Raw genomic sequence first — 65,375 nt, forward strand, 5'->3', positions numbered from 1 at the left:
TATGTGATTATTAATGTTCCTACTCATTTAACATCGGAAAAATTTATCATATCGTAAGATTGATAATAATGACGTATTTATAACAAAGAGCCAGTACTAGTTGATTACTATATGGTTGAGCTTAATACTTTGCATTTTTATTGAGGCTTTAGTTGAAAAGATTTTATTTTACCATCTTGACGTAAACCTGTCAATTGAGAAAAAAAAAAATGAAAATGAAAATGACAGATCATACTCAGAGAAAGATGGGGGCTCATGGAAATCATTTCTTAAAGCAATTGTGTGCTATTAGTGATTTTTTTTTTTTTTTTTTTTTTTGTTCTTAATTGGTTTATTCATTAGTGTTTGGTATGATAGATTTATGCATGTAAATCTTGGCTACATCAAGCAAATGAAAAAAAAAAAAAAAAAAAAAAAAATTATGAATGCTATAATTGTTAGTTTTGGGCTATTCACTGATGTGTGAGAGAAGCCATTTTCGGCTTGTCACATTTATGATAAAGTGCTTCATAAGAAAATTGGTAAAACTTCTTATGAGCTTTGAAAAGATATTAAGCCTAACTTGGAATACCCCAAAGTTTGAGGGTGTTTGGCAAATATTATGTTACACGAGCCTAAAATAAGGAAACTTGGTTCTAGAATTGGTTATTGTGATTTTATTGGTTTTGCTTGTAATAATTCATGTTATAAATTTCTTGTTATCAAGAATGATGTTTTAGATTACAATATTATTATTAAATCTGAAAATGCTATTTTCTTTTAGAATGTGTTTCCTTTAAAAAATAAGAAAAAATTATTGCATGAATCTTCTCTTACTTCTAATAAATTCGTTGATGATGTGCAAGAATTGAGAAGAAGCAAACGAGAGGGAAAAAAGAAAAAGAAAGGAATTTTGATAATGTTTTATTGCTTATATTGTTGATGATGATCCAACATATTATGATGAAGAAATTAAATCTATTTGTGCATTTATTTTGGTTAGAGTCTATAAATAATGAATGGAAATTGATTATATCTAACCATATTTGGAACTCATTGAGTTACCTCTTACAACCAAATCACTTGGTTGTAACTAGGTGTTTAAGAAGAAGCTTAAACCGAATGATACAATAAATAAGTACAAGGAAAGTTTGGTAACTAAAAGCAACCTGCAAAGGCAAAATGTTTATTATTTGACACTTATTCTCCGGTTACTAGAATTACATTTATTATAATGTTATTTGTCATTGCTTCTATTTATAAACTTGTTGTACATCAAATGGATGTCAAAATTGTTTTATAAATAGTGAAGAGATTTATGTGGAGAAGCCCGAGGAACTTGTAATCCCCAGTGAAGAACACTAAGTGTATAAATTAATGAAATCCTTGTTGGATTAAAGTAAGCTCCTAACCAATGGCATGGAAAGTTTGGCAGGGTGATGTTGTCTAATTCATATTTAAATAATAGTGTAGGTAAATGCATAGCAAGTTTTATAATAATGAATGTGTCATTATTTGTTTATATATATATTGGTGACTTGCTTATTTTTGAACTAGTATTGATATTGTGCATGAAGCTAAAAGATCTCTTGCATATAATTTTGATATGAATTAAATGAGTAGAACTAATGTCATATTGGACATTAAAGTTCTTAGAGATAATGATTACATTATTTTAACTCAAATACATTATGTTGAAAAGATGCTTAAATGATTTTAGCAGTTTGTTTATCTGCCTATGTCTGCACCATATGATTAAAACTATATTTAGTTGAGAATCATGGTGATGGTGTTTTGTAAGAAAAAATATGCATAATTCACTAGTAGTTTGATGTTTTGACAAACTGTACACGTCCTAATATTGCATATGTTGTTGGCATGTTGATTAGATATACTCATAATCCTGCTGTTGAGCATTGGGATGCTATCTCTAAATTGTTGAGATACTTAAAGGGCACAATTAATTTTGGTTTGTCATATTATGGTTATTCTCATTTATTGAAAGGATATTGTGATGCTAACTAAATTTGTGACTCAGATGAGCTAAAGCCTATATGTAGCTTTATGTGTTTATTCTGACTGGATGGACTATCCCTTGAAGGTCTTCAAAACAGACTTGCATAACAATGTTAACTATGGAATCAAAGTTAGTTGCCATGGAGAAGGAAGGAATTGAAGATAAATGGCTAAGGATCCTATTTATTAATTGGTTTACCTTTATATACTAATCCAGTTCAAATTGTGTTTTCATTGTGATTGACAGGTTGTCATAGCTCAAGCAAAGAGCAAGAATTATAATGAGAAAAGTGCACAATATTGTGAGGCAGCTTATTGAGCCTAGTATAATTTCCATGAAATTTTTGAGATAAAAAAGGAATTTTACAAATCATTTGACCAAGGCACCAGCAAGAAGGGTGGTAAGTGAAACATCGAGGGGGATAGGACTGATACCCAAATTATGACACTGTGATTGATACCCAACCTCTATGATTGGAGATCCCATGAATGAGGTTTAATGGGAAACGAAGTCACAAGTGATCATGGCGAGGTAATATCATTCTATGTTTATCCACTATCTTGTTGAGAAGATAGTGATGAGTTCATCCCTATAGTGTAAGACAATACAAGATGCAGAATGATTAAGAATGAGTTTAAAACTCTTATTGGATTCATAGTCCCTACATGTTGGGATGGGGTGTACTCTGCACACACTCTTGATAGATGCCACCTATGTGAGTGTGGAGGTGGTGCTGCCTCCTATGAGACTAGGGTAGGTCTCTAGAGCGCTCATGAAACCTAGTGGCGCATGGCCTGCATAAGGCGCCAACCCGCTATAGAACAACCCAATTTTTTTGGAAAAAGTTGGTTAAAATAGTTTAACTCTATCATGATTCATTAAGTTCCTACTTATTTATCCTATGTGCGGTTAAAACCTTTAGGTACCACATTGATGCATGCTTTCAATCTCCTTATATTCTAGTGTTTGTAACATGTAGGGGATAGTTGTATTTGTTACAAACATTATTTCTTTTTTGAAGTATTTAAAACATATTACCGTTTCTCAAAATGTTTATGAGTTTTTATGAAGAAGAAAAATCAATTTATAATTTGGTCTTAAAGTGTTTTAATCGTTTATTTTTTTTTCTTCTTAAAGAATTATGACAGTTAGTCATAAAATCTCAAAATATAATCGTTTGGTGTTTACAAATCATTAAATCTTGCTTTGACCGTTTGGTCATTAAGATACATTAACATTTTTGACCATGAGTCATTAAACCCATTGAGTTTGTTTTTTTTTTTTTGTTTGGTTTTTTTTTTTTTTAATTTAATTTTATCACCACCTCACTTGTTTATAAATTGGAGTTCACCGAAGAGCACTTGGTGAGATCATTTTTTATTCTAACTTCTTACGTACAGTGTATGTGTTTGTTGTCATTTGCCAAAAGCTTGTTTCAAAACATAAAGCTATATATATATATATATATATATATATATATATATATATATATATATATATATATATATATATATATATATATATATTTATAACATTAGCTTGTCTACAAAATATTCTGAAGTCCTACATCCACTTTGACCAAAGGGTTGTTTTATTTGATCTTCGTTCTTGGAAGTGTGTCCTTAACGAAGATAAACGTTATAGTCTAATCTTGGAAGGTTACGTGTCAAGAGATCTGATCACATCAAGTTATATACTCCGGGAGGCACGAATCAACCTTGTTTTATTTGATCTTCGTTCTTGGAAGTCTGTCCTTAATGAAGATAGACGCTATAGTCTAATCATGGGAGGTTACATGTCAAGAGATCCGATCACACCAAGTTATATGCTCCGAGAGGCACGAATCAACTTTTAAAGACAACGCTCTTACGTGATTCTATAGCATCGTGAGATATTTCCTTGCTTTAATTTTAATCTGTTATACTGTATTTATTTTTTGTTATTTTTTATTAATATGGTCTAGTATCAACAAGAATATTTTCAACCAATTATTTATTTAATTGTTAATTTCCAGATTTGTATTATTTTATTTTAATAAAACCATCCAAAATTATTTCCAACAATTATCGCAAAACATCTCCTCATTCATCTAAGTGTTGTTTGGAGTCCTTGGACAAATTATAATTTGTGTTTTTTTTTTTGTTGGGTAAGGATCGGAGCACATGTGAAATTACTTGCAAATATAAAAGAATGAATGTTAGGTTGCCAAATTTTTGTGGAATATAATGCCACTGCCAGCTTCAACAACATGAAAAAAATATAGTCAATTCATTTAGTGGTGTAGACCACCTGTTATGGTTTATGGAGATTGCCATTTCCATGGAGCCTCTAAAACTGCATCTAAATCCTGACCACATACACTGGTGATTGGTCAATGTTTTCATAACAACACCAATCTTAAAATGAGCCAAAAAAGCAAACCTAACTTTTATGATGCACATGAGTTCGAAATCTAGCACTTGTCTTACAAAAACAAAAAATTACAAAATTCAAAATAGAAGGACTAAAAAGAAAACTCAATCTTGACAGCAATCCATCATAAGCGATCTTCAAAGACAAGAACATGAGTTCGAAATCTAGCACTTGTCTTACAAAAACAAAAAATTACAAAATTCAAAATAGAAGGACTAAAAAGAAAACTCAATCTTGACAGCAATCCATCATAAGCGATCTTCAAAGACAAGAAGGTAATCTGAAAAGCTGCAGCCACCGAAATTTGTTGTAGCAGCTCATAGTGGACGATGTGAGTATCAACAAAAAAAAACTCATTTGAACTTAGGACTACTTGGGAGACTAAGAGGTAATTGTACAGTAGCAAAGGAGACACGACCATTTGAGACGATGAGGGAGAGAACATCAAGACCGAATATTTTTGAAGTTCAGATCTAGATTAAAATTTCCGATGAACCAAAATAGCTCTAAAAAACAAGCCAAATATGCTGTGATGGAGGATATCCGCTACTGAAAAATCAAAGTTAGAGATTGGCTGCGCTTCATAGAATCTCCTACTTGCCCTCCTGCTATTGCCTCTTTCTGAATTGTCATGCAGCCCCACCAAACAAGTTTAAACTCTCTTGCCTAATAAGCAAGGATTTTCATCTTAACAGAAGGTCATGTTAACAACTAATGAAGCATCTTGGTGAAATGAACAAAATGTCTTCAAATCAAACTATCGGAAGGGATTAGGCTGAGTGATATGGTTTGCAAGCTTAAGGTTCAGAATCACTTGGAAACTCATATAAAAGCCTGGAGGTAGGGGTGAAAACAGGATTTTTGATTGGGGACAAAACTACAAAAATAAGAGTTTTAGGGTAACAAATTAATTATTGGAGGGTAATTCAACTCATTAAAAAAACCTAAAATTTAGATGAATTTTTAAAATTTTGAGAGTTGGCTAAATTGTAACAAGTGACGACTTAAGATGCTGGCAAGTGTCCTTTTAAATATAATATATAACTATAAATCAAAATATAGTAAAAATGTAAATCAAATAGGATTTCTTTGCTATTCTAATATTAATAGGTCAAGTGTTCAAAAAAAACAAAAAATTAATAGGTCAAGTACGTGTTATTAATGTTCTTATCAAATCAGGAAACAAATAGATAGAAATCAAATTATATTGATGACTTTAGAACAAATAACAAATTTAATCTATCTAAAAACTTTATATATAAACGTAAAAGCCTTTAAAAAAAAAAAATAGAAGCTTAAAATTATGGCAAGTGGCTGTCTAAATAATTCATCTGATTTCAATCTTCATTACACATTCAAAAAAAAAAACGAACGGATGGGTATGATTTGATGTTCTTATGGGTGTAGAGAGATGGACGTTGTTTTATAACAATTTTGGTAAACCCTTAAGAATTTAGATAGCTTCTCCAAAGTTGGTTCGAGAAACTTGTCATACAAAAAAAAAAATTGGGGGGTTGTTCCATTGCTAGGGTATGAAAGTATGGGGTAGCTGCCAAGGAAAGTATGGGAACTTTGGCGTCGAATTTTTGGAAAAAAATGTAAAATTAAGTTTTTGAAGTTGACCTAAATTACAAATCGTTTTTTATTGTATAAAAATGATTTATAGGTCCTCGGAGTAGGTTAAAATAACAATTTAGTCTCTGCAGTGAAATTTCATTAAAACACTTGACGGATCCCGTTAGTGTGGCTCGTTAGCGCCAATAGAATGATGATATGTGTTACTCTTAATTAAAAAATATAAAAATTAAAAGCTTCTAAATTTATTATTATTATTATTATTTAAAAAAAAAAAGTTTGAAAGGGGTGGCTGCCGAGGGTGGCTTCGTGCCACCCCCGGCCCCATTAGGCCAGGGACATAATTCTTCAATTGTCAGGAATACTAGTGACGTAGTGATATGACAAATATTTGGATGTATCGATGCTGGTTGGCAAATTCAGAACAAGGGAGTTCCAAAGCATCAAGGACAACCTGTCAATGAGATTTTATGGAAAGCAGTTATCCAAACAATCCTAACTTATACAGCCACTTCACAAAAAAAAAAAAAAAAAAAATTCCTAACTTACAGCGTGAGCGTCGTCCTGTTGCCAAAGGAACTATGCAAAAAGATAAATTCCATGACGTAAAAATTTTAGTGGTATCATAATGAGACGTGGACAATGTAATGGTAGTTTAAGGAAATATGTGTACCTTTTCAAAAAATTTATACTTATGATGTAGTGTTTAAAGGATTACAATTCACTACAATTATGTGAATTTAAGTCGTTTATTTCATCAAATAGTTAAGAAAATGCTACCTATTAAACATGTGACTTGTTATTAAGGCATTAAAAAACAACTTTCCTTTCAAAATGTTTTTTTTTTTTTTTTTAACCTTTGAATAGACACTTCTTCTTTAACTTAAAGTTTTTAACTTAAAGTTTTTTTACGACATAAAGCACATGTCATCTTTTTAATAGGTAACATTTTTCATGTTGTTCGATGTATGAAATAGTACGAATTCACATAATTTGAAAATCTATATTTTCTTTAAAATTGTAGGTGATCCTTATTCTTGTTTAAGGGTCCAAATTTTCTCTCCTTTTCATTAAGAGGGGTAATTTCCGAACACATTTAATTGTCAAATGGACCCTTTTTCATCATTGTTATGAATGCATTTCCACCTTCTTCTTTTTTTCTTTTATTTTCTTTACATTTTTGGGTCAGAATCAAGAGCGGGGAAGACCTGCCTGATTCCCCCTCCTTTCTCCTGTTTTGCTAAATTATTTATAGAAAAAAAAAAAAGAGAAAGAAACTGTGTATAAGTTCCTAGTTGTGATGTGACACTTTCAATTCGCCAACAATATACAGACTAGACTGAAAAAACTAAGAAGTTTAAGATACCATAAAACATTGATCATTAATTTATATTTTTAAAATTTCTGAACATTGTGAGGCCTCGATGTTATTCTAAGTTCAATTTATTAATTCAATTGCAACTTTAGAAATGAACATGGAAATATTAAGCGTTGAAGTAAACAACGAAACCTTGTAAAATATTGTCCAGGAAAATGTACAATATTTGGCCCAACGGGCACTGCAAAAGAAGCTACTTGCTTATGAATGAATAAAAATGGGTTCCCCCTTCCAGAAGGTGCTTTCAAAGTCAATTTCGATACAGCCATTGGAGATTCCTTCTCTGCCTAAGCGGCTGTCTGCAGAAACTCGAAAGGCAGAATTATCAGTTCCATCTCCAAATTCAGCCCTCCTTATGACCCCAACACCGGAAACCAACATAAAATAGATAAATCAGTATGCTTGAGAAAAACTGTGTTTTAATCATTACTCTTTCATAAACCAACATTTTTTTTTTTTTTATGTAACAGTGAACAGCCAACATCAACTTTGGTTGTATGTCTACAACAGCATACTCCTGTCAGTAATTTGAAGTTTTTTTCACATCATTCTACATCATTGCAATCTTTCTCATGAGCAGCACTACCATTAACACCAGAAACAAGCTCAGCTTCGACTGACTGGGAAGGCAATCGCTCATACATTCTGGACCCCAATGGAAGAAGCTTAGCATGCCCCAAAGTAAGAGTGTGGCTAAGCTTCTCATAATCCCATCTCTGCTGAACATACACTGCAATTGCAAGAATAATTGCTGTCACTGGTATTGCAATATCCCCAAACTTTGAGTAAAAATCAAAACTTGGGTTGACAAATTCATAATCTTCGGTGAAGTATGGATTAAGATCAGGAGCTCTTATGTAATCGTAAATGTGAGGGAACAGCCTGACAGCTGTGATTCCAATGAAATAGAGTTTCCTGAGTGGTTTACAGTCAATCTGCCACACCAAGTTGCCAATAAATTGAGGGAGCAGGAAAAAATCTTGAACAAGACCAACATATTCTTCTAGTACTGTTTCCCATTCCCGCAGCATGTGGGAATTTCCCCTTGAGATTAAATGTGTTTTTGCCTTGAGAGGTCTCTGGCTAGTAGTCTTCATACTATGAAGGATTAGGACAATCATATATCCAATCACATGGATGGTGAAGGTAGTAAGAAATATCCGCTTATCACTAGGGACACGATGCAGTTCTAGAGGGGCTCGTGTTAATAGTCTGATGCGAGATTTCCAAACCTTCTGACAAAGCCTCAAAGTCAGTATAAATGAGAACATTACAAGAAGCTTCACTGTGTAATCAATTATATGGAACCACTGCTCGTTCTGAAGATCATAAGATGACTTCTCATAAGATTCAGAAACCATTCTCTTGAAGAGAGCTTCTGCACCTGTGATCAGAGGAAGGCTATAACCAAGAGCTTGGATACCTAGCATGACAAGGGATGTATAAGGGACAGAATCCAAATTATGGTTGATGTAAAACAGCTGGCTTGAAATGCAAGCTATTGCTAGTGAAAGTGTCAAAATCCGGAGGACCCCCTCAACAACCCTATGAGACAGAATGTCTTCCCGCTGCTTCCTATACATAATCGGAAATGTATGGAGCTTTAATGTACTAAAGTGGAGGGGGTCATCTTGATTCCTTTTGCTCGATATGGAAATCCAGGCTGTTGGATTGACTAACCACCGAGCCGTTGTGGGAGGGTACGACACCACCACCTCGACTAAACAGTCCATCCCGGCTTCAAGATCCATGCTCTCAAATAAGATCTTCCACGAGGCTCGGACATCCCTGCAACCAACCAGATACATCTTCCCAACATGTGGATCATAAAGACCCTCTAAGAAAAGCACAGAAAAGTTTTTATAAGCTTTTCCAACGAGTGTGAGTGTTGCTGATACATTGATAAGGAGCTGCTTCTCAGTGTATGCAGCCTTGGTGTGATAAGGAGCCTCCTCTTCTATGGTGGAACCATTTGACCAGTAGCGTCCAAACAAGGGACCAACTGAGAGAATATCCAGTTGAACATTGGTTGACAACCGAGGACCAGGAAATGGATCAGGAACTGCAGAGACATGAAGAGTGAGATCTTCTGAGAGAAGCGAAAGACTGACAAGGAACGCCTCTGTGTCTTCCAGTTTGGGGAATTGTAGCAAAGACTTCTTGATGACAGTCCCAAAAGTGAAGGGCTCATTATTTTCTAGGATTACACCAGCGGCATCAATTTTTGAGTAGCTGTAATATGGATGGGAGGCCTTAAAATAATTCCACAGCTCTGTAGGCTGCACCAGCTTTTCAAATGATAAAGGGAAGTATGATGCAATATCCTTATTAATGCTAGAAAAACTCCCAAAAATAATGCTCCGTTGCTTTATGGAAAATGAGGTTGGTATATACAAACAGATCCGAGAATTACAGCCACTCCCTTCACCATCAACAAGCCCAAGGCAACCAACCATGCAAAGCTGCCCACTGTAAGACTTCCAAACCCCCTCAGCAACAACAGTCATGTTGCTAAGCCCAGATCTCGTTGCTGCAGAATACTGATTCTCCAACGGAGGAACAGCTCTAAACACAGCTGAAACCCTTACAGAACTGATATTTCCCCGAGCAGTTCTTTGCTCACACTTAACATTCTGCATATAAAGTTTAACATCTTTAAAACTCCCATCTGTTGCGTTAATCTCCTTATCTGACATATAAGGACCCAGTTTACTGCAAAATTCATCTGTGCCGTTGCATCTCCAGTTTGGCACCACTGTGAAAGCTTGATCCCGAGTAACTTCTTCAAGTATTTCACAAAAACGATAACCTCCATAGATACTAATGCCACCATTCATCAAGCTATCCTGGAATGGATATGGATCACACGCTTTGGACACAATCTTTTCAGAGCCAAACTCATAGTCTGCCAACTTGCCCAACTGGGAGAAAATCTGAACCTCATCAAAGTACTTAGGGTTTGACTTCGGGTTTAAACTTCTCATTTCCCCTCGGATCACCCGGTTTGTTAACGTGAATGTACTCGGAAAGCGAAGAACAAGCAGAATTCGATCATCTTGCAAAAGAGGAGGCTGGTCATAATTCGGAATAGAAGCATTCACCCATTCCCATGGATCCATGGAATTGGACTCCCTAGATGGCAACATTGTGCTCCCCAACAAACACAACACTCTCTCCCCACCATTTTTCTTTGATACAGTGTAAATTCCTTCAAATGCAATCGGGAGTTGGGAATGGCTGGGCCACATCTGAAACTGAGAAGTTTCACCATACATACTATTCATAAACGAACCATCTACAGTTATGCCCATAATCAATAACCCACTGACACTCACTGTCTTCCTAGATCGATGGGCAAGATCAACATCCATCACCCAAAAAGATGCCAAATTTAAAGGATCTTTCCAACCATCAGATGAATTCTTCCCAAATTCTCTACCATCAAACGGCAGTATTGGAGCCTTACCTACCTCCTGCCTCCAATCCCCATTAACAAAAGAGAGCTCATCTTTGATACTATAAACTCTATTGTCTTCAGGCCTCCATTCAGAGGCAGAAGATAGAACAGAGGCACATTCTTTTTTCACTTCATCTGTCCTATCATACTTGTAGGTTGCAGAATCTGCTTCCTGGACATATAGATTTGCATACCCAGAGACCAACAACCCATACACTGTCCACAAAATAACAGCTAAAGATGCAATCTTCATGATTCCAATTGCTCTGTCAGAGATTTCTTTTAGACTAGTGCAGTTTTTGTACTAAACCCACAAGACATAAACATGAAATTAGGGACATGAATCATCCCAGATGACCATGAACAGGACTGGAGCACATTTGATGTGAGGAAGACTAACCTGAACTGGGGATTGTTGTTTGCTTCTTCTTGCTCATATCTGTGAAGCTGAACCCCACTTGCTGAACTATGGATCTTGAAATAGCTTGACTTTGGCGTTGGGATCTTGGGGAATGGGGAGACAAAGGTAGAGTGAAGATGAAGTGACAGTCCAATGTCTTCTCAAGATGTCGGTGATTTTATCCCACAACACTCCCGAAGTGCGTGTAAAGCAATCAAGCGGATGAGAAATTGAAAAGGAAAATGATGTCGCAACCATGAACCATTGATATGCGACAAGTGTTTTTTTTTTTTTTTTTTATAAAAAATATCTATAAATCTTAAAAGAAAAAAAAAAAAGAAAAAAAAAAAAAAGATGACTTTTCCCTAGGGCCGTAAGTGAGCCGGCTGGGCTCGAGGTCCCGCTCAGTACCCGCTCGATTTAGTCCAATTCGAACTCGAACTTTACACTGTTGAAACCCGCTCATTACTATTGAAACCCACGATTAATTAGCGATACATACCCGACTCACCCAATATAATTCGACGAGGGTTCGCGAGCTCGACCCGGCCCGCTCTGCTCGTTTGAGGCCTCAGGAGCCCGGCTCATTTAAGGCCCAACCGACCTGACTCGCCCGCCCAGCTCATTTAAGGCTCGAATAACGCTTAATTCGACCCGATCTGCTCGCTTGACTCGTTTATGACTCGAAATTTCAAAAATTTGAATCAACAATTTTGATATAATAATTTATTAATTATATGATATATGATATATAGATTATATCATTTTATCATTATCATATAAATACAACTATAACTATATAAGTTACATGACCTACAAACGTAAATGTGATTCATGAAATCATAAATTTATTAAATTACGTTGTTAGCATAATAGTATTATAATCAATAATGTATTTATTTAAAATCACAATTCATAAATTTAATGTTATCATAACTCATAAGTAATCAAATATGTTGGGATTTAAGTTATTTAACATTAGTTACATTATAAACTAGTATCACATAATCACTCAGTTCATATATTATAATATAAAATTTCGTAAGTTAATAACTTACTAAATATATACTAGATTAGAAAACATAATAATATAAGTAATTATAAGAGAGTTAGTTAATATGTAACTATGATACTTATTACTTGTTAGTGTAAGTGTGAGTAGTGTGACATTATATACAAACTATATAGTTTAACATTAGCTATTAGTTAGTATATTATATATATACTATAGACTAATCTATAACTTATTAATGCTTTAAATCTTTTTGATATATTAAAGCATTAATAAGTTATAGATTAGTCAATAGTCTATCCTTAGGACCTTAGCACTAGAACTTCGAATAGAAGAAATAATCATATCATATATTCATATCATTATCAACGTATCATATACTATAAGTCTATAAATTCTAGAAGACTAATATAAATTATATAATTATATACACATTATTACTAGATATGTAACAATGTGATTTATGTAATTCCAATTTAAGCTAATATTATAAATGTATAATAGACTAAATAGTATTATAATTAACAATGTGTAATGTGTTTATTTATAATTACAAATTAAAAAAATCATAGATTCATAATTAAATTAACTTATGTACTAATACATTAATACTATTAAACTAACTTACTACGTTACTAACATTAGGTAATAGCTCCATCTACATTAAAACCCTAATCCTTTATAGTTTATACTTTAGTCTTTAACTAATGACTAATAAGTAATAACTATATCATGTTCATGTCATTTAAAAAAAAACTACATCATAGATTTATCAAATAATTTAGATTCATATGTACAATTACAAACTACATATTACATAACATTATTAATTCATTAGACTAGCCTTTGTTAAGTTGTTTGTTTTTTTGTTTTTTCTTTTATTAATTCTAATTATAAATAATTTATTAGACATTTAGACAATTTTTTTTTTTAAGTAACATTTAAACAAATTACTGAAATGAGACTAGTCTTTTTTTTTTTCTCAAAAAAAATAGACCAATCTCTTTTTTTTTTTCATATAAAAAATAATAAACCCTACAAAAAAAAAAAAAAAAAAAAAAAAAGAAGAAGAAGAAAAGTTCGGAAGAGGGAAAAAAAATTTCCCCCCAAAATTCAAAGCAACTAGCACGATTCCCGAAATTTCAAAATGTAACCACCGTAGCCTTCTAATTAAAAGTGGAATAAATCCGGACCGTTGGATTTGAACGTGGATGACAGCTATAACGCATAACTTAAGTGGTCTTAATCCAGTGTCGCGCATGTCCACATGAGCTCAACACTTAAATGACTAGATTTGAGTTTAAAAAAATAGTAATTGTAATAAATGGTCGTGATCATTTCTTCTGCAGAGATGACACCAGTTTCATCCAAAGACGCACCATCGCGCATACAAGGGATCATTTGTTTTTGAACCTACGCATTTCCTCGGAACAGTCGCACGCTGACAGCCCATAAATTTTTACTGTTCATTCACCATCACCAAAGGTTGATCTAGGCCATTGATTTTATCAAATAAGCAATTGAACGGTGAAAAAGGAGAAAATGCTCTTAAATGCGTATCAAAAAACCCTACCGTCACTCGATTCAGTCGATGATCATTAATGGCTGATCAGGCAAAAATTGAATGCTCTCATTCAATTTTCTCAACAACCCGTTCATCAAGTTTCTCCATCCGCCATTGAAGAACGATCAAGGAGAAAATCCAATGGCAAATATGACATTCCAGTTTTCCATTTCGTTCCATTTCATTTTTGTTCTTCAATATCGTCGAGTTCAAACCAGAAAAGGGTACAAGGCGATGATCCATCTGCCATCCCATCCCATCCTATTGATCCTGATCACTCCAAAGGCTACCAAGCCTCACCTCTCGCAGCCAGAATCCCTAATTGATCTGATGGATGTGCTACCACTACAAGACTCTTTGTCTTTGTGTGTTTTATATTATTTTTTGTTGTTTTTTATTTCTCTAATCCACCCATTTGATATATCTGCTTTTTTTGTTTTCATTTGGTTGTTCATTCTTGCACCCTGGGTTTCTGTTTTGAGTTTCGACTCTAAAAAGTACTTGAAGGCTGAATCCGACTACATTTACGTCTGCAAGTATAGATCTTGGCCCTCTTGGGTATGTAATCTTGGTCTCAATGGAGTTTCTTTTTTACATTTTATTTACTTATCAAAACATTATTTAATGTTTGGATTTGTTTCACATTTTAGGTGACAGAATCACGGATTAGTTTTCAAATCTGCAAAATACAAACCCTATTAGAAATTAGAACAATATCCAGCCAAAGGTTTGTTTGACTGACTTTGACATATGCTCTGCTTTGTTTCACATTAGTTAATGTTGTTTGTCCTGACTTGTTTATTGTTGTGTTTGTAGCCGGGTTAGGGTTTGTTTTTGTAGGCTTGTTATAGTCGTGTCATGTTTAGTTGTTAGTTAACAAAACATAATCTGCCATGTTCTTTCTTTAATCTATTATCCTTGGTTTGTTGTATTATATAATGTTCCCTACTGTTTGAGGTTAGACTAGTTAGTTAACAGCCCTAAAATATGCAATTCTCTTTGATAGTCCATATTCTATAGTCTATAATCTGTTATGTTGGCCTTTGTTTGAGTAACTGAGTTGTTTTGAAAATTATGCTACCATGATGTTTGAGTATATACCCTGCCACAATCTATTATGCTTTGCTTTGTTAGAAGTTAGAGCTTAGAAATCTGCAATTCTCTTTGATAGTCCACATTCTATAACTCTAAAACTCTAACAAACTCTAAAACCCTAATCCCTAAAAAAACTCTAAAACTCTAAACCTTAAAACCCTAAATCCCAAAGCCCTAAAACCCTAATTCCTCATAAACTTTAAAACTCTAAACCTTAAAACCCTAAATTCCGAAGTCTTATAACTCTAAAACCCTAATCCCTAAAAAACTCTAAACCTTAAAACCCTAGATCCCGAAGCCCTATAACTCTAAAACCCTAAAACCCTAATCCCTCATAAACTCTAAAATTATAAACCTTAAAACCCTAAATCCTAGAGCCTTATAACTTTAAAACCTTAAAACCATAATCCCTAAAAATCTCTAAAACCCTATAACCTTAAAAACCTAAATACTTAAACCTTAGAACTCTCACATTTTAATCTGTCATTCGTACCTAACTTAGACCTTTGGTGATGGGACTTGTATTTCAAGAGATTCTCATTTGCCTCCTATGCCTTTGAACTTTGGCCTTACCAACCGAAGTGTGTTATATAGATAACACATTTTGCCTGGCAAGACTAAAGCTCAAAAGCATAGGACACAAATGAGAATTTCTATAATGTAAGTCCCATTACCAAATACCCGAGTCCTAAGCTAGGCACTAATGATAAGTCTGAAATGTTAGAAACCCTAAATCCCTAATCCCTAAAACTTTGAAACCCTAAATCTGTAATCTATGTTAGAAATCTGACATAATCTTTAGTTAATAGCCCTAGTTTTGTTATAAAGATAAAAGTTTAATAGTTGTTTACAACTTAAAACAGCACATGGAGGACAGAAGTCAGCCTATGGAGGTCAATGAAGTAAACTTAGGTGATGATACAACTACTCATTCCATTACCGCTGGAGTTACTGGCAGTGGAAATGTACCAGACCAACCAATAACTGTTGATATTCCTCATTTGGATCCCCAAACCGTAAGCACTCCTGGTCCTACTGATTCTCACACTGTGGGTAGTGCTCCTACTCCTAGTGATGTTAGTATTGGTACGAGTGAATAAGAGAAGAAACAGAGGCAAAAGACTTCTAAAGTTTGGGATGACTTCTCTCAAATTGAAGTTTTAGGTGTAAAAAAATCTCATTGTAATTGGTGTTTTCCGTCCAAAAACTAACGGTTCGCCACGTGTCAACCTAAGAGGTTGACACGTGGTACTATATCAAAAAATTAAAAATTAGTTAAAAAATAAGGGTTAACTTCGTAGAAGGGTATCGAACTATCCGCGATTCCACAGAAGGGTACTAAACTATTCTTTCTCTCGAACCCGAGGTTTTAAATATCAAAATGAGTCCCATAAGGGCATTCCGTCTGTTCTCGGTGTCAAAACGTGACGGAATTAGTACCACGTGACTTTTTCAATGCGTTTGGTCTTCTTTGCCCCTGACTTCAACGGATACAATTTCGACTTAAACTTTGACTTAAACCTCATTCTCATACATCCTTTCACTCTCACTCTCACTCTCACTCTCTTAGCTCCGGTCTAGTCTAGTCTACCTCCATCAACGCGTTTCTTCCCTTCTTCACGTGGAAGGGTTTACAGTCATAACCTATGTCCGACAGTGAATCGAGCTCGGCAACCTCTACCAGTCCACTGTGTAAATGTGGATTGAAAGCATGTTCGTGGACATCCTTTACCATGGAAAATTTTGGTAGAAGGTTTTATTCTTGTGTAAATTACAAGGTAAGTAATTTCTTCCCCCAATTCTTTTTCCCCTTAGGGTTCCATCTTTGTTTTCCCAAATTTTTTTTCCCCTTAGGGTTCCATCTATCTCTATTTTCCCAATTTATTTTCCCTAAGGGTTCCGCAAGTTTTGATTGATGGGATTTTTCGATTATGCAGCAAGAAGCTGTGAAATGTGATTATTTTTCATGGTGTGACCCTGAAATGTGTGTGTACTGTCTAAGAGTTGTGTCGAGGTTGAGGAAGTGGCACGAGAGTTTGAAGCTTGAACGGGAATTGAGTGGAACCCAGGTCTCGGATGAAGCAGATAAATATAAGTCTGAAGCTGAGAGGAGTAAGAATGAAGCTGATAAATGCAGGGAAGAAGCTAAGAAATACAAGTCTAAACTAGAGAGACAGAAGATGAAGCTTCGATCAGTAGAGAGGAAGTACAAATTTGCCTTAGTTTGTTCATGGGTGATATTCGTGTTGTTGCTTGTATATCCTCAATCTCACAGCCAGTGCAATGCATCTAGGATGATGTTGGCATGAAACTTTTTTGGTATGGTGTAATGCCTAGGCCTAATTGTGAGTGTTGGTCGGAATGTGTTCAATGGTGGTAACTGGTTTGTAATTGTTAGCCGGATTATGAATTTCCCTTTATAAGTGTATTGTAGTTGTTATTTTGAAATATTGTTGTTGATGGGTGATATCAATTGCTATGTCTTTGAAAACTTGTTACTACAATTTGTTATCAATTGTCATTTTGGGTCCAGAATTGGTACCAAAGTTGGATGGATGTTATTGGCCATTCAATTGTTCTATTTGTTAACAAGAAGTTCACAGATTGGTATGTCCAAAGAACTTGTAAATGACCAATTTGGTATGTCCCTGTAAACTTGTTGGTACCATTTGTTACCAAGAAGTTCACAGATTGATATGTCCAAAGAACTTGTAAATGACCAATTTGGTATGTCCCTGTAAATTTGTTGGTACCATTTGTTACCAATTGTTGTTTTTGGGCCAAAATTGGTACCAACAGATTAAGGTAGTAATAGACAATACCAAAATGGCATCATAAACCATTTGGTTTGAAAATGGTACGAAATGTGTTCCTGTAAACCTGTTGGTATAAAAAACCTGAATAGAAAAGCTAGACTCATCCAATCACAAACCAAACAAATTCCTTCAACCATTACACAAAAGTCAAATGACATCAAAACACTTCAAAAAAACAAACCAATACATAACAGTTCCTAATTACTCAAATAACATCAAAACACATCAATACCCTTCCAAAATACATAACAGAAATCCAAAAATACACATATCAAAAAATACACATCACCAGCAAAATGTAACCATGTTGTCCATGCCCTTCCAAAATGTACAACACATATCCGATCAGACTTGCCAAATTTTCTTCTTCCCTTTATCCTTTTTGCCTACAGGTGGAGGAATGTCAGAACCTGTTGCTTTTGACTTGTTTATGTCAAAGTCAGGGGGAATTGGTCTGAAAGTAATGCCACCTGCAACCCTAGGAGGACCCCATGAGCATGCAAGTCCACCTCATAGAACCTTGGGTGGTCCAGAAGGGTTCCCAGTGAGGTCAACCATCACCTTTCCTCGAGTGTTTGGGTTAGTTTTTGTAGGATGTGCTCTCAATCTTCCACCAACTCTGCTTCTAGTTGCCAAACTGGTACTAGCCTTCTTCCTAGTATATCTTGTGCTTGCACCCGCTCCTCTAGTGCTCTTCTCACCCCTACTTGGTGCAGTAGATGTAGTGCTTGTACTCTCTCCTCTTGCTCTTAGCCTCTTTCGACCCCAACCCCTTGTTGGTACAGTAGGGTTGTCAGTAGATGGGGCAGTAGATGGGGTACTAGATGTTGGGGCACTAGATGTTGGTGCACTGGAATGGCCCACAGCAGGTGCACTGGATGATTCACCAACCTAAAAAGAACACATCCAATGTCAGAAACCATCACAAAACATAATGTGTATCAATTATGTTCACAAAACAACTCAAACATATAAAACTCACACTATGAAGAAACATATGCCTTTAGGTACTAAATGCATGCTAAATAATCACAAAGAAGAAACATTACCCTGTCAAAATTGCAGTCAGTATCTGCAGCATGTTCTCTGTAGAAAGTTCTCCTACGTTGTTGTCTTTCATCATGCCTCATCCTCACAGTGCATGTTCTTGTATTGTGACCATATTTCTTGCACATCCCACATTGGTTCTTCTTGCCACCCTTTCTAATTGAGTATGGATTTGATGTCTCATCAGCACCTCTATTTCTAACTTTCTTAGGTCTACCTATAGTTGCTCTTGACTTAGGTGGTTCAACCTTCGGTTGATTTGTCCTAACCCATTGCTCTTCACTTGGTACATGGTAAATGATGGGTGCATATGCCTTTAAGTACATCTCCTTTCCAAAGTAATGACTCAAATAATCCTCTGGGTTGCCTCCACCATGCCATATTGCCGAGATGGCATGACAACATGGAATGCCAGAGCCATCCCATTTTCTACACCCACATGTTCTCTGGCACAAACTGACCACATACTTCATGCCCTTGCATTCAATCTCAAACAAACCATCACCAGCAAATATTGGTGTACAATGGCTGGCCTCATCTTCCTCTATCTCCAACTTCTTTTTAATTTTTGGCCCCAAATTCCCCTCCATGGCCCTTATAGCATCTCTCTTTCTTTGGTACCTTCTCATTAAGTTGCCCCTGATTCCTTCCAACATTGTTCGGATGGTCTTATCCCGAAACTTGAGGATCCAACTATTGAAGCACTCAGCCAAGTTGTTGTGCAGAAGGTCACACTTTGTACTTGTATTGAACCATCCTCTACACCAGGTTCTAGGGTCAACCTTTTCTAGGTACTCGTGTGCTTTAGGGTTTAGGCCCTTGAGCTCCTCCATTGCAGCATAGAATCCAGTTTGTGTAAGATGAAGCAGCTCTCCACAGCATGTCCTTCAATAACACCCCTCTATGACCATCGTCTTTGAAATTGGCATATAAGTGCCGCACACATGTTCGATGTTCAGCATGAGGACACACCTCATGTAGGCTTGGTACCAATCCCTGCACACATGAAAACAATATCTCTATCAAATCACATAAAAGACATGTAGATCATAAAAAAAAGATATATAAAAATATTTACCTTTTGTCTATCTGAAATGAAAGTCCACCCATGTGGACCCCTAGGGCCAAGATTTGATAATAAGGCCTCGAGAAACCATGTCCAGCTGTCTTTAGTCTCTGCCTCCACCACAGCTATAGCAATTGGGTACATGTTATCATTGGCATCCCTTCCAATAGCTGCCATTAACTGTCCCTTGTAAACTCCCTTTAAGAAACATGCATCAAGCCCTATGATGGGCCTACACCCATCTTTGAATCCATCTTTCATGGCTGCCAAAGACATGTACATCCTCTGGAATCTACAAGGCACTTCGGGCATAGGTCTCTCAACCATCAGAATTACACAACTCCCAACATTTGTGCTTCTAATTGCTGCACAATAGTCCCATAATCGATAGTATTGCTCACCCAACTTTCCATAAATTGTCTGTTGTGCCTTCTTCCTAGCCCTATACAAGGAACAGTTGTGGAGTTCAACATTCCACTTCTTTTTCACCTTTTTCTTCAGGACATCTATAGGCATGTTCGGCTGATCCCTAAAACAGTCCATGCACCCCTCGGCAACCCAGTTCGAAGTGATCAAGTGATTCTTATACCTCCTAGGGCATGTATGTCTAGGCCTAATTGAAATTAGCATGAACGTGGACTCATCTTTCAACTGCCTCCCATAAACTCTGTACTTACAATTCTTGTCTGCACACACTGCAATGCATTTACTCCTTGAATTCTTTTGGTAAGTCAAGTCCTTCCCTTTCAATACAGAGGCCTGCTTAATGGCTTTTCTAAACTCATAGACATCCCGAAAAGTGTTACCTCGCTGCAAATTCGGATCTTCCAAATCATCCTTACTAAATGGAACCCTCTTGGTGACACAGGGTCGTCTTAAAGACTCAGCCTCAGCCACACCCTCTTCATCACTAGCACTAGGTGAGTTCAGTTCATCACTACCGGAAATATCTGAATAACCCTCACCCTCACCCTCACCCCCACCCTGACCCTGACCCTCACCCTGACCCTTACCCTCACCCTCACCCTCTTCTGCTTGACCAACTGCTGCTTCTACTCCAACCTCCTGATCCACAACATCTTCTGGTTGTAGTCCAAACCCTTCATCTACACGAACATCATCATGTTCTAAACCCACCTCTGCATCTCCATGTAAATCATAAGCATCAGAGTCATCACTTAGAACCTGATCCCATAATGGGTCACTTCTTTCTTTAGACACTCTCTCATATTCGTCTTCCTCTTCCTCATCATCAACACCCTCTTCTCCGTGTACTTCTACTTCTACATCTACTACACCAAAGGAAACCAAATATAACTCTACAATTCCATGCTCCCTATGGTGTTCCACCATTTGAATGACATCATGGTCAGAAGAAATAAGTCGTAGCCCTTCATATAGACTCTTGGTAGGTAGATTATAGTAAATTAGGTCACCAGGACCATACCCATAAGTCCTAACTACCCTCTCTATCTCAATAAAAGACAACTCGTCTCTATCATATGGATCAGGATAATGTGATATATCCCCACCAACATATGTGACCCTATGCTCCCTATTAAATCGGCCACCATGGTGCACCTCAAAGATTATGGATTCTGGATACATTACGTGTCCTACAAATAGACAAATAGACAAAACAATGACACGTCTTAGTGAGCAGACAAAAAAAAAAAAAAAAAAAAAGAGTAAAGGCATTGGGTCCACAAGCAGAGTAAAGCAATGCAATTCTGGATACAACATGCATAATAAAGGCATCAGCCAGCAAACCAAAACAAAAGTCACCCCATAATGGCAAACACATCAAGACTCATTAACCACAACAAATAGTGTTAAAAAAATCGATCTTTTTTGTAACCCTAAGCAACAAACCCGAAATGAGACCACAAACCACAAAAAAGAGAATAACAAACCTGAAACAAGATAATGACAGGAACAAATGGGACCACAAACCCAAACAAAATAGGACCCACAACCCAAAAAATATATCAAATACACCATCTCGGCAACTTCAATAAGACCCAAATATTGCCGATGACCAAACACATGGTCCCGTAACAACCTAAACCCTAAACAACGGGAAAAGTGTCCCTAAACCCCAAATAACGCCCAGCACTTCGGAAAAAAAACAAGTAATTCGTAAATAAACGAATATGACTAAATAAATATTCATTTACACTGAAAAAGAAAGAGCAAAAAAGTTCATTACCTTTAGTCAAAATCAGCCTTTGATGCTTGATTCTTGTGTATACTGTCGAAACAAGCCACAGTGTAACAGCACGGTTAGGGTTCTTAGCGCACGAGTACGGATTGGGATCTCTAGGGTTTTCGGAGACTTGCAAAGCAATTTGGGGTAAAATCGGATAATATGATCGACTTGCCAAATAAGTTCGAAATTGTATCCGTTGAAGTCAGGGGCAAAGAAGACCAAACGCATTGAAAAAGTCACGTGGTACCAATTCCGTCACGTTTTGACACCGAGAACAGACGGAATGCCCTTATGGGACTCATTTTGATATTTAAAACTCCGGGTTCGAAAGAAATGATAGTTTAGTACCCTTCTGTGGAATCTCGGATAGTTCGATACCCTTCTGTGAAGTTAACCCAAAAAATAATAAAATTGAAAAAATTGAAAAAAAAAAAAAAAACAAGGGGGTGGCTGCCCCCATGGCCACCATGGGGGTGGTCGGCCACCCCCAGCCACCCCCTTGGCCTGTCTGGGGGGGGGGGGGGGGGGGGGGGGGGGTTCGGCCACCCCTTGACAAAAAAAAAAAAAAAAAAAAAAAAAAAATCAAGATGAGTTTTGGCCCTTGGGGTTGGCCGAATCAACCCTAGGGCCAAACCCTCCAAATTTTTTTTTTTTTTTCATTTTGCCCTTCGGCCACCCCCCTATAGGCCACAGGTGTGGTTCAACCACTCCCAGACCGGCCGATCTAGGGGTGACCGAACCACCCCCGTGGCCCTTGGGGGTGGTTCGACCACCCCTAAGGGCAAAACAGATCTTGCCATTTTTTTTATTTTATTTTTTTTTTTCTGTCCAGGGGGTGCCCGGCCAAGGGGGTGGCTCAGCTACCCATTTTTTTTCAATTTTTTTTTAATTTTTCAATTAATTTTTAAAGATTTTTAATTTTTAATTTTTTATATAGTGCCATATGTCAACCTCTGAGGTTGACACGTAGCGGACCGTTAATTTTTGGATAAAAAACTTAACCAAAGTACCAATTCGGTCTTTTTCCAAAATTGAGGTATCATCTGTGATGCAATTTGAAACTTATGAACTAAAAAATAAAGTTGTGAAAACTCAGGGGCAAAAAAGGTATTTAACCCAATTTTTTTTATTAAGGCCTAATCTTTTGAAAATATAGTGATTTCACATTATTTTTATATTATCTTTTTGTTCAAATGTTACACAGGAAAGCAACACATCCAACCACATTAATGTAAACATAACCTATGCCTAATTGAAAAAGATGTGGCTTTGATAAATTTATTAAATAGTATATGTAATATAAATAAATATTATATGTGGATATTAATTTTTCTATAAATCTATTATGGAAATATTGAATAATTATAAATAACGAATGTTTATTACGAATGCGGGCGATATGTTGAATATATATATGTATATATTCAGATGATTAGGGGCACAAAGGCTCCCTAATATAAAATCAGAGACAGGAGGTAGAGTTTCCTCCAATCATAATGAGACTCTAACTTAAAGGTGGAGTTTCCTCCCTTACATGAACCACAGTTACCTTTGCTAAAACATGGGCAACAAAAAGAGTCTATCTGTTCACAAGAACTACATGACATGATCTAAGAGAGAGCTTAAAAAAGAAGCATGAAGTGTCCAGTTCAAATCTAAAATCTAGCATATCAGTCTACAAAGGAGTTGGGAACCCAAAACATAGAAAGATACTGGAAACAGCTGATGACAGTCTTGAGGGAAGGGCGTAGCCATCACAGGTCGCGGTGCGCTGACGTCCGGAGAGAATGCAGCTAGTGGCGACAATGAAGGAGGACGACGAACAACACCATTGAGAGGCACATGTCGTGTAAAAGTTGGCGGAGAAGAAATGATCGAGCATTAGCACAAGAACCTAGCCAACCTTCTCGAGAGACACGGTGGAGGAAGAGATGACCTGTGAGCTCTGTGTTGAGGACAAGATAACATAGAAAAACCTCCAAAGAAGGTGGATAAGGCTAGAGAACGCTCTAACAAGATAGAAGCCTCAAAGGAGGCGTTAGCATGGAGATAAAAGGGGAAAAGAGGGAGGAAGGGGAGCGAGTTAGGGGGACATTCGTCCCCCCAAAAGTTTTTTAAACCCCTGTTATTAGGGGGTTTCATTGAGGAGCGTCCCTCCAATATTTAATATTCGTCCCCCTTGGCATGTCTTTTCTTCTCTTTTGGAGTGAATAGTTTTGTCTTTCGTCTCCTGTCTCTCAGCACTTCCAGGCTTACCACCTAAGAATTACTTTTGGGAGTCTGCTAATTTATTTTCTCCCCTGCCACGTCTTTTCTCGTACCTTCTCCTCTATTCCCATAACTCATAAGGTATTACTCATAGGTTATTGGGTATATGCAAAACCTAGGAAAACTCAAAAAAGAAAAAGAAAAAGAAAGAAGAAGATAGACGTAGTTTTATAAAAGAAAGAAAAAAACAAAAAGTTCTTTAACTTCATAATTTTCAACCTGATTTCCGTGATTTTTTTTAATAAGAAAAGTAGTATTTGCAAACAAGTAGTGCACAAACTCACTATCATTTCATGATTATTAATTTTCACACTTATTATCTTATTTTATTTTTAATCTAACATTAATGGGATTGGGATGAAATTATACATGGCTCATGTACAGAAAATACCATTATTTTTTCAAGGATAGGGGGAAGTCGATCAAATTACCATTTGTCTTAAAAACTTGAAGGTGATAAGTAAGAAATACCTTCAATTTTCAAGGATTAGAGAGAGTTCCTATTAAATTATCAATTATTCTAAAAGTTTAAAGCCATAAAAAATAAAAAAGTACACATAACCCCCTCAAACTACCATTCAATTGTCAATGTACCCCATAAACTACCAATTGTGTCAATCTCCCCCCTTAAACTACCAGACAATGTCAATGTCCCTCCTAAGACCAACAAAAAGACAAAAATGACCCTAATTTTTTTTAAATAAGGCAAAAATGTCCTCATAAATTCAAAAAAATCAAAACTAAAACTAAAAAAATTTAAAAAAATAATAAATAAAAATTTAAATAAAAAACGAAAAAAAAAATATTTAAAAAAAGAACAAATTTTTTAATTTTTTTTTTTAAAAAAAAGTAAACAAAAAATAACTGAATTTTTTTTAAAAAAAAATGAAAAAAATAAAAAAGAAAAACCAGTTTTTATTAAATTAAAAAAAGAAAAATAACAAATTTTTTTAAAGAAAAAAAACGAAGAAACAAAAAATAACTGAAATTTATTTATTTATTTTTTTTTTAAAAAAAAAACAAATGAAATAAAAAACCAGTTTTTATTAAATTAAAAAACGAAAAAGAACATTTTTTTTAAAGAAAAAAAAAACGAAAAAACAAAAAATAACTGAAATTTATTTATTAATTTTTTTAAAAATAAAACAAATGAAAAGAAAACCAGTTTTTATTTAATTACAAAAAGGGAAAAGAACAATTTAAAAAAAAAAAAAAAAAAAAGGAAAAGAAAACTGAAAATTATTATTTAAAAAAAATAATAAAAAACAGTTTTAATTTTTAATTTTTTTTTTGGAATAATTTTTTGTTATTTTATATTTTTTTAATAATTTTTTTTAGTTTTTATTTTATTTTAATGATTTTATGAAGGGCATTTTTGTCATTAGGGGGACATTGACATTTCCTGGTAGTTTAAGGGCGGAGATTGACACAATTGGTAGTTTGGGGGGTACATTGACAATGATGTGGTAGTTTGATGGGGTTATGTGTACTTTTTCCTAAATTTAATTATTTAGCTAATATTTTAACACACGTTTTATAAGAAAGTTCAACCCTTTGTTATTACCGCCGTCACATCCACGTAAGTTCGTCCCCCCACATAACAAATCATAGTTCCGTCTTCGGAGGGAAGCTCTTCCCTCCCATGGCGTTTTTTCCTTATTAATTATAAGACTTGATACGTCCGATATTAATCACACGCAGATAGAAGCATCTTGCAATGTACTCGAAGGGATGTCATGGTCGACACGGACTTTCTTGCGTGTGAGAAATATGTTATTAAGAATTCTTGTTTTTGTTTTCTTTTATTTACTTAAACATGAAGATTGGAGGACAATTTGGTCATTTTAGGTTATCTTCTTTAAGGATTTAACATTTGCCATTTGTTGGATTTTTTTTTTTTTTTTTTTTTTTGTGAAAACATGGGGAGAATTTGGGTAGAAAAAGTTGGTAAAGGACAGACAACCTTAAGATAATTGTCGTGACGAGGACATTATTACTACCCCCACCTCTTCTAAATAACAATGCTTAATTTGTAAATAGATCTCTAGTGTGTTCCTTCATTTCCCCCTCAATCGCAAGTCTATTTATTCGTTGGTAAATAAAAAGAGAAATGCTATTTCTTTAATTTTTATAAAATTGCTTTTAAAATTAATCACTGAATATATAGAAAAACAAATTCAATAATTAGTTTGAAAAAAGATTGAATGAGAGTTTGACATGAATTTAAAAAGTAGAGGTCTCAAAAAATGAAAAAAAAAATACCAATAATTTAGTTAACAAGATGAGCTTGATTTCACCTAAAGAGGGAGAGAGGGAGAGAGAGAGAGAGAGAGAGAGAGAGAGAGAGAGAGATAAAAAAAAATAAAAATAAAAATCCCATTAGTCATATATATGGACTTAGAATACACTAAAAGATCATATTCATGTTTGTAACATTAGTGTGTAGACATTTCAATTTTAATATATTTGATGCAACAAGTTTTATGAGCAAAAACTAAGAAGGGGCAGGGCTTAGAGCATCTTTCAATCCTTCATATGGCTCATAAGAACTAAATATAGAGCATCTTCATCCATTTTATTCTTTAACGTAGGTTTAGTATTTTTTTTTATTCTTTTCTCTTCTCTCCCCCCCCTCTCTCTCTCTCTCTCTCTCTCTCTCTCACACACACTCAACTTTCACAATAAAAATACAGTGAAAAATAATATTTTAATGAAATTAGAGAATGTGATAGATAATCTATTAAAATTTGTATTGAAAAACTAGTAATTAAAATAAGTAAATAAATAATATTTTGACTAGCTACAATAATCACTAGTCAGAGATGCTCTTGCCGTTTATGTGGCTAAAGTTTGAGGGGTAAACATGCACCTTTAGGGTTAAGGGATAACAAGGGCAGCGTGCCAGGAGTTAGGCTTAATGAAAGCATAGATGGAGCATATACTCCTCTGCATAGAAAAGACGTTTAGCTTCTGTAACTGCCTTGTGAGGTCCTTTGAGATGACCAAATCACGTGTTTGACTTATTTTTTACCCTTTGTAATTATTACAGCGCTATTTTAGTTTGATTTGAGTCTATTGTTGGGGAGCTCACTGATGAGTACCAAATATTGTATATTTGGACCCCTTGATTTACATTAGTTATACCTTTAGCCTTGCTATTTTCTGATTTTTTGTTAGTTTTTGTGTTTTATAGGTCAATAAGATAGGAATGGCAAAATTTCATGTGGAAATGCTTGAAATTCGGAAGTCTTGAAAAGTCGATCGATCGAAATTTTGCCCGAAGTCGATCGATCGAAATTTCCCAGAACTTACTTTTGCAGAAGTGCGCCAGAACACCTAATCAGGAGCTTCTCCATGACAAAAAACAGTTCTCCCTCTGATTTTCGCAGCAAAATACGCTGGTTTCGTGACCTTGGTTGTCTCCAGCAAGAGAGGAACCCTAGAGGGGGTTAGAAGAGTCATTTTACATGGGTTTCTAACCCTAATTTCCTTCTATAGAGCCATAGCTATGCCTCATTGTTGGGAGAGTTCAGAGAGCAGTAGCTAGGTTTAATTTCGTGCATTTTGTAGTTTATTTCAGTAGCTCTTTTCTTTAGACATTTGTCTTTGTAAAGCTTTTCTTCTATTTTCATGTTTGTTCTTCAAGTTTTTGTGGTGTTCTTAGTCATGGGAGGCTAGAACTCTCAACTAAGGTTGAGGATGAAACCTCTCCATTGATGACACTCACACACTTGTAGTACTACTTGCACATTTAATGTTATATCATTATGTTGTTCAAGTTCCATTCATTTAATGCTTTATCTTTTACAATGAATGTGGTTGGTGGTAAAAATAGGACATTTGATGTGTTTCAACCGATGGATACATTGTTTTATCGGTTTGAAAGACGATATCCATTGTGATTTATTCTTTAAATGGATACAATGGATGATTTGATTTCAAATGGGTAGTCTTTGTGATTTATCTTTGAGTTGGATTCATTTAATGGTTCTAAGGTTTATGGTTGAGAAACTTGAATGACACCCTAAGCTTAATGTTCTTTGGGTGTTCAAGTAGAAACCAAGAGTGTGAGTTGTTGGATTTGGTTTGGTGAATTCCCTAGCCTTAGTCCCTTTTTACATATTTCATTTCTTCCTCTTTAACTTAGCATTTTTTATGCATGTTTACTCCTCAAACTCTTGGAACTAGGTTAGAATAAGGTTGATTAAGCAAAACACTAACTTTTGACCATTTCCTTGTGGATTCGACCTTGCACTTGCAAAACGCTATATTGCAAACGATTCGTGTACTTGCGAGTATTATAATTTGCACAACAAGTTTTTGGTGCCGTTGCCGTGGAAATCGGTTCAAAAATTGGTTTTTGTTTGATTGATTTTGTTTTTCTACTAGTTAGATAGATTTTTGTTTCATTTTTCTGTTGTTTAGCTTCTGTTCTGTGTTCTAAGTTTCTCTTTTGTTTCTCCCAGATTTGTTTCTGCAGTTGCTACAGCTTTCTGAATGCCCTGTAAAGTCGATTGATTGACTCATAAATCGATCGATCGAACTCAACTTCGATCGATTTATTTTTCTGCACACAGCAGCAGCTCGAAATCAGGTAAGTATTTCTTTTCTCTAGTCTATTTTGTTCATATTTTGTTTCTGTTTTACATCATTTTACTGTTTGTCTGATTTCTCTTAGTTTATTTTAGTTTAATTAAAATTTTTGTGTAGTTTGATGCTTCATATTACTGTCTATTAGTTTTTGATTTGTGCTAAAAAAAAAAAAAAAAAATTCTGTTCTGTTTTTGTTTCTGTTCCTGGTCCTGCAAAGTTTCAAAGATTCGATCGATCGACCAAGGATTCGATCAATCGACAATCGATCGATTGACTAGTACATCCGATCGATCGACTTCAACACAGGTGGCAGCTCTTGGATAAGTTCAGTAGCAGAAATTTTTGCCAAAACATTTTTTGGTCCAATCTTGTAAGTTTTAATTTTTTCCCTTGTTGCTACTTTGTGTCATTATATGCATTTGTGTTAGTCTTTATTTTTCTTAATTTGTTTGTGCTATTTTTCTTTTAATCTTAAAAAAAAAAAAAAAAAAAAAAAAAAAAAAAAAAAAAAATTTGCTAGTGTGGGTCTACTTAGCTATCTAAGGGCAATTTCAAGGTGAATTCTGGCAAGGAAAGGTCTTGGGATTTAAGTATGTCCGATGTGACCCCCCTCACCTTCCTGGGAACTAACCTAGATTGTACCTTAGAGAATTTTGTTCCCTATTTGCAATTTCTTCTCTTTATTTATTTTGTTTGTCTTTTTGGTTAAATAATTGTTTGTACGTTGGTGCATGCTTGGTAAAAGATCTTTGAATCTAGACTTGACATCTTTAGATCCCGAGATTGAAAAAACTCCTAGGAGAAGGCTTAGAAATTCTGTTGAGATGGAAGATAACATGCATGCGGGTGAGAATGAGAGGAATCGGGGATAAAACGTTGATCATACTAGGACACTTAGGGATTTGTTTGCACCTGTTGCAACAAATTCTCCTTCATGTATAGTGTTACCCCCAACCAATGCCACTCACTTTGACCTTAAGCCCCATGTCATCCAACTCCTACCCGCATTCCATGGCTTGGACCTCGAAAATCCTTATAGCCATGTAAAGAAATTCAAAGACATCTGTTCCACCTTCAAATTTCAAAATTTTTCTGCAGAGTCTGTGCATCTTAGGCTATTTCCTTTCTCACTCCATGATAGAGCCAAGGCATGGTTGGATTCAAACATGCCTGGTTCCATCACTTCTTGGGAGAACTTGCTGAACAAGTTCTACAACAAATTCTTCCCCATTTCCAAAGTCAATGAGTGTAGGAAGGAAATAAGCTCATTTACTCAAGAAGAAGATGAGAAATTTTCTGAAAGTTGGGAGAGATTTCAAGACATGCTAATTAAATGCCCTCCACATGGATACGAGAAGTGGAGACTCGTGCAATTTTTCTATCAAGGATTAACTCAATCCAACTGTAGCATGATCGAGTCGATGAACGGAGGCACATTTCTGAGTTTAACGGGAGAGGAGGCGTATAGGACCTTAAATCAATTATCCGACAATTCCCAACAGTGGGATTTTTCATGCTGTCGAGATAAAGCTGCTCGCATTCAGAAGAAGGGAAGCATCTATGAGGTGAAAGAATATGTTGAGTTAAAGATGAAGATAGATGCTCTCACAAAGAAGGTTGAAGCTCTAGTTATAAGCAAATCCATCAGTGCTGCCAACCCATTCCACGTTGATTGATGTTCCATCTGTGCTAGTCCCATGCACTTAGCACAGGCTTGCCCATCTTTGCCAACTTTTGTTGAGTCACCAATGGAGCAAGTGAATGCTTTCAACGACTATAGGAAGCAAGTCAATGGACCCTTTTCCGAGACCTACAATCCAGGGTGGCGAAACCACCCTAATTTCTCATGGAAGCAGAACCAGCCTATGACTCAAGGGGGAGTTCCTCACCAATCCCACACTCAATATCCCCATGGATTTCATCAGCCAATTCACCAGCAAAGTCTTCCTACCCAGCCAGCACCATCATACCAGGCCCCTACTCAAGCCCCTGCCTCTTCTTCACAATCCACTCTGGAAGACACTCTCAAGGCCTTCATACAGCTTACAGGGCAATCCATCAATGATGTGAAGAATGCTACCATGGTGAACACTTAAGCTATTGCCAAGACGGAGACCCAGATTGGGCAAATTGCTAGTCACCTGGGGGAGAGAGAGAAGGGAAAGCTCCCTAGTCAGCCGGTGTCGAATCCAAAGTTGCAGTTCCATGAGGGAAGTTCATAAAATGCAGTGCACGGGCAGGAGCATGTGCAAGCCGTTGTCACACTTAGGTTAGGGAGGCAAGTGCCGTCTTACGCCAAGTTCTTGAAGGACTTGATCACCGTCAAGCGGAAAACCAATGTCCCGAAAAAAGTTTGTTTGACCGAGCAAGTCAGCTCAATCCTCCAATGTAGGCTGCCTATCAAGTATAAGGACCCTGGATGTCCTACTATCTCTTGCACGATAGGAGTCAGCCACATTGAGAAGGCTCTGCTTGACCTTGGAGCCAGTGTCAATCTCCTACCCTATTCAGTTTACCTGCAATTAGGTTTAGGAGAATTGAAGCCCACCTCCATGACACTACAGTTGGTTGACAGGTCAGTTAAGATATCACGGGGAATAGTGGAGGATGTTTTGATTAAGGTGGACAAGTTTTATTTCCCCGTAGATTTTATAGTGCTAGATACAGAGCCGGTATAGAACGTTGGAGTTCAAATACCGGTGATCCTCGGGCGACCATTCTTAGCTACGGCTAATGCCCTGATCAACTGTAGGACGGGGGTAATGAAGATCTCCTTTGGCAATATGCCAGTGGAGCTGAATATCTTTAACATCAACAAGAAGCCGAGGGAATGCGATGAGATCAGAAGTGCCTGCTTGATTGAGGAGATCATAGAAGAAGTTATTGAAGAATCAAGCACAGAAGACCCCCTGGAGGCATGCTTTGCTCAGTTCAGAGAGGATTTGGACTTGGACATGTTACTTGATTAAGCCAATGCCATTTTAGAGTTTGCTCATCTGGAGAGCAATGAGAAAGAGGAGGCATCAGTACCTGAGCCTCCAAAGAAGGAATTTAAGCCCCTACCGGACAATCTCAAGTATAAGTTTCTCGGTCCAGCAGAGAGTTTGCCTGTGATCATAACTTCAGATCTTCATGCTGCTCAGGAGGAGAGGTTCAGATCTTCATGCTGCTCAGGAGGAGAGGTTGTTAGACGTCTTAAGAGAGCACAAGGAAGCTATAGGCTGGACCATTGACGACATTAAGGGAATCAGCCCTTCGGTGGTAATGCACAAGATACATCTGGAGGAAGGCACCAAACCATCGAGGGAGCCACAGAGACGGCTCAACCCATCCATGCAAGAAGTTGTGAGGGGGGAAGTAATCAAGTTATTGGATGCAGTCATCATCTATCCAATTTCTGACAGCAAATGGGTGAGCCCTATTCATGTCGTGCCCAAGCGAGTTGGAGTAAAGGTCGTGCAGAACAAGGAGGGCGAGTTGGTGCCAACTCGAGTACAGTCCAAATGGAGAGTCTGCATCGACTACCGCAAGCTGAACACCGCCACCAGGAAAGACCACTTTCCTCTTCCATTCATTGATCAGATGGTAGAACGATTGGCTGGGCACGAGTACTACTACTTTTTGGATGGTTATTCCGGATATAACCAGGTCTTAATTGACCTTGAAGACCAAGAGAAGACGACCTTCACTTGTTCGTTTGGGACGTTCGCCTACCGACACATGCCTTTTGGGTTATGTAATGCACCTGCTACCTTTCAGCTGTGCATGATCAGCATCTTTTCTGACATGGTGGAGCGTTTTCTTGAGATATTCATAGACGCCTTCTCGTTTTTCGGTTCAACTTTTGAGGAGTGTTTGCACCACCTCACTCTAGTCTTAGTGAGGTGCAAAGAGAAGAACCTAGTGCTCAACTGGGAGAAGTGCCATTTTATAGTAAAGCAAGGGATCGTACTTGGGCACGTCATCTCTCATTGGAGGATAAAGGTTGACAAGGAGAAGGTGGATCTGATATCCAACCTTCCACCTCCACGAACGGTGAAAGAGGTTCGCTCTTTTCTGGGCCATGCAGGATTTTATAGGCGATTCATCCAGGACTTCAGCAAAATCGCCCGGCCCTTGTGCAAGTTGTTGGTAAAGGAGGCCCCATTTATTTTTGATGAGGACTGCAAGAAGGCATTTGGGGCCTTGAAGAAGATTTTGACGTCCACACCTATCATTCGGCCCCTCAGTTGGGGCACACCTTTTGAGATCATGTGTGATGCGTCAGACTATGCGGTTGGAGCTGTTTTGGGGAAGCACATTGATAAGCTCCCCCATGTCATCTATTACGTGAGTCGGACTCTGAACGACGCCCAGCTGAATTATTCGACCATTGAGAGGAGCTGCTGGCAATCGTTTTTGCTTTGGATAAGTTTCGATCTTACTTGTTGGGATCGAAAGTCATCATCTACTCGGATCACGCGGCATTAAAGTATCTTTTCTCCAAAAAGGATGCTAAGTCTCGCCTCATTCGGTGGATTTTGCTTTTACAAGAGTTCGACATTGAGATTCGGGACAAGAAGGGTTCCGAAAATGTGGTGGCCGACCATCTCTCAAGGATTACTGTAGATTTTACTGAGGAGGCCACCCCCATCTCTGAAACCTTCCCTGATGAGCAATTGATGCATATTGCTCATACTCACTCACCGTGGTTTGCTGACATAGTAAACTATCTTGTCACCGGTCAAATGCCTTTGCATTGGGGGCAGCAAGATAAGTCCAAATTCATGGCCATGATGAAGAATTTTTTTTGGGACGATCCTTATTTGTACAAGTATTGTCCAGATCAGATCATTAGGAGATGTGTCCCCGAGCCCGACCAATCTAGTGTCATCTCCTTTTGTCACGATCATGCTTGTGGAGGCCACTTCAGCGCGAATAAGACCGCTGCAAAGATTTTGCAGTGTGGATTTTATTGGCCGATCATCTTTCAAGACACTCACACTTATTGTGTTTCATGCGAGCACTGTCAGAAGCTAGGGAGTATTTCACGCCGAAATATGATGCCCCTTAACCCCATTCTTATTGTCGAGCTCTTTGATGTGTGGGGCATCGATTTCATGGGACCTTTCCCACTCTCCTTCGGCTATCTGTACATTCTGGTTGCAGTGGACTACGTTTCCAAATGGGTGGAGGCGGTTGCCTACAAGACCAATGACCACAGAGTTGTGGTTCAGTTTTTAAAAGACACTATATTTGCTCGTTTTGGTACTCCTCGAGCAATTATTAATGATGGTGGAAAGCATTTCTGCAACCGGGTCTTCGAGCAGCTGATGAAGAAGTATTGCATCACGCACAAGGTTGCCACTCCCTATCACCCTCAGACAAGCGGTCAAGTGGAGGTTTCAAACAGAGAGATCAAGAGGATTTTGGAGAAGACGGTGAAACCGTCAAGAAAAAATTGGTCTCTTCGTTTGAACGATGCATTATGGGCGTACTGGACAGCATTCAAGACGCTGATTGGCATGTCACCCTACCGTATTGTATACAGAAAAGCATGTCATCTGTCAGTGGAGTTGGAGCACAAAGCCTATTGGGCCATTAAGCAGCTGAATTTCGATCTCACAAAGGTTGGCTCACTGAGGAAGCTTCAACTCAACGAATTGGAAGAGCTGAGGAACGATGCTTATGATTGTGCTAGGTTGTACAAAGCACGGATGAAGAAGGTTCATGACCAGAACATATTGAGACGATCTTTTGAACCTGGTCAAAAAGTCATTCTTTACAATTCACGTCTGCATCTATTTCTAGGGAAGCTCTGATCTCGATGGACGGGCCCATTCATTGTTCGTTCAGTATTTTCTTATGGGATCATTGAGATTGAGGATCCAAAGAATGGCAGTACTTTCAAGGTGAACAGGCAAAGACTGAAGCCATTTTTGGAGTTACCGAGCCCGGAGATTGAGACAACCCTTTTGGAGGATCCGAGTTACTCGGAATGATTGTCATCAGAATGGAAAGTCTGGCTGAAGACTGAAAACTTAGCACTTGTGGGAGGCAACCCTCATTATTTTTCCTTATCATTTGATCTTGTTTCTTTTTGTTTTAGTTGTGATTTTCAGGACAATGTCTGCTGTTCAAGTTTGGGGGGAATGTTCTCTTGTAGTGTGCCCAGCTTGCAGCACCCACTTCGGTATTGTATCTTTCGCCACATTGGGGACAATGTGTCATTTTAGTTTGGGGGTGGGATAGACATGTCTGTTTGTTATCATTTATTGTTTTTGTTGATATGTTGTGTTTATTCACCCAAAAAAAAAAAAAAAAACTTTTAAAAACTTTTATTGTTAGTTGAGTATGGATACATTTTACTATGGTTTGCATATCATTGGTTTGTCTAACATGTTGAATTTTGCATGTCATTAAAATCTGAAATCTTTTGACTCATCTGTTGGATTATAGAGACTTGACATGTTTAAATCATTTATCACAAGCACGGTAGCATAGGATCTGTGAGGCATGAAATTTGATTTGAGAATGTGTCTTGAGACTTATAGGATGACTTGTTGATGAAACCTTGGCTTATTATCCAAAAAAATAAAATAAAATAAAATAAAATAAAATTGGTTTAGAATAGTATCACTAATTTGAGTTCTCATTGAGTAACCGGACCCCTTGCCTCACTAAGCATTGGGTGTTCGCGTAAAAGATGAGAATTTCAGGATTGGATGTTGGTTTGGCTAGTTTGACTTCTTAACCTTTTTTACTTGAGTAAGTAAGCCCCTAGGGATGTTTTACATCTAGTGTCCTAAAACCACCTGGTTTGGGAGTCACTGGCCCAACACTCGTTACATAGGTCAATTAGAAAGTTTAAGGGAGTCAAGCATTGCACAGCCAACACAAAAATAATGAATAAAAGTAATTACACATTTAAGCCTTGGTTATATTCATTTGATGGAACTCCTGTGAGTTTTTGATACACATGCTTTGAGAAAAATTGAAACCTCATGATTCTATGTTATTAACACCTTACACTTTTGAACATGTGCTGTCTCAATTTTTCAACTATGAGTCGAACAATTTTTGATAACATGATGATGTGATATTCATTTTGTTAAACATGCTCATGATGTGTGAACCAGATGTTTTAATGCAGATTTTTGCTCAATTGATAATACAGCATGTCAATGTTTGTGGGTGTCATTTCTGGCAAACCCTTCCGAGACTTCACTCGTCCACTAGGGAGTCGTAGGGGTTTAAAAGGCTTGTTGCATATGCTAAATGCAATCGTTTCTCCCACGAAAGAGGATTTATGTTTCATGCTTTGATTTTGTTTTTCATTTTGTTTTGCTAAGGAACTAGCAAAATGTAAGTTTGGGGGTATTTGATGAGTACCAAATATTGTGTATTTGGACCCATTGATTTACATTATTTAAACCTTTAGCCTTGCTATTTTCTGATGTTTTTGTTAGTTTTTGTGTTTTATAGGTCAATAAGAGAGGAATGGCAAAATTTCACGTGGAAATGCTTGAAAATTCGGAAGTCCTGAAAAGTTGATCAATCGAAATTTTGCCCGAAGTCGATTGATCAAAATTTCCCAGAACTTACTTTTGCATAAACGAGCCAGAACACCCAATCAAGAGCTTCTCCATGACAAAAAGCAGTTCTCCCTCTGATTTTCGCAGCAGAACACGCTGGTTTCGTGACCTTGGTTGTCTCCAGCAAGAGAGGAACCCTAAAGGGGGTTAGATGAGTCATTTTACATGGGTTTCTAACCCTAATTTCCTTCTATAAAGCCATAGCCATGCCTCCTTGTTGGGAGAGTTCAGAGAGCAGTAGCTAGGTTTAATTTCGTGCATTTTGTAGTTTATTTCAGTAGCTCTTTATTTAGACATTTGTCTTTGTAAAGCTTTTCTTCTATTTTCATGTTTGTTCTTCAAGTTTTTGTGGTGTTCTTAGTCATGGGAGGCTAAAACTCTCAACTAAGGTTAAGGATGAAACCTCTCCATTGATGACACTCACACTCTTGTAGTACTACTTGCACATTTAATGTTATATCATTATGTTGTTCAAGTTCCATTCATTTAATGCTTTATCTTTTGCAATGAATGTGGTTGGTGGTAGAAATAGGACATTTGATGTGTTTCAACCGATGGATACATTGTTTTATCGGTTTGAAAGACGATATCCATTGTGATTTATTCTTTGAATGGATACAATGGATGATTTGATTTCAAATGAGTACTCTTTGTGATTTATCTTTGAGTTAGATTCATTTAATGGTTCTAAGGCTTATGGTTGAGAAACTTGAATGACACTCTAAGCTTAATGTTCTTTGGGTGTTCAAGTAGAAACCAAGAGTGTGAGTTGTTGGATTTGGTTTGGTGAATTCCCTAGCCTAAGTCCCTTTTTACATATTTCATTTCTTCCTCTTTAACTTAGCATTTTTGGTGCATGTTTACCCCTCAAACTCTTGGAACTAGGTTAGAATAAGGTTGATTAAGCAAAACACTAACTTTTGACCATTTCCCTGTAGATTCGACCTCGCACTTGCAAAATGCTATATTGCAAACGATTCGTGCACTTACGAGTATTATAATTTGCACAACACTCACCCCTTTTTTATTTATAGGATCGTCCAATTCTTATTCATTTTGTTCAAAAATGGGAAGGATCCTCCCCTATACCTCTTTATTATTCAATTAAAAAAAAAAAAGAAAAAAAAAAAAAAGCTTCATTTGCTGCTATTTCTCCAAGTTGCATTTTTTATATTTATAGTTGATATACATGTATGTTCCTTGCGTTTTTATGCATTTTCTCGAAAACTGGGATATCAAATCATGCCAAATCTGCTTAAAAAGAAACTTTGTTCGACAAATTTGTTGATAGTTATATTCTCATGCAAAGTCGTAGTGATCAAATTATATTTGAATATCCTCCAAAGACTTGCCTGTTTTTCAATTTGGGCAAGGTTGCATTTGGGCTAAGTTTATCACATTTCAATCGCATCCTCAACTTGTACTTGGGCCTAAAACTCACCCAATCTCAAACTTTGGCAAATAGGCGAACTGCGAAGCTGGCTTAGGTGGTTAGGTTTACTGAGCGGGATAAGGATTCACAACAATTACTTGTCTGAATTGTTAGCAGTTCAGACAAACAATGTGAGAAACTTCATATAAAGCTCACTTGCCCTAATAAGTGATTGGATAACCCAAAATTTAGTTTGATAAGTGAGTTCCACATGGAGTTTCTTACATTACTTGTTTCACTTGCTAAGAATTAAGACACACAATTACTAGATATCCCAATCCGAGTTGTTTGTCATCTTGGAAATAACAACACTATTAACGAAAAGTTAGCTCTCTCTATTGGTTCAGCCATGGTATAAAGTTAACTCTCTCTTAATTTAAGGCGGTTAGTAAACGATTATTAACCGTCCCCCATTTTATTATGAGTTATTGACACTAGGTAAACTACTACCAATAGGTCAAGTCTTTAGTTTATGGTTGTTGTCTTAAAGAGAGCAATAGAGCATAGATGGCGTATATACTCCTTTGCATAGAAATGCCACGTGTTTTTGTTAGGGATCAAAATTAGAATTTAGAAGCTTTTAGCATGATTTTTAGATCAAATCATTTGGGGTACAAGAAGGAATCCTTGTTCAGACAAACAATGCCTTTCGAAGAGGAAGTCAGATCCTCGGATTAATGAATGGTACAAAGAGAAATGATTTATTTTTTTTTTTCTGTCTTTTTCTTGTAGTCTTACTTTTGAAAATCATTACAGAGCAGTGAGGTCCATATAGATCTCTCATGTAGGCTCACATCCAGTGGCGGGCTCAGCCTTGTAAATATGAGAGTGCCAAATTGAAAGAAAAAAAGTTTGGAGGGACAAAACTAAAAAAATTAACAAAATTAAAGGTAAAATTTTAATTTTTTTTTAATTTTTTTTTTTTTGTGGGGGAGGAGGGGTTGGGGGGCCAAGCCCCCCTGGCCTCCATATAGATCCGCCACTGCTCACATCTAATGATGATTTTTAAGAGCAAGAGGATGAAAGAATAACATAAGGAAGGAAGGTGTATAGCATATCTCATGATACAACACGTGTACAAAAAATGCTAACAGACTTGTGTCCTGCAATTTTGGTGCTGCATTTTTTCCTCTTTGACGGACGGATTAAGATTCTCTCAAATTATCATCGAATTTGAACAGGTAATTGCAAGAGACTACTTATAAGGCCCATCTGATCAAAGAAGTAGTTGGACTGCCCAATTTTTATTTTGTTAAGCAAATCCCATAAGTGACATTTTAAAATCACCTGCTCAAATTCTGCCAAATATTTTTGAGAAGATCTTGATCAGGGTCAGATTCTTGCAGCCAGCCATTGTTGGTTAAATATAACTACAGATTAAGGAACTAGTCATAACATAAACCTAGACTTGCCTAAAATACCTGCTATTTAAAGCGAAAATACTAATAAATACGTAGGGCAGTCATCTTAAAATGCTGGAAGATGAGGATTAATTCATAAAACCCGTAGCAAAAAGAAGAGGAAAAACTGAAAAATAAGAAGCTTCCACATACACTAATTTTCATTATGTATTAATCAAAATAGCTCCAATAATGTTTTGTCCTTGAAGGAGAAAATCAAATCCCACACTTAAAAAAAGCTGCTATTTTTATGCATCGTCTTATACGTCCAGCCTAAACAAACACAAATCCTAGGGAATTATGGTTGTAGTTTCATCATCGATCGATGATTTAGAATCAGACTTGAGAAACCCAAAAGCAGAACACTCCATTTGCCGCAATTTCAGCAGGAAGAAGAGCAAAATCCCGCAGCCAAAGCCTAAAGCAGCGCTAGACCCTGTCAAAGAAATCGCCGCACAGAGCAACATCACGAAAGACTCTTCCTTTGTGTTCATATCCCTGCAAGCCATTGCCAATTCAATCCCAGCAAAAAGCAAGAGTACCCCAAGAATCCCAATCGGATACTGACCCAAAATCCTCGCAAAGGAATTCCCAAAAACCAGTCCAAGAACCAACTTCCCTATCCCCAGAAAAATCACAGACATGCCGCTCCTGCCCCCAAATCTGTACTGCCCGGCAAGCCCGCCGGCGCCATGGCAGACCGGCATTGCCCCAAACCAGCACCCGACAAAGTTCATAATCCCAACACTGACCGAAACCTTCATTGCCGAGGCCTCACGGTCGGGGAACAAGTCCCCGGACAACTTACAGACCGCGATCACGGAATTCAATATAGACAACGGGATTTGTGGAATCGCTGCGCGAAGAAACCCGATCTTCCAATCTTCCCAAGTAATCCTTACCAAACTTAGCTTAGACGGACCAAACTCAAGACCCTTGAAAGCTGAAGGGTCGCGAAGAATGCATAAAACCAACCCGATCAGGAACACGATGAGCGCTGAGGGAATAGCAGAGAGAAGCTGTAACCGCCTAGACACACGACGACGCCGAGAGGACTCGCGTTCATGAGAATCGTGGTGTTCGTGTTTTGTGTCACCGGCACCGGTGGTTATCACGAGAAACAGGAGAGCAACGAGAGCGACAAGGAGGCCGTCAAGGCCAAGCCAGGAGCGAGGGGCTCCGGACTTGGAAGTGGCCAAGTCTTGGTCGTAGCGGATGTACTTGATAGCGGAGAAGGCGAAGGAAAGGCCCTGTGAGAGCTGGACGCCGCGGACGACGGGGAGGGGGAGAAAGCGGTAGAGGAAGGACATGAGGCCGGTGAAGCCGAGGAGGAGAAGAACGGCGGCGGTGGAGAGGCCTGCGGCGGCGATCTGGGGGACGGAGAGGTGGGTGGACTCAGCGACGGCGACTGCGGCGATGGACTTCATGGGCTGGACAGGCATGGGGATGTCGAAGAGGAGGCCGGTGGCGACGTTGTAGAGGGCGGTGAAGATGAGGGTGGTGCCAAGGTCAAGGTTGGAGACGAGGGTGAGGGTGAGCACGATCGGGATGAAGGTGCCCAGGTCCCCCACGGCCCCGGAGAGCTCCAAGGAGAGTTTGGTCTTCAGGCGGAGGCGGTGGTGCCATGGGTTTGGGAGGAGAGGGGTGGTGGTGGTGGTTTGGTCCATTGTGGTGAATGACTGTGAGACTGAGAGGGATGGTTTTAACGTGGAATTGGGGAAGGGGATAGGGGCATTTGTTGACATTGTTGTCCAATCCGAGGGCTTTTTCAGTCTTTTGCCTGGTTTTATTTATTTATTTATGATACTAAAGTACAAATAAAATTACTGAGGATCCTTTTTACTTTTTTTTTTTTTTTTTTTTTTTTTTTAAGGTAAAAGAGAAAATCTCATTAATCACTCCCAAAGGGTAACAAAATTACAATCAAACTGAGACAAAGCTCAGAAACCATCAAACCGAGACAAAGCTCAGAACATTACAGGGACTCACAATATAGGTACCCCGTTACAGTTACCCTAAAAACACAGATTATGCCAACAATTGCTACGAATAAGCCTAGCCAACAGAAAGGTGCCTCTGCGATAACATAGAAACTGCTACTTGCGCTATGGAGTCGGTCGAACAATATGTGCACAAAGCAATGACTAGGATAGATTGACACAGAGCAAAAGTTAAGTACAATCTGGAAAAACAACAAAACCACCCAAACAGAAGCATCCGTCGGAGGAGCTGCCGTTTGCGTCGGCGCGTGTGGCACACGCGCCACCGTCGAGCCTCACCCTCCCAAGACCCGTAACACCCCAGCACACCGGAACCACCAAACACGCCAAACGGGACAGAGCGTAGCTCTCACGCGAGGCCGAGGAGAGAAAGCACCTGGGCACGTGAGAACCACGCGCCGGGCTCCGGCGATCATTTCGGCCGTTACGACGCAGCGGCTAGACCAGATGGCGGCGGCGAGCGAGGCTGGAGGGCACATGTCGACCTGAGAACGGCAGAACTTTGTAGATCTAGAACCAAAACCTTGCTGCCGAAGACACGAGGGGCGGAAGCATCCCCCTAGGGGCTTCTTTGAAATGATTTCCTGTCATCCAAACAAATAAGAAACGGAAAAACCACTGCACAAACCTCCCAAGTCCTAGCGGACTTGGAGGACCAAAACAGCCACTGCCGGATCTGAGACCGGGGGGACGAAAAACCACCGCCGGAACTAATCCGGGTGGAACAAAAAACTCCCCAGTCATAGAGACTGGAAACCTCAAACCTCCATTGAGAAAACCCAAGGAGGACCAAAAGATCCCTTAGTCTAGGAAGATCAAGGGTATAAAAACTATGACGGGGGGGAGAGGCTCCCCCCGGCAACACTGACTTCGAAGGGGGAAGCTTTCTGCAGGAAGGGGGGAGGACTTGGGTCCGAAGAGAGAGAGCTTTTTTATAACACTATTGAAAACGATTCATTAAGGATCCTTTTTACTATAGTAACGTCAGAGGCCCCCTTTTATTTATTTATTATTTTTTATAATCTTAAAATTAATGCGACTTTAAAAATTATTATTGAATTTAAAATATATTACTGTTAAATTTGATGTAATAATAAATTTAAAAATCACATCAAATTTTAAAAAATAAAATGACGGTTCCTAACATTACTTTTTGTAACAAAGACGAATAAGATCAAACAAGGAAAACATGTTATCAAATGTTATTAGAGACTTTGGCTGAAGTATCCCATTGTGCAAGATTATGAGCACGAAGTTCGCGCTTTTGTGAACATTAGAGACCGACTAGGTCCTTAAGAACGTAAGTCCTCTAAAGATATTTGTGACATGATCATAATTATTAGATATTTTTTGTATCGTGTTAGAGTTTAAAAAGTAGTATACCTTCGCTTATTTTATAGTCTAATAAAGAATAGATCTTTAATTTAGAATTTTTCCTTACTAAAGTCGTCGGTCTTAAAAGTTAAGACTTAATTGGTCTCTTATATAATTAATAGTCTATTGTTTCTCTATTTAAAGGGGGGTCTATCAATAAGAGAAGTAATGAGTTGATTATTGTTTTAGGTTTTCTATGTTTTGGAGGTCAAGGTTCCCTCAAAATAGCCATTAAAAATCACGACTCTCTCGAAGTAGCAGATTTTTCATTTCCTATGTTTTGCATAATTTGAGATCAGCATAACAATCTTTCAATATACGGTCGATCAAGTCACTATGTTGAACGGCGTAGATCGATCACACCTACAGAGTCTCCGTCTAGGATGATGATGTTAATATTGTGATCACATGCGGAAGATACCGCTAGTAAACCTGCGATGCTTTGCCCAATTATATCGGGTCACAAGAGGGATAAACTATGGTGCTAGCAAATGTAATGGGGCCCTCATAGTTTGAACCTACGTCCTACGTACAGCTGCACCAACTGAGAAGTTATATTTAATGGCAACATCAAAATTTAGCTTAGTTTGTCCTGGAGGGGAGGAGGAGGGACCGAGGAGTGCATAATGGAATTCCATGTTCTAAGATGCTGAGAAGGGATGATTTTGACCTTATGAGCTATATGGAGTGTAGGGAATATGATTGCAAAAATATGTTTGTGTAATGGAAAATAAAAATTCTTATGTCAATATCACCCTTTAAGAAGAACAAACATGTAATAAAACCTATGATATTTCTTTCTCTTTTTTTTTTTTTTTTTTTTTTTTTTTCTTTTTTTTTTTAAAATTAAACTGCAAAACATGAATACTTGAATATCACGGTCACTCCTTGGCTTTGGGGCAAAACTGTTATTCTTGCTCCTCAATGAAAAACGTGTGATCTCAGGGATTATGAGACATTCAGATCTTCTCACCAATGATTAATAATAATTAAGAATGTGGGCTCTCGACTTGCTCTTCAAAAATTTAAACCAATTCTCGAGAATTAACTTAAGAATATTAGCTTTTAGTAAAAACTAAAGAACTATTGTAATTAGTTATTTTACAAGAGCTACATGCTTATCTATTGATAGGCTTGGAATACTAGGAGATGTAGGAGAACTAGTCCATATGGAACTAATAAGAGTGGATGGCTAGGGCTAGGGCTAGGAGAAAACCCTAGCCTCCATTCCTATCACATGTGACGCATGGGGCTAGGGATTTTGTTAGTTTTTGTGTTGGCTGCATTTTATTGAACAAAATCACTTCTATGTAGTGTTATTACTTTCACAGGGATGCCGTATATTTCAGAGTCTTTAGATATTCAGAGTTTATTTCTCTGATATGGAAATAGTCTTATTATGACAAGCTGCAAGTGTCACAAGCTCTTCAAGAAGGTTATTTCAGTATTTAAGGAAGATTCTATGCAGATTCTCACTCAGAGATTTTGGATCCCATGTTTCCATTCGGACAACCCAGTCTAAAAGTCCGAATGCTCATCAGTCAGCAACTTACGTCCGGACGAGGTAGCAAAATCGTCCGGACACCCATCAATGTCTAGAAACTTCGAACTATTCAAGGTTGCATCCGTCCGGACGTCATAGCAAATCGTCCTGCCGCTATTTAGAGTTCGAGAAGACTTTAGCGTTCCAGTGCATCCATTCGGACGACATGTCATACCGTCTAGAAGCTCAACTATGCAAGCATCATCCGTCCAGACGACGAGAACTTTCCGTCCGGACCTTCCCCTGTGTCGAGAAGCTTCGAACTACTCCAGCTTGCATCTGTCCAGACGTCTCAGCAACACGTTCGGACGCCACTCAGTGTTCGATCAGTTATGAGATTTCTTTTCAAAATACAAATATAGGAAGACAGCTGCAACCATCCGGACAATGTGGATTCCCGTCCGGACACGCTCATTTATAAGGCGAGTTGTGCATTCAAAATCTAAACATCCAAACGTTAGTCTTCATTTTATGCGCCAATCCTTGATATGGAAATTGTGTGCAATTAAAGTGCGACCGTCCGGACGACAGGGCAACACTGTCCAAACGCGACTCAATTCAGGATGCTCAAACTTCATATATGGAAATTGTGTGCAATTAAAGTGCAACCGTCCGAACGACAGGGCAACACTATCCAAATGCGGCTCAATTAAAGTTTGATCTGGATGCTCAAACTTCGTATTGCGTGCATCAAATCAACCGTCCAAACGACAGATGTTATGGTCCGGATGCGCCAATCCTTGATATGGAAATTGTGTGCGATTAAAGTGCGACCGTCCGGACGACAAGGCAACACTGTCCAAACGCGGCTCAATTCAGGAAAGAATTTCAGCGAATTTTGGAAAGCCGATCGCACAGTTGTCCGTCTGGAAGCCTTATGTCTACCGTCCGGATGGGGCCTAGGTATTTCAAGCCAGATGCTCATTTGAAGCTGCAGCCTATAAATAGAGGCCCCCTAGGCATAAAAATTATAAGAATTCGGTATTAAATTCGATAATGCTTAGAGAGTTATATTTTATAGTTATTATGCTAAGTTAGTATCTCTCAAGTTGTTGCCGTTGTATGTTGTTGCTGCGCTAAATTGAAGTCTATCTTAGGGGTTGGCCATAAGGTAAATGATTCCATTGAAAACCCCTTCAAGTAAGAGACTTGGTTGGGAGGCGTTCGTGTTGGGTTACACGTCAGAGTTCAAGGTACGATCACTGTATAAGGTTATGTGAGTGCTACTACTTTGTAATTAGTCTTGTTTTCTGAATAGTGGATATCCTAGGTTTGGCTGCCCGGGAGTGGTTTTTCTCTTAACTGAGTTTCCACTTCGTCAACAAAATATCTGTCTCTTTTAATTTTGCATTTTGATATTTTGTTGCACACTTTTGCACACACTTATTAAATTTAGAAGTCATCTATTTTTCAGATTTAATCCCTGGCCCATGCGTCTCCTGCATTGGTCCTAGGCTTAGGTTTTATCCCAAGCCCAATCTCCCATACAAGCACCTAATGCTTTGTTTCTCTCTAACCCATGTTTAAATAAATAAAAACAATAATGCATAATAAATAAAAAGCATGACCTAGTTAAATTACATTACATTGGTGAGTGACCCAAAAAGAAAAATAAAATTAGCTTAATAGGCCTGTGACCCAGTGATCTCTATAACTGCCACTAGGCTCTATTTAATTAGATTTAATTCCACTAAAGAAATATAACTGAACTCTAGTATTTATATTTGATTACATCAATTAATCCCTTAGACTTACTTAATATTGATTTTTGATTCCTTCATGAAATATTTCGTAGAATAATTAAGAATATATAATTGATAATTGAATCGCTAATTAATTGAGTTGAAAACTCAAATTGATATGATTATAAGGTGGATTTTTTTTTTCTTTACGAGCGATTCTTTACTATGTAGGCCTTCCGATACGCTCCACCTTCGGTAGGAGTGGGCAAAACCAAACCCGTCTACCCCGTGAAATCTGGATTTGAGGTTTGAAATTGCGAATCCGGGTACAAAATCGGACTACCTGTGTGGGGTGGGGTGGGTCATAGATAGAAATTTTAAAAATATCGGATACCCTTCCCGCCCCGCCCCGCCCACCTAACCCTAAAAAACCCTAAACTAAAACTACCTACTCCTAACTTCCTAAGTCCTACGCCGCTCACCCCCTCCTACTTAATACCTCTGAAACTTTTCATTTTCTTTCTTGTTTCGTAACTTCGTCTTCGTTCAGTCGTCCTTGTGCCGCTCACCCCCTCAATACCCAGACAATATATCCACTCAACTGCGCCATGCTAGTAGACAACCAGGTCTCCACCGTCCCAAATGCGCTAAACACCACAGAAGCGTCATTCGTTCCACAGACCTCCCCAGATCGAAAGCACTACATCAAGCCGCCACCATGGTTCCCTCATCAACCATGAGCAGTCCACCATAGCTGCAAACCCAGAAATCACTGGATCCCATCTTCCAAACGCGCCGTCAACCACTGACAAACCGCTTATAGCCGCCATCACAGTTCTGCCTAGCAACCACCTCACAATGGCCACCCCAACTGCCGATTCATGACCCACTGCACACTTGCACCTGGTTCCATCTCGCGCCACTACAATTCCTCTAGCGCTGATGCATCAGTTAGCTCCCAGTTGGCGCACACGTTCAAGTCTCAGTTGTTAAGGTTTCGTATTTTGTGGTTCATCAGAAGGAAGAAAAAGAAGTCTGCCTTCTTTGTTTGGTTCAATAACCCTAAATACTCAACCCGACCAACCCGTTCAACTTGCCCCCCAACTTGAGACCCTACGGATACTGCTCATTGTAGACGAGCCACGAGATGGGTTTTTTCAACCCACAGTGTGTGCGTCTGGGTGCCAAAATGGCCAGTACCCGGCCCGCCTCGACCCATGCTCACCCCTAACCTTGGGATATACAAAAATTTGAGCCACAAGTTGCTTCATCACTCCTATAATAAAAATATTAATGATCCCATGTAGTAAAGTTCCTAAGACATGAAAAAAGTGGGAAAGGGGCCCTTTCTTTTGTCACACTCACACATCATCTCATATGAGCAATTGGTTATATATAATTAGCATTAAACAAATAAAAAGAGTAAATCCGTACGATTCTGTTAATTAATATAATGAATATGCATATCTTAATGATGCCGTGCATAATAATGCATTTGAATTTGCATGATTTCATTGGAGAATTGTATGGATTATGGATAACAACGAGCCAGCATTGGCTTGGAGGGGATGCATGTGAGTGGTCCTCCGGTGCCTTTTCACTGACGTCAAACCTCCCCAATATGCCAATTATCATTAAAGTGTGATCTAAATTGATTGTTTTGTCAGCATCCAATTTAAGAGTTTGGCTCTCAATTCAATTGTTCGGACTAATGGTGTCAAATTAAGCTGATGTATTACGAAAAGTAACACAAAGACAACCACTTTCTTTTCTTTTCTTTTTAATCTCTTGGTTGGAATAAACCTATGCATAACATTTGTGTTCAACACAAATCATGTTCAAATGGTGTTAAATTATGAATCTAAAACAAATCATGTTAAATTATGAATATAAAATTACGTACGTCAATTTATATTAGGTAATGTTTATTTGTTAAAAGCATCTCATAAACCTTGTAATCATAATGGATTGGATTGAATTCCACTCCTCCATATATATATATATATATATATATAGTAGGACAAAAAGTTAGCTAAAAACTAGTTTAATAAATTGGCAAGTGTCTTTTAGCATGTAAAAAATATATGCTCTTTTAATAATATGTGCTTTTCACATGTTATTTTAATAACATTAATAAGAACGTATGTATTTTTCAAATGCTTTAGGAATATGTTGCTTTATTAGACTAACATGTAGGAATTAGTTATAAATCTAGATACCATATTTTTATTCCATAATTATCTCACAATTAATGTTGACATTGTAGTCCTAACTAACCATTGTTTTATTATTATTTTTTTAAACAAAGATTAATGTAAAAATTAATTGAAACCGACACATTAACATTGTAGGAAAAAAAATGTAATTTCTAACCTTACTCTCTGCATATATTATTAGGCTAAAACCCTTCTTAAAAAATATAGCCTGATATTTGAACAAATCATATATACTTAACTTTGTGGTATTCTTGATGTCTCAACTTCATGTATGTAGAGCTACAAGTAGCAATTTTATGCATTCTAAAGTGAAGATGTTAACTTGCATTTGAATTGTTAGCCAGCAGAACAGGCAATTTAAAAGATTTCATATAAAATTTATCTATTTAAGTAAATTTTAAGGATAATTGCATCGTTAGTTCTTGTGGTTGGCCTAAATTACAAATCACTTCATGTGGTATCAACATGAATTCAGAGATCCTTGTAATTGGCTTAATTTACAAATCAATCCCTGGAGTCAAATTCCGTTAAAAATTTTGACAGATTCCAGTGATCGATTTGTAAATTAAGACAATCACAGAAACCTCTAAATTCATGTTGATACCACATAAAGTGATTTGTAATTTAGGTCAACTATAAAAATTGATAGTGCAATTATCTCTAAATTTTAATCTATCAAACCACCCATATTACTCATATTAATCATCTAAATTACTAAAACCTCATTCTCTGATATGACCGCAATAGGAAATAGAGTCGTACACGAATTATGGATGTGCAGTGGAGTGACAAAGATTGAAGCACCTATATATATATATATATATATATATATATATATATTTACGTCTTCTCACATATTTGTGGAGACCATGGCCAAATACAAGTACACCACCAGATTGATTGGTCCCTTCATTTTTTGTTAACCACCACCAAGTAGCCTGTACTGCTGCTATCTCGATCTGTTTGGCTTAAACTAGAAAATTGGCCGAACAAGGAAAAAGCAAGTGGATAGTGAATCCAAATTAAAGGTTTGATTGAGAGGGTGTTCTTGTTGTGAGGAAAATCACAACAGCATCCACCATTAATCGTGTGCTACAAAAAAAGAACATTTTTCCCGCTTAGGATTCTCTTGTCTTATTTGCAGTTTCAAGCTGGGTGTCGTGGAAACAATGGTGTTAGTGCGTTCAGAAAGAAAGACATGTTTTAAAACATACCAACCGCCTACTCTTTATTTGTGATATTAAGAAATTGGCCGGTAATAAAAAGAAATATATTTTAAATTTATTGTAAAATTAAAGTAAATTTAATTGTTCAATAGTTGATATAATTTAGTGTACATGTGTATATCACAAATAAAAAAGTGACGTATAGCTAGCTTCTAGTTTTGGAAGAGTCACACCAAAGGGTAATTTTTTTAAGGAGCCGCTCACTTTAAAAGGGACACTCCAAAATCAGGTATCGTTACTGCTTTTTACCTAAACTTTCCATCGAATTTTTCCTCTTAATTAGAACAGATTTACTGAGTTAATAAAAGGAGTGTTCCCGGTCCTTCGGAGACCGACGGTTTTCTGGTGACCTTTTTCCTTATTTTGCAGAGCTTATCGACCGGTCTGATCATCCAAAAATCTGTTTTAACAAGGGGCTTTTCATGGTTGATGATGCCATCTACGAGTAAGGTACTGTTGGACAGCTGAAAGATTAGGTATGGCATGAAGGTGGTTTCTGCTACCAAGGATGGGTTGAAGGTTGATGAAGACAGTCCGTAAGAAAGAGAAGCAGAAAAAGAAAGAGCAAGACAAATTAGCTGGTAAAATCAACACATTGCGTGCACGTCTTTTGAATGTTAGTTGGACAAGTTAATAGTTATTTTCATGACACTACAAAAATACTGACAATTGGACGCGTGTCTACAGTACCGATTATTGTAGACACGCGTCCGGTACTGTAGACACGCGTCCAATTTGACACGTGTCTTATGAGACACGTGTCTAATTGTACAGCCGCCACAATTAGACGCGTGTATGTAATACACGTGTCCAATTGGACACGCGTATTAAATACACGCGTCCAATTTGACACGTGTATTTAATACGCGTGTCCAATTGGACATGTGTATTAAATACACGTGTCAAAATGTTATTTTTTTTAAATATAATTTTTTTAATTAAATAAAATTTTAACAATTTGGGACGTGTATTTAAATACACGTCCCGGAATGGTGTACGTAGGCGCGCGGGAATTATCCCGCACCCACCTGATGAGCATTCTTAATTTAAGTTTCAAAAAGAATTTTTTTTTTTTTTTATACACTCTCGTTCGCTCTCTCTCTCTCTGCGCGCTCTCATTATTCTTTCTCTCTCTCTCACTGTATCGCTCTCTCTCACTCTCTCTGTACCACCGGCCAGCTTCCCGACCACCGCGTGGTCGGCCTTCCCTCCGGCCAGCTTCCCGACCATCGCTCTCTCTGTCTCTGTCTCTCGCCTCTTTGTCTCTGTCTCTCGCTCTCTCTCGCTCTCTCTCACTCTCTCGCTCTCTGTCTCTCGCTCTCCGTCAACACTGGACCACCGGCCAGCTTCCCGACCATCGCTCTCTCTGTCTCTGTCTCTCGCCTCTCTGTCTCTGTCTCTCGCTCTCTCTCACTCTCTCGCTCTCCGTCAACACTCTCTCTGTCTCTGTCTCTCGCTCTCTCTCACTCTCTCGCTCTCTGTCTCTCGCTCTCCGTCAACACTCTCTCTGTCTCTGTCTCTCGCTCTATCTCTCTCTCTCTCTCTCGTCAATACCGGACCACCGGCCAATTCTAAGTGGATGACGACTGGTTCTGCATGTGTTTCGTATAGCAATATTCAATATTTTTGATTTTGGCAATATTTTAAATAACAGACATGTTCTTTTCTTCTTCTTTTTAAAGCAATATTTTTGATTTTGGCAACGTGTATTCTTAATACGTATCAAGAAAAATATATAATTTATATATATATATATATATATATATATATATATATATATATATATATATATATATATATATATATACACATTTAGCCACGTGTATGTATACACGTGGCTAACAATTTGGAATTTTTTTTTAAAAAAATCGGTTTGACACGTGTATTCTAATACACGTGTCAAACCGTTTTGACACGAGTATTTTCATACACGTGTCAAACCGTTTGACACGTGTATTCTAATACACGTGTCAAATTGTGCAGTTCGTGCCATGCACATTTGATACGCGTATCACGCGTGTCTAAATGCAAGTGTCTAACTGTTTGACACGTGTACGACACTGTACACGTGTCAAACTGCACGTGGCTATTTGCATGCATTTTTGTAGTGTGAATTGAATGTTAGGTACGTGGACATTCATCAAAAAACAAATGTTAGGTACGTGGACACTTTGATTTCTGCTTATCTCATTGATTAGATAACTACGGCTCCTAAATTAACATTGGCCGTAGTAGCTGGGTTGGTACCCTTTTTAACCAGAGTAATTTTATATGTATATTAAATGTCCATAAAAAAATAAGATAGCTTTTAAAATTGTCATTTGATTAATTACAAGCTCAATGGTAATTTTAAAAGCCACAAAAAAAAAAAAAAAAAAAAAAAAAAAAAAAAAACCCACAAAAAGCAATTAATTGGAATATCGACATATAACACTATGGAAGCAAGCACCAAAGTGTTTATATAACTACTTCACAAACAATTAATGTACACACACGATTTAAGTAGTTAATGTTATCATCGGTTGTACGTAGTGGTAGTGGTTTATTGGCATGAAGAAAATTCTCGAAGTGAGAGTTTGACTCTCAAAATGAGAATTTTCAATCTTATTAGTATTAATTGTTTTGGATCCCATTGATACCCTAATGGACTTGAGAGAACGCATGCAGTTCCTACTGTTTAAGCTTTTATGTACAGCTATTATGATCACATCTAGATAGAATAGGTATGGTTGGTCTTCCCGCCTGCCATTTCGATTAAAAAGAAAAAAAAAAAAGTTGTTAATGTTAAATGCAAGTGGAGAGAACCAATACGTACGTGAACAATTTAGCCTCTGTGCAAGGCTGGTGAGCAAATGGAATAGCAATATATATATTCATGCGTAAAGTGTTCCTAAAGCTACAACATGCAGGTGAGCTGAAATTGGGTTAGTAATGTTAATATCAGAAGAGTAGGACATTACTATATGGAAATTGCCATTAATTACTTGGGAGAATGATCCCATATACCTTATATGTTCAGGAAAGAGGATTTTTATTTGGAAGTTTTGAGCCACCCCCACCTTAAAGTTGATCCACCAAACTGCATGTATCTTCATCGTCAGGTACGTTCTGTTCTTTTATTTTCTTAATATTGGACTGTTTTTGTGATTAATTCTTCTTCTTTTTTCTTTCTTTCTTTTTTTTTTTTTAGATGAAAAGTAATATTTTTTTTTTTTATAAGTACAAGAAAAAAGAACAAATTAAGGAACTAAAAAAAAAGAGGAAGCCTTTCCAAAACAGGTAGGAGAAGGTCCAGACAAAAAAGAAAGAGTGGGAATGCAGCGAAAATGACATCTGATTGCGGCTCAATTTGTCACATGATGGGCACAAAAATTTACTCTTCGATTGACATTACTAGCCAGCCAGCTAGCTAGTTGTAGGAGGAATCATGAATAAAGCTTCAGAAATGATAGGAACAATACGCCAGTTTTATGTATTTTTTAATTTTTGAAGAGTCAAAGTTACAGTAAGAGAATCACATTCTAAAATAAAAGAAAAGAGCAGTAATAATATAGTCAATTGAACAGCCAAAAGTGCAACAAAAGCTTCTTCATATACACTTGTGCAAAGAGGACCGATAAGAGAAGAGCACTTTATAATAAAACCAGAAGAATCTCTACGGACAGCGACCCATGCAGAAAAGGAATCCTAATAGTTATACCATAATTAATCTTAAAAAAATGAGAACAAGTTTCAGCCAAAGAGCAGAAGCTGTGGCCTGTGGGTGTTGTGATGCCCAGGCAAAATGGTATTTTAAAACAATCTTATTTATAATAGCAGAAAGTACAAAAGCATTTGAAAAAATATTCTCTTTTTGCCACTTGCTGAATTGGGACCCCCCCCGGCTTTTTTGGCTTTTAGTGGAAAAAATTGGCAATGCTCAAAAAGAAAATGCGTTAATAGTACAAATCAGGGGGGGAGGGGTAAAAGGCCAATCCAAAATCAAAAGGCAAAGTACAGGCGGGAGCATCTAATTGGAAAGTCTCACGAATGGAATGTCATGCGTTAAAAGCGAGATCTAAAAAAGTTATATTATAACGCCGCTATCCCTTACGTTAACGTCAAATTTCATGCTATGTTTCTTTCATCGTAAAATAATTTTTGAAAAATAATTTTGACATTTTTTAGTATTTGATAAGAGCGAAAATAATAGTCAATCGAAAAATAATTTTTATTTAACCAAAAATGCTTAGTAAATTTTGAAAAATGTTTTTCAAAAACGCCAGACGCGGTCGATCTATTTTAAATGGCACAGTCGACCTTCACTTTCAAGTAGCCGACCACCGTCAAAATATTGGTAAAAATGGTCAGAATCTTGTCGGTCAGTGACCGAATCTAGTCATTGATGATTTTATATTATTTTATATTAATATTTATATGTTTTGAATAAAAATTAATTTTTATAGGTTAATATGATTGAATGAAAATATAAAAAATATTTGTGATTTTCTGTACGCGCTAAATACCAAAAAATGCTTTCGGTGAAAAATATTTTCCAGAAAAATGACTTCCCTGAAACCATTTTACAACAAAAATCATTTTACGTCGAAACAAACGGAGCATCATTTTCATAATTTATAAACACACATTTTTTTAAGTATTTTTTATACAACTTCGTACATCTAAAGTTTAAATTGCTATTAAATTTATAACACTTGATGTGAATTTTATAAATTTAATAATATATTTAAAAATAAAATGTGTAAGAGATATATTTATATCATTTGTCAGTAGATTTTTTTTTTTTTTTGGGTGACAGGCATCTGCTCAATTCTCGTCCACCCAAATCCTGTCAGCCGTGTCAGCCGCACTCAGCAACTCATTTTTGGATCATAAAACGCCTGCAGTTTCTATAGCACAATGTATTACATATATCAAATGTTCATAAGTTGGTATGTATATGCAAAAGGAAATTAATAAATAAATTGAAAAATTGATCCAAATTGATTAATTGGCATATGACCATAATTGTATATATTAAAACTTTAATCCATAAAAGAAAATCTAACTACGAGTTTTCCTTTTGCAATTGGCAGTTGTTCACCTTAATTATTTGCTAAATGGGTCAATACTTTGTGTTGTGTTCTTACCTCTCTTTTTTTTTTTTTTTTTTTTTTTTTTACTAGAAGGCCGAGGAAGAATTGGAACATAAATTAATAGTGGAGTTATAACAGAAGATCTGTCTATTATAAAGAAGCATATATACAAAGAAAGATAAGCGAATGGATGTGAAAAATCCATGAAAGGAACTAGAACTAGTTGCTCAGCAGGACCTTCCTTTTTGATAAGTAACTCATTTTTCATAAGTTCAATAGATGAAGAAAAAAAAATAGCATTTATTACCTTCCTTTAGTATCACATAGGTTAAATTTAATATTAATCATGTCTATATAAGTTCTTGAACACTTTTTCCATACAAGCCGATTTTCAAGTGAATTCTGCTCAAGATTTATATCATTTGACATAAGAGCCAAACCCCATGTCACGGTTCGAGTCACGTACGGAAGGGGTAACTTATGTGCTAGATTAAAAAAATAATAAGTAAGTGGAGCCACCAAAAGAGAAAGAAATATCATTGTGTCAGCGTCAATAGAGTGGACCGTCGACTGCGGAAACATAGTGTTATTTTACGATCCTATTGTCCCATATGAGTTAAATCTAATATTAATCATGTGTATATAAGCTCTTGGACACTCTTCTCTTGAAAAAGCTTACCTATTAGTGGGTAATTCAGGCTACAACCTAAATACGTATACGAGCCAACGAGTAGGCAAGTTGGAGGCAGAGAAAATCTCAGTTTTACTCACCAAGATCAAAAGAACTATTTAAGAAATAAAAAGAAGCATGACTTGAAGGAAGATAAAGTAGGGAGTTTGTTGAATTATTTTCATAATCAAATATTAGTAAATCCATCATTCTTTTTTCGAGTTCAAATGGATACTGAAGATCAAATCACTAACCTATTTTGGGATGAAGCCAAAATGATATTAGATCATGGTCTATTTGGTGATGTTGTATTCTTTGACGCAACTTACAAGATCAATAAAGAATATCAACCTTTTCGATCATCTTTTGGCTTGAATCATCATTATCAACAAGTAATTTTGGGCTTGCTTTGTTATATGATGAAACTAGTGACTCATTTGCGTGGTCATTCCAAACTGTTTTGGAGTGTATGTGTGGTAAAAAGCCAAATAAAATTTTTAGTGGACAAGATCCTGCAATGGCAAAAGCAATATCTTTGGTGATGCTTGAGACTTACCATAGGTTGTGCTTATAGCATCTTAATCAAAATACTCTTAAAATCTTAATCATTTGTTAGGGCCATAAAAATTTTAGTACTGATTTCAATAATTGTATTTATGATGGTGAGAATTGTTGGTAAATATTCCCACAACCACTAATGAATGGGCTTATCAAATTTATATAATGGAGCAGGTCAATTATATTTTAAGGGTTTTTGGTGAATTTAATGGAATGAGTCCAATAAAACAGTAAAGATGATGGAATAAGGAAATATCATTAATGGTGGTTGAAGGAATAAGAGATAACAGTAATGGCTGATTCGAGGATGCCAACCTCCATTACAGACAAGCAATCAATGCCAAGAGATAATCCCCTTTAAAACCCTAGAGGCTTTATATATAACCTCTTACAAAAACCCATTAAGATAGAACCCATAAAAGGGACTAACAGCCCAACAACCGATCCACTAGAGCGGCCCATACAACCGGTCTTTATTTACTTAGCCCAGTTAATCCAGGACATCAAAATGCACAGCTTGATCCCTCTAGTGAGAACTAGTTGGAATGCACCTCTACTGACCGCACTTCTCCATCTGCCACGTACTCTTCTCTCTTCAACTCAATCTACTTCTCAACTTTTTGCAATCTCCCAAAAACCCAACTTTATCCTCTTTCCCTTTCGGATCTATGACAAATACACTCCTGTTCAGAACACCTTGTCCACAAGGTGTGGGTAAGCTTCCTTCAACCGGTGGAACTCCTCCCAAGTGGCGTCATCGGCTGTCTGGCCCTCCCAGCGAACCAGGATTTCAATAAAGGGATGATTGTTCTTCGGTCGGGCGCGGCGGCCGAGCACTTCGACGGGCTCCGGTTGGAGAACCCCTTGTGCGTTGACCAGCGGCAGCTTGGGAAAAGCGACAGCGGCGGATTCGAGTTTGAGTTTCAGCTGGGATACATGGAACACCGGGTGGATGCGGGCTTCCAGCGGCAACTCCAATTCGTATGCCACTTGCCCGACTCGGTGTAGGACCCGAAACGGCCCATAGAACCGTGGAGAGAGCTTCAGGGCACGGCGTTGGGCCACAGTGGTTTGCCGGTATGGCTGGAGTCGCAGGTAGACTTCTTGACCCACTGTAAATTCCCATTCGGATCTTCGTAAATCTGCATACTTTTTCATCCGTTGTTGGGCCTGTTTAATGTTATGTTGAAGAAGTTGAATGATTTGCTCTCTATTGCGTAATAACTCGTCCACTGCCTTTACCCGAGTAGTCCCCGGTACATAAATGAGAAGTCTTGGGGGTGGAATGCCATAGACCACCTCATAGGGCGTCATTTTGATCGCTGAGTGCCGTGAGGTATTATACCAATACTCCACCCACGGTAGCCAGTGAGTCCAGTTTTTAGGGGTGTCTTGAGTGAAGCACCGTCGGTAGTTTTCCAAGCTCTTGTTAACCACCTCAGTCTGCCCATCAGTCTATGGGTGGTAACTTGTGCTAAGCTTTAGCGAGGTTCCCTGCAAACGAAACAGCTCACTCCAAAACTGTCTGGTGAATGTGGGGTCTCGGTCTGAGATAATCGACTAAGGCATCCCGTGCAGCTTAAATATATTCTGGATAAACAGCTGAGCTACCTTGGTGGCCGTATAGGGGTGCGAGAGAGTCGTAAAGTGGCTGTACTTAGATAGTCTATCCACGACTACCAGGATCACGGATTGACCTTGTGAGAGTGGTAGACCTTCTACGAAGTCCATCGAGATGTCAGTCCAGACCCGGTTTGGGATTGGGAGAGGCTGTAGAAGACCTGCTGGCCAGGTATTCTCATGTTTATTCTGTTGGCACACCCCACATTCTCTAATAAATTGCTTGATTTCCTTCCTCATACCTTTCCAGTAGAAGTCCCGTCGTGCCCTTTGAAGGGTTTTATCATAGCCGAAGTGCTCGGCCATCGGGTCACTATGGACAAATTGTAACACCTGTTCCTTGATTCTAGGAGATTGCCCTAGCATAATCTTCAATTTGTAGAACAAAATTCCATCCCTTACTGAAAACTTCATGGCATCCAGCTCATTTCGGTGCCACTTCTCCCACAGCTACTGGAGTTCTTCATCACTACTGTACTGCTTCTTCAGCTCGTCCACCCAATCTGCTATGGGAATAGATAACAGAGCTAATGTGCCATCTTCCTCCTAACCTTCCTTTCGAGAGAAGGCATCAGCCACTCTATTCTCAGCTCCCATTTTGTACTCCACTAGGAGCTTGGCGATCCATTTATGCTGGAATGGAGTGCCTACTTTCTGTTCCAGTAGAAATTTTAGGCTCTGTTGGTCGGTTCGTACCACAAACGGCTTCCCCAACAAATAGGGTCTCCATTTCTGTATCGCAGTCACTAGAGCGAAAAGTTCCTTTTCATAAACCGACATGTGGAGTGCCTTACCCTTGAGTGCCTTACTTAGGAAGGCTATAGGCTGGTTGCTGTGCATTAGGACAGCCCCGATGCCAATTCCACTGGCATCACATTTGATTAAAAAGGGCTGGGAAAAATTTGGTAATGCTAGGACTGGAGCGTGGGTCATAGCTTCCTTAAGGGCTTGGAATGCTTCCCGAGCCAAATCTGTCCACGTGAAGGAATTATGACGTAGCATAGCTATTAATGGTGCTGCTATGGAACCGTAGCCCATAATAAATTTCCGGTAGTAACCGGTAAGTCCGAGGAACCCTCTAAGTGCTTTTGTGGTTTTGGGAAGGGGCCAATCTACCATAGCTTGGATTTTGTCGGGATCTGCGCGAACCCCCTGGGCTGAGATGATGTGACCCAAGTATTCAATATCAGGGCAACCGAATTTACACTTGGATAGCTTGGCAAAAAGGTGGTGTTGTTTTAGGAGGGTTAGAGCCTTTGTGAGGTGCACTAAATGAGTGTTCATGTCCCTACTGTAGATGAGAATATCATCAAAAAATAAGAGAACAAATTTTCTCAGGTAGGGGTGGAATATATGATTCATCAAACTTTGAAAGGTTGAGGGTGCATTGGTTAGCCCGAAAGGCATGACCAGAAATTCGTAGTGGCCGGAATGGGTACGGAAGGCTGTTTTAGGAATGTCAGCCTCTACGACCCTAATTTGGTGGTACCTGGACCGTAAATCCAGCTTAGAAATAACCCTTGACCCCCACAATTGGTCTAGTAATTCATCAACTAAAGGAATGGGGAACTTATCTTTCACCATCACCTTGTTAAGAGCCCGGAAGTCCATGCACATCCGCCATGTGTCGTCGGCCTTCCGCACTAACAGAACCGGGGAGGAGAATGGGCTATGACTGGGTCGGATCACCCCGGAATCGAGTAGCTCCTGGACAATTCGCTCAATCTCTTCCTTCTTGAAATATGGGTAACGATAGGGCCTGACTGAAACGGCATGGGCTCCCTCTATCAAGGGGATTGAATGGTCATGGGCCCGAGAGGGAGGTAGGCTTTTGGGCTGGCTGAAAACGTCCTGGAAGGTCTGTAAAATTTCAGCAATTGGGTCGTGCGGGGTAGCCTGGTGAGCCATGCGGGATTGGGCTACAGAGAGAGAGCGGCCCACTAGTTGAAGGAGAAGCCCCTTTTTTCTTAGTCTTAGGAAGCCGGAAGGATTCAACACCTTCTAGGTTCACACTGGGCCTTTGCCGCATGCCCTGGAGTACGCGAGGGGATCCATCCCATTGGAAGTGCATAGTCAAGGCTAAGAAGTCCCATAGAATGTGTAACGACCCACCCCCAATGACACAATATTGTCCGCTTTTGGCTCCCCATACCAGACTTCCCAGGAGGTCACCCATCCTGGGATTGCTCTCGCAGCGGCTCGCTTAACTGCGGAGTTCTAATAGGTTCATTGCCATCACGGCTTTAAAACGCGTTGTGTCATATAGGGTGCATTTATACATATAAGCACATCCTCATTCCCAGGCGATGTGGGACGTCACAATCACCCCCTCTTTGGACCCAGCGTCCTCGCTGGCGACCCTCATGGGATCACCCCATTCTTGGGATCCCAGCGAGTGCCCGCCGGCACCCCTCTTGGGCTTGTGCACGCTCCCACCATCTCAGGCTGGGCAATGGCTCTGATACCATTTGTAACGACCCACCCCCAATGACACAATATTGTCCGCTTTTGGCTCCCCATACCAGACTTCCAAGGAGGTCACCCATCCTGGGATTGCTCTCGCAGCGGCTCGCTTAACTGCGGAGTTCTGATAGGTTCATTGCCATCACGGCTTTAAAACGCGTTGTGTCATATAGGGTGAATTTATACATATAAGCACATCCTCATTCCCAGGCGATGTGGGACGTCACAGAATGGGCCCGAGGGTCCGAAGCCACTGGATACCCAATACAACGTCACAGCCTGCTAAGGGTAGGATGAAAAGATCCGTTCGAAAAACGACGCCCTAGAGTTTAACTTCCATTGCCCTGCTGCAGCCGGGGCTGGCCACCTCCTGGCCGTTAGCGATTTGAACCCGGATGCCATCCTGCGGTTGTGGTTGGATCCCAAACGAGGCTGCCATCTTCGTGTCCACGAAATTATGGGTGCTACCGGAGTCGATGAGAATCACTACTTGGTGGTATCGAAGAACGCCGAGAATCCGCATAGTTCTCGGGTTGGGTGTTCCGGTAATCGAGTTCAACGATATTTTTGGAAATTCTTCCAAAAAGAATTCGCCCAGGTCTTCGTCAGCTGGAGCGGCTTGGGTTTCTTCACCAGCTTCTTCCTTCTGTATTGCTTCGATCGGGAACAATTTGGGCACCGCACACACATGGCCACGGGTCCATTTTCCGTCACAGGAGTAACAGAGGCCTCTTCGTCGACGGTCCTCCATCTGAGCTTGAGTGATCTGTTGGACCGGAAACAACGCTTGGTTCGTGTTAGGACCTTTGCTTGGGTTGAACCCTTGACGTCCCAGGGAAGAAGCATTTGGTTGAAACTGACCAATTGGGTTAGCCCGCAAGGGAGGCCCTTACCTTCACCAATAGGCAACTCTGAGCTCATGCTGTGAGTGGACGAGAAAAATGGGGCAGAACGCCCCGATGGCCTGACGCCCTTAGCAATATTAGACAGACATTCTTCCTGGATGCGTGCGAGGGAATATGCCTCCACTAACAATTTGGCTTTGAACATCCTGATTGGCAGCCGGATTTCATTTTTTAACCCACCCAAAAAGCAACTGAGCTTGTGCTCGTCAGGTAGGTGATGAACCTTGAGGGCTAGGAAATCAAATTGGTTCTTGTAATCTTCCAAGGACCCTTCCTGGTGCAGCTTGGAGAGAGTCTCCATGGGATCATCGTATGGGCTGCAGTCAAATTGGAGCTGAATGGCACGGACAAATTCAGTCCAAGTGGAGATTTCATTAGTGGCCTTGAGCTCTTGGAACCACACCAAGGCTTTTCCATCCATGTGAAATGCTGAGATGGACAGGCGCTGGGTATCCGGGGTCGAATACATCTCAAAAAACTGCTCGGCGTGGGAATTCTAACCAGCTCATTTTCAGCTTGATACCTTCCCCAGAGTTGGAGCTTCTCGAGAATGAGGAGGTTTCCCCACCAAGGAAGATTGGTGGAGGGTGAGGAGGGTGAGGTGGAGGAGGAGGAGGGGTAGTAGCAACTGTTTCTTGGAAGGGTTGTTTTTCTTGGTTCCGGGAACGGTTGTCCATCAGGAGCTGCACCATCTGGGTCAACCGATCAATAGCCTCTCGGGTACTCTGGACTTCCGCCCGCGTGGCCATCTCGGCTTGAAGGGTAGTGACCTGCCCTTGTAGAGTAGCCAAGTGTTGGGAATCTTCTGCCATAGCAGCAGACCAGGTTTTCATAGGCAAGGGGATCGGAGGCTCTGATACCAAATTGGAGCAGGTAAATTATATTTTAAGGGTTTTTGGTGAAATTAATGGAATGAGTCCAATAAAACAGTAAAGATGATGGAATAAGGAAAGATCATTAATGGTGGTTGAAGGAATAAGAGATAATAGTAATGGCTGATTCGAGGATGCCAGCCTCCACTACAGACAAACAATCAATGCCAAGAGATAATCCCCCTTAAAATCCTAGAGGCTTTATATATAACCTCTTACAAAAACCCATTAAGATAGAATCCATAAAAGGGACTAATAGCCCAACTACCGATCCACTAGAGCGGCCCAAACAACCAGTCTTTATTTACTTAGCCCAGTTAATCCAGGACATCAAAACGCACAGCTTGATCCCTCTAGTGAGAACTAGCTGGAATGCACCTCTACCGACCGCACTTCTCCATCTGTCACATACTCTTCTCTCTTCAACTCAATCTACTTCTCAACTTTTTCCAATCTCCCAAAAACCCAACTTTATCCTCTTTCCCTTTCCGATCTGTGACATATAAGCCCATGAAACATAGGCATGAAAACAATCACTAACATACAGTACCCACCGAGGATATTTCAGGATTGTCAAAACCAGAAGATAGTGTAAGAGATATCTATCCCATGTTATCCAGAAGACAAGTACTCCCCGAAAGATCTTAACCAATAAGATCTGCAAGATTTTATCCCGAGATGTAAGGAGGGAGTCCCAGGATGAATCAATCCCCAAACTCTCGGAATATCGCAGGAAGCTCCAAGTCCTGAGATCAACTTTGATCCCAAATTTTCTGGAATTAGCCCTCACACGATTCGGAATTACAGTTATAGTCTCGCCTATAAATAAGCATGCACCATCAGGTATCAAGGACATTAATTTTTGCACTTTACACTTAATACGAATTGTTCTCAAGAAACTGACTTAAGCATCGGAGTAAGATCAGCTGGCACTCCCGGCAAGCTCATTTGCTTACATTTATTATTTTGCAGCAATCGAAGAAAGTATTCAACTGTTCTAACAAGTATGAAGAGGAGTTCAATAGCATCGGGAAGAATATGATAGATATATAAATAAAGAGAAAAACTTATTTGGATTCTAGTGTCTATCTCAAGTACATCTTCGTTGAATTGACATGCTTCATCCGCGGCTCATTTTTCATAAGTTAAACAAACGAAGAAAAACAAAATAGCATTTATTAATTTTATTTTATTTTTTTAATCCTTTGGGGCGGTAAATGTTTTTGAGGAGTACATTTGTACACTTGGTATGTCCATCAATGCCGAACAACAAACAGTTATACTCCGCGAGAATCATTTCATAAAACCACCGAAAAGCAAAACACAAAGAAACACACAAGGAAGAAGAAGAGTGTCGGAGCTCATGCCCATAGCATCCTCGTCCCTTCACCACCCACTTCGCCAAAATTCATTTCCAAAATGCCCATACCTTCCTCAGAATTCCCAACTTCGTCCTCGCCTCAGGTTTTCTTTCTCTGGTTCCCTTCTTCCACCATTCGTGTCAGCTCAACTGTTGCTCTTGAACCGGTAATACCCGGTTACTCCCTACTCTTATCCCTTTAATTATTTCATTCTATTAAAAAAAAATATATATTTCGGATTCATTTGATTTTATGATTTTAAAAAGTACAATTTTAAAATATACGACTTGAAAATGTAATTTTAATCTTTAAAATTTTTGAAAATTAAATTATGCATTTTCAAAAATGTACTATATTGCCTCAAATCACAGTTTTTTAATACCAAGAAAAATAGAAGCTTTTAAATAGGAAAAAAAAAATAGGCATTTTGTTTGAACCGACATATCTTGTTCATACGAGTTTATTGTTTTACTCATTTAGTACATATTTGGTTTAACAATTTAATGGCCCACCATGTCTAAGTCATTCAGTGTCCGCCATGCTTCCCCAATGCTATGGCCTTTATTTTATTTTATTTTATTTTATTTTATTTTTAACAAAGAAACCATTCATTCATTATAATAACAGGCCCAAAGGGCTAGTGAGAGTGATTAAGGGTACAAAGACACCCTGAAAACGAAGTTAGAGACTGAGTCCTGACTTGGGAGCAGCTACCTAAGTTTAAAACATGGACAACATTAAAAGCCTCCTTTTATACATGAGCTCCACTAAAGGATAAAAGAGATGGCAGATCTAAGCTAAAACATCCATAAAAAGTTCAATTGTGATCTAAAATTTATTAGGCAGGCTGCGAAGGATAATCTAAATATTACAAAAAACAACAAGACAAAAAATAAAGGAACAACACTGGGGGAAGGCGAAAAAGCTGTCACGCATGGTTCTTTGATCTACACACGTCAATGCGTGGCATGCTTCGGCGCATGGTTGCCGGATGTAGAAATCGCTGGCGGCAGAATGACGCAGAGGGAGTGCCGAACACGTTGGCGCGACACGTGTGGCGGAAAAGCTTATGGAATTATACAAATCGGACTTTGAAAAATCAAATCCGAAAAACCCCCTTAACAGAGGCGATTCCGGGCTTGCAGATAGCGTGTAGAGGCTAAGATCAGTCCTTCCACAGAGGAGAGAGGTCATTGGAGGTGTTAATCCGGGATATTCACCCAAAAGGGATGGATAGGGCCTCTAAAGAGGCAAAAAGAGTCTCAGAAGGGGCGAGAAGGAGAGTGGGAAGGAGGAGGAGGGGATTAAGGGGGGAAAAAGGGGAGGAGGAGGGGGTTTTCACCCCTCCTCGGCAGCCAGGCGGAGGTAAGGGGTCTGGAAGAAGGAGAAATCTGACTTCAATTTGGTCAGCTCAAAAGTCCAAGAATTGGAGGTGCTATATGTCCTTTATTTATTCTTGCTACATCAATATATAACTTAAAAATAAGTAAAAAGAAAAAAAGAAAAGAAAAAAAAATGCATGGGCATTGTGGTCGTAGTCTCGGAGATCGAGGATGTGGAAAACCTTGTAACAAAGAAGAATCTAAATTTTTAATTTTAACAATTAAATATATAATTTCTGGTTAAATGACAAATAGGTCATCCATTATATTTTCGGTCGGATTTTTAACAACTAAAGTGTTAGATGAAATTTTCTGTTCAATAAGAATTTGTCATGTGTATCAAGAGCCATGCCTCATATGCACGTTAAAAAAAAATGTTAAAAATAAAAAGAAAATAGGAAGAAGATAAAATAAAGGGGAAAAAACTAGACAAAGGGGGAGTGGAGGTTGTGTCCATTGCCCCCTCCAACCCTATAGAGTGGGTGGAGGTGGAGCCACCCTCCACGGGAGTAGATCTCCACCCTGTTGCTTGTCGGGAAATCATTTGTCTTTTTTGCTTTTAGTTTCAAAATCGTCCCTCCCTCAAGAAACCTATGCAGTGCTTTGTCATAGCACCTCACAAGGTGAAGTGGGGGCATAAACAGTTGTTCTTCCATTTAAGGGATAACCGAAGGATTAGGAAATGAGTAATGCTATAAAAATGACTAAAGTCTTCTTTATGTGTCGTTAAATGTCACGTAACTTTTAAAATCTGTATTAAATTTAAGATAATTATTATTAGATTTTAATCCAACATTAATTTTAAAAATACATAATATTTAAGAAAGACACAAAGAAAAACTCTTCCCCTCCTTATTACATTACTCTTAAGAAAGAGAATCTCCATAGTAGAGCGACGACCGCTTACGATTCTTGATACATGTGTCAAATGTGACATGCTGCTGACATGGTTCTTGATACATGTGGCAAATTCTTATTGGACGTACATGGAAAAATTACTATTTTGGCCCAATTGAGAACCCAGCCAAAGAAAGAAAGCCCATGGAGGAGTAGGACCCAAATCGTGAATTGTTCGAGGTTTGGTTAGTGCGAAAAGGCACTTTTTCTGATAGCTTTTTTATGCGTTCGGTTAAC

The 65,375-nt window shown here is 38.3% G+C and overlaps 2 protein-coding genes across 3 annotated transcripts; both read right to left on the minus strand.

Moving 5' to 3' along the window:
• Positions 1 to 7,474: 7,474 nt before the first annotated feature.
• LOC133863681 (uncharacterized) lies at positions 7,475 to 11,401 on the minus strand. Of its 2 annotated transcripts, none has more exons than XM_062299726.1 (2): positions 11,219 to 11,401; positions 7,475 to 11,122 (listed from the first exon to the last, which is right to left on the minus strand). In XM_062299726.1, exon 2 carries the CDS (start codon positions 11,069 to 11,071, stop codon positions 7,907 to 7,909), a length of 3,165 nt encoding a protein of 1,054 aa, XP_062155710.1. In that variant the 5' UTR covers positions 11,072 to 11,122; positions 11,219 to 11,401; the 3' UTR covers positions 7,475 to 7,906. The 2 variants fall into 2 exon arrangements, with proteins under 2 accessions (XP_062155710.1, XP_062155709.1); XM_062299725.1 differs by having other exon boundaries at positions 7,475 to 11,084; positions 11,219 to 11,400.
• A 28,021-nt stretch (positions 11,402 to 39,422) lies between these two features.
• Positions 39,423 to 40,978, minus strand: LOC133863945 (molybdate transporter 2). The gene has a single exon (XM_062300110.1). It carries the CDS (start codon positions 40,959 to 40,961, stop codon positions 39,585 to 39,587), a length of 1,377 nt encoding a protein of 458 aa, XP_062156094.1. The 5' UTR covers positions 40,962 to 40,978; the 3' UTR covers positions 39,423 to 39,584.
• Between the last annotated feature and the right edge of the window lie 24,397 nt (positions 40,979 to 65,375).

Source organism: Alnus glutinosa, chromosome 3 (assembly GCF_958979055.1).
Source record: "Alnus glutinosa chromosome 3, dhAlnGlut1.1, whole genome shotgun sequence".
NCBI classification, from domain to species: Eukaryota; Viridiplantae; Streptophyta; class Magnoliopsida; order Fagales; family Betulaceae; genus Alnus; species Alnus glutinosa.

Bases quoted from the DNA above. Each gene is read 5' to 3' on its own strand.
- LOC133863681 (XM_062299726.1), bottom strand. From the start codon at position 11,071: ATGAAGATTGCATCTTTAGCTGTTATTTTGTGGACAGTGTATGGGTTG.
- LOC133863945 (XM_062300110.1), bottom strand. From the start codon at position 40,961: ATGGACCAAACCACCACCACCACCCCTCTCCTCCCAAACCCATGGCAC.